Source organism: Phoca vitulina, unplaced genomic scaffold (genome assembly GCF_004348235.1).
Source record: "Phoca vitulina isolate PV1807 unplaced genomic scaffold, GSC_HSeal_1.0 scaffold94, whole genome shotgun sequence".
NCBI classification, from domain to species: domain Eukaryota; kingdom Metazoa; phylum Chordata; class Mammalia; order Carnivora; family Phocidae; genus Phoca; species Phoca vitulina.
The window spans coordinates 2,491,256-2,562,096 of NW_022589797.1; the positions used below are offsets into that span (position 1 = coordinate 2,491,256).

The 70,841-nt window shown below is 48.9% G+C and overlaps 2 protein-coding genes across 2 annotated transcripts; one reads left to right on the plus strand and one right to left on the minus strand.

Moving 5' to 3' along the window:
• The first annotated feature begins 13,792 nt into the window (after window positions 1-13,792).
• On the plus strand, window positions 13,793-15,816 carry ENHO (energy homeostasis associated). The gene is made up of 2 exons (XM_032396910.1): window positions 13,793-14,035; window positions 15,014-15,816. The coding sequence occupies exon 2, from the start codon at window positions 15,173-15,175 to the stop codon at window positions 15,401-15,403; it is 231 nt and encodes a 76-aa protein (XP_032252801.1). The 5' UTR covers window positions 13,793-14,035; window positions 15,014-15,172; the 3' UTR covers window positions 15,404-15,816.
• Window positions 15,817-15,895: 79 nt separating this feature from the next.
• On the minus strand, window positions 15,896-54,444 carry DNAI1 (dynein axonemal intermediate chain 1). Its single transcript, XM_032396808.1, has 20 exons — window positions 54,427-54,444; window positions 54,301-54,333; window positions 51,348-51,446; window positions 51,073-51,153; window positions 49,530-49,656; window positions 49,144-49,262; window positions 48,777-48,896; window positions 47,713-47,772; window positions 46,120-46,254; window positions 42,850-42,934; window positions 39,223-39,340; window positions 38,932-38,975; window positions 28,868-29,115; window positions 24,038-24,127; window positions 23,817-23,904; window positions 23,104-23,183; window positions 21,726-21,874; window positions 21,518-21,617; window positions 19,164-19,349; window positions 15,896-16,205 (listed from the first exon to the last, which is right to left on the minus strand). The coding sequence occupies exons 1-20, from the start codon at window positions 54,442-54,444 to the stop codon at window positions 16,107-16,109; spliced, it is 2,079 nt and encodes a 692-aa protein (XP_032252699.1). The 3' UTR covers window positions 15,896-16,106.
• Window positions 54,445-70,841: the final 16,397 nt, after the last annotated feature.

The window sequence follows — 70,841 nt, forward strand, 5'->3', positions numbered from 1 at the left end:
GGCAGAAGAATGGATACAGAATAATGGACATTAAGACACTGATTTAGTTGCTAAACTCTGAAGATAAAATAAGAATACTTCAGGAACCCAGGCAGAAAGAGCAAGTCATGTATGGGGACAAATTCAGGCTGATCTTAGATGTTCTCCAACATAACATTCTACAAACCAAAGTGACAAAGCAATATCTGTGAGGTTCTGAGGGTAAACAAGTATTACCCCAAAGCATAACCAACAAAGTGGTTGATCTCAGTCATGACTTTGGGGATAGAGAACCCATGAGCCCTTCTGAGAAAACAAACAAAAAAAAAACTACGCAGTGACAAAATCCAGTCAGCCAAGAGGTTAGTCAAAATAGGGAGCTGAAGAAGGGAGAGTTGTGGTAAAAGGACTGGTGGTGAACGGTAATTCCCTTTAGGTTAAGATTAAACTGGGAATTTTAGTTGTAGAACAGAATGTAAATATAAATCCTTATAAAGTTAGATAATTGGCAACATAATCTGGAGAGAAGGGGTGGGAGGGAGAGCAGAAGTACTACTCGCATTTTCCTTCATAGTTGCGAGCAACTAATGGCTTATAAAACTGACACATAATGATACAAATCCTACTCCAACCGCTTAATCAAAATTGTTTTTCTTAACTTGAGAGGGGTCTTTTAGGAATGAATATTTTTTGAGGTGAAGAAATATTTAGCTGCAGTTCAGCATTCTTTCATTTTCACTTGAGTTGCTTTCCCTCAATTAAATTCAAGTAAAAGTATGTTTTGTTAAAAAAAAAAAATAGCTTCTGTCGTATGTCCCATTCTTGTATGATTTTTCTACCTCTCTCTTTTACATACCTTTCTCTTCACTCTCTGCCCCCACCCCAACGCATTATCCTCCCAAATGTTAATACTGACCGTTTCTGGGTGGTGAGACTTTCAGTGATATGCTGCATTTTTCTTTGTATTTTTTTGTATGACTTAATAATTTTTAAATAACAAGCAGGTATCTTTTTCAGTCTATTTTTTAAAAAGATCATTTATTTTTAAGGTAAATCTATTTCTTTTGTTTTAAAGTAAATTTTTTTTTTTAAGATTTTATTTATTCATCTGAGACACAGAGATAGAGAGGGAGAGAGAGAGCATGAGCAGGGGGAGAGGCAGAGGGAGAGGGAGAAGCAGGCCTCCCACTGAGCCAGGAGCCCGATGTGGGACCCGCGATCCCAGGACCCTGGTATCATGACCTGAGCCGAAGGCAGATGCTTACCCATCTGAGCCACCCAGGCGCCCCACGGTAAATCTGTTTCTTTTGTTTTAAGGTAAATCACTTAACCTCTCTGAACTTCAGATTTCTCATCTTCAATCTGCGGACAGCAAGATTCCTATTAGAGGATGTTTTGGAGATTGTGAGATAATATGTGGTAGGCTTAATAATGGCCTCCAAATACATCCACATCCTAAGTCCCAGAGCCTGTGAGTGTGCTTATATGGCAAAGGGATTTTGCAGCTGTGATTAAGTTAAGGCTCTTGAGATGGGAAGATTATCCTGGATTACCAGGTGGTCCTGATGTAATAACAACCATAGAAAAGAGGCAGGAGTTAGAGTCAAAGATGAGGTGATCGGATGATGGAATGGGAAATTGGAAGATGGAGGAGGGGTCTACAAGCCAACAAATACAGGCAGCCACTAGAAGCTGAAAAGGCAATTAATTCTTATCTCAGAGCCTCCAGAAGGAACCGGCCCTGCCCACACCTTGACTTTAGCCCAGTGAGACTGATTTCAGACCTCTGACCCTCAGACTGTAAGAGAATAAATCTGTGTTGTTTGGTGCCACTAAATTTATGGGAATTGATTAAAATAGCAACAGGAAACTAATACACCTTCCTATGTGCTGTTCCCTTGGCTTCCCCATCCATCTCTTTCATCCCCCCAGCTCCCAATTGGTCAATATTCGATTCAAGTTTCCCTGACCTTGCCTACCTTCCACTGCTGCATCCCCCTCATAGCACTCCCCACTCTGGGTTACGGTTGCTCATGGGTAGGTCTCGCTCCCAGGCTGCACATAGGTGCCAACAGAGCAGGGCTCAGCGCTCTGTGCCTACCTAGCCGAGCAGAGGACCCAGCTGGTAACTATTAAGCTAACAGATAAATAAATGAGGGCTAGGTGAGTAGTTGGTACCATATAACTAACCACTACTCTATTCCTTTGGTGTTAGGATCTTTCCCTTCCCCATTACTACCTGACTCTCTCTCCCACCAGCCTGTCCTCCACATACACATACTCTTTCAATCTCTAGAAAACCGAGCTGTGTCTTTATCTCAGACTTCCTTCTTTAGTCCTTGGTTCAAAACACACACCTGTTGTGAGTCTGTCAGCAGGTTTACTTTCATGCTTGTGTGTGTGTGTGTGTGTACGCATGTATGTTATAGAGACCTGTGAACCTCTTTGTGTGTATTTCCTGGATATGTGGTATGTGTGTAGTGAGTATAAGACATGCGTAACTCTGTATGGATGTTTTCATGCGCATGCCTGTGGTCTGGGTAGGCTTGTTATTTCTGTATACATGTGTACATGTCAATACTTGTTTGTACGTATGTGTGCCTCTGCTTTGTGGGTGGTGTGTGTGTATTAGTGTGTCTGATTTCTGCCCCCAAGGGATTTGATGGCCAGAGGCAGGAGTTGGTGTGCAGGGATAACTTATTGAGATGTTAATGGAGTTTTGTTCCAGTACATTGTTCCCTTTCTGGTCTCAGGCAGAAGGCTGGGCCTTTTTTCTCCCTGTCTCTTGGGGTGAGCATTGCAGGTCCAAGGCTGAGTCAACTTCAGACTTCTTCCTGACTCTAGCCTTCTGGAAACTTAAGCTTCTTCAGGGGATTATGCTAAGGAGAGGGGGCAAAGTAATCCAGAGAGTACCCCCAAATGAAGAGGGGATCTCTTCATTTATTGCTTTCCCTCAATTAAATTTATGTGTTTGCGTGAGCAGGTGGGACACACAAACACTCCCTAACAGTGCCCTATGAGTGGGGGCAGGGTGAGCTTGGGAAGGCAGGACCCTGGATATTGAGCTCCCAAACTGGACATCTCAGCAGAGACCATGTGAATCACAACATAAAACACCCAGGCTCAGGTCCCTAGGACCCCTTTGCACAGTTGGGGGGGAAGGGTGAGGAGTTTCTCCCAAGATGACCTTACTACTAGCTCCAGAAGCAAAGACCTAGGAAAGGAGTTATATTTAGTTTGCTTTGTTTTACCATTGTAACCATTTCTAAGTGTATGGTTTTGTGGTATTAATTATGTATACATATTTTTAAAAGACCTATCCATTTACTTTAGAGAGAGAGCACGGGCATGCGAGCAGGGGTGGGGGGGAACAGAGGGAGAGGGAGAGAGAGAATCTTCAAGCAGACTCTCTGCTGAGCTCAGAGCCCAATGTGGGGCTCAACCCCAGGACCCCGCGATGATGACCTGAGCCGAAATCAGGAGTCAGACGCTCAACTGACTGAGCCACCCAGGTGCCCCTGAGGTATTAATTATCTTGTTATATATTGTTGTGTAACCATAGATTTCATTTTTTTTTTTTTTAAGATTTCATTTATTTGAGAGGAAGCCTCAGAGAGCATGTGGCAGAGGGAGAGGGGCAGAGGGAGAGGGAGAAGCAGGCTGCCTGCCGAGCAAGAAGCCTGATGTGGGGCTCAGTCCTGGGACCCTGGGATCATGACCTGAGCCAAAAGCAGATGCTTAACTGACTGAGCCACCCAGGAGACCCTAGATTTCATTTTTATAAATTAGAGAAACATTACCAATTTTACACACCTGAACACACCAACCTCTGGGCTCAGTGTCACAGGAAAAACACATACCAGTTGTGGGAGGGACTATGAAGAGGCAGAAGACACGCCTTACCCCTGGGGGGTGGGGAAGGGCAGGGGCAGGATGAGAGGGAAGGGCAGGAATGGTGAGGACCCTCCTACGGTCAGTAGTGGGCCAGGTGAGAGCTGCGGCTGCAGAGGACTGGGGGCTGAGGTTCGGGGGCTTCTACTGAGAGTCAGAGGGCCCTGGGAGCTGGGGAGACTTGGTCAGATTTGTGTTTGGGAAAGACCGCTCTGGGGCCATGTCTGGAGACGGTCTGGAGGCCGTGCAGAGGACAGCAAGGAGGGAAGAGAACGCAGAAGCGGCAGTAGCGGAGAGGTGCTTTGAATGAATGACGCAGAAGGCCTGAGAGTAGGTAAGAGAAGAACCAGGGCCAGGTCAGTGAGCACAGAGTCACCAAATCTTGATGAATGTGGGGTGAAGAGGGAAGGGAGAGGGAAGAGCCTTGCACGATGCTGTCGACTGGGAGACGGTAGCACTGTTTGTTGAACTAGTTAGCACAGAGGGAGGACAGGCTTTGGGGAAGTTGATAATAATCATGGCTCCCACACGCAAGCACTTGCCTGTGGTCACACAGCAAGTAAGGGGAACATGGGCTCAGATTAGACATGTCAAGTGTAAGGCACTAGTTGGGACTTCTTAGTAGAAGGCCTTAGGTCAGTAGTTAAGAGAACGTATTTGGGTCAGACAAACCTGGGCTCCTGTTGACCTTGGACAAGGTGGTTAATCTCTCTACAGCTCAGTTTCCTTAAGTGGAAAATGGGAAAGGCTTGTACCTCATAGGGTCGTTGTAAGGATTTAATGAGACGATGTATGTAAAGAAATTAGCACAGCGCCTGCCATGTTGTAAACACTTCATAAATCTTAGCTCTTAATAACAACAGCAGCAGCAACAACAAACACCGGTCTGGGACTTGGGGGTGAGGTCTGGGTTAGCATTAAGGCCTCGTCAGCATAGAATGGGCCCAGAAGCCCTAATGCAGAGGAGGACCTCACTTCAGGAGAGGAGAGGAGAGGAGAGGAGAGGAGAGGAGAGTGGGTGCAGAGAGCACAGCCCAACGGAGAGGAGGGGCCAGGGAGGTAAGGGAGACAGACAGAATGCTGGAGCTGAGGGCAATGCAGCAAATCAGGGTTTAAATCCAGACTCTATCACAGCTGCTCTGGGGCCTAAGGAAAACCTCTTGATGACCTTCAGTCCCAGTTCCTTCATCTGTTCCATGGGCCTGTCTTGCATGCAGGTGAGGGATATCTATGATAAATGTAAAGCTCTGACAGAGTCTAGGCGCTTGATTAACAGTAGTTGTTTTAGGGGCGCCTGGGTGGCTCAGTTGGTTAAGCGTCCGACTCTTGCTTTTGGGCTGTGAGATCCAGCGAGCTTCCTGTGGGCTCTGCGCCGGGCATGGAGCCTGCCTGAGATTCTCTCTCCCTCTCCCTCTGCCCGTCTCCTCCCCCCTCTCCCTCTCTAAAAAATAAACAAAGAAAACAATAGTTGTTTTAGGAGGAGGAATAAATGTTCCCAGAGAGGGTGGCTTCATGGAAGACAATGAAAGATGGAGTTTCAAAAAGGGATCAACAACCTCACTGCTGCCGAGAAGTCAACAAAGATAAGGACTACCAAATATTCATTGGATGTGACAAGGAGGTGAAAGTGACCTTGGTGAGCCAGCTCCAGGGATGATGAGAGCAGAAGGTGGGGGCAGCGGCTGAGGAGTGATGGGAGGTAGGGAAGTGGATCTGAGAAAGCAGGTGGCAGCTTGGCAGGGACGCTGAGGAGTGAGTGGGTGGATGGGTAAAGGTAGGAATAGGCATGGTTTCAAGATAAGGAAATCAGAGCAAAGTCATGGCAAGGCTGCCTATCCCAGAGTATGACTGCTTTATGCTCACCCTACCCCCACCCGCTGAGGACTGGCTCCAGCCTTGGGATCCTTTCCTCTTCACACAAGTCCTCTCTGTCTGGGCACAGAACACAGTGCAATCCCAGGGCCCTGGGTGTGTCCTGGGGCCCAACCTGGGTCACCCAATGCTGAGGTCAGTCACCTCCTATCTCTGCCCTACTTGCTAGTATGGCCTAGGAAAAGTTGAAGTGGTTCATACCTTCTGCCAGGTTTTAACTTCTGTCCCTGTCCCTGCCTGCCTGGATCTGCACAGCCCAAGGGAGATGGACAGTATTAATAAAAATAGCTATCAATTATATTCTTTTTTTAAAAAAGATTTTATTTATTTATTTGAGAGAGAGCATAAGCAGGGGGAGGGTCAGAGGGAGAGGGAGAAGCAGACGCCCCACTAAGTAGGGAGCCTGACACCACAGGGCTCCATCCCAGGACCCTGAGATCATGACCTAAGCCGAAGGCAGCTGCTTAACCGACTGAGCCACCCAGGCGCCCTAGCTATCAATTACATTCTTTCTTCAGGTTCTTTCCCACCAGTAGTTAAACATGCCCATGTAAGAAACACATAAGAAATTTCTAGGGGACATCTGGGTGGCTCAGTCAGTTAACCGGCTGCCTTTGGCTCAGGTCCTGATCCCAGGGTCCTGGGATCGGTCCTGCGTTAGGCTCCTTGCTCAGCGGGGAGCCTGCTTCTCCCTCTGCCTGCAGCTCCCCCTGCTTGAGCTCTCTCTCTCTGACAAATAAATAAATAAAATCTTTAAAAAAAAAAAAGAAATTTTTAGAAATTGAATATAAAGTTCCTCTGGTTCCACATCTTTCTGTATCTATTCTCCTTCCCCCCCAATTTTTAACAATAATCATCTTGAGTCATCTATATTGTATCAGCTTCTTACTCATCAAACCACTCCAGATCTGGTGGCTACCACATACCCCATCTCCATTTCCCATTGTCCATTGCCCACTGGAACAACTTCTTGCCAAGATAATCAACAACCTCCTTTCTTTTGAGTCCACTGGTTCCCTTTTCTATAACTACTAGACCTCTCTTTGACATTCTGGATTGCTGACCCCTCCCTCTTTCTTGAACCTCTGTCCCTTCTTGGCTTCTCTGAAACTATGTTCCTTCCTGGTTTTCCTTCTACCTCTGTGACAGCTACTTCCTTATTTATTTTGCAGATTTATCTTTTCTCCTGCATCCATTAATGTTAGTATGGTGGACTCCTTTATGTTTTGTTTGGATGGCCCTCCCTTCTGGTGGGAACTGCCTTTCACTCATATGGTTATCATGGGAGCCAGCATATTATGACCTCCCTGCCCTGCCATGGATCACTGGTACAGGGAATGGCATCTGACCAAAGCCAGGCTGATAAGAGCAAGTCCCTGGGGATTTTGAAGCTGAAACTGAAAGAGATGAGCCAACATCTTGCTGGGTATACCTGGATTTAAGCTGTAAAGCTGAGAATTGTCAGAAACTGGGTTTTTTATTGTATGGGCTAGAGAAGCATAGGAAGTTTGTCTGGAGAGACAAAAGGAGAGGAGACAGGGTGGGGACAACAAGCAGGGCTTCCCAATTTCTCGGACTCTCCCTGTGTACCACCATCCTGATTGCTAGGACCTCTCAGTTTCCTCATCATCAACATTGGAGAAGAGCCAAGAACTCAGCTTCTGCAATTCAGCACGATGCAGGATGATCTAGCTTCTAGCAGTTTGAGGTCAAGGCTGAAACACACTTCCTTATCCAAGCAAAATACTTACTCTGTTGGCCCCTAACTGCTTGCAGACCACCCATTTTGGATGTTCCTACCCTGTCAGGCAAATATGATGGTGCTTCTCATTGTAAAGTGAGTTGACTGGAATGCAAATGAGGGAAGGGCATCATTCCAGGGCAGGTTGAAGAAGAAAGGCTTCTAGCCCTGTCACTCCAGCCTAAGATTTCCCATGAAGCCAGAAGGCATAGTTAGAGGGATTGAAAGTGCCCCTTTTAGCATTATGAAAAACATAGTCCTAAAGAGAAATTGCTCCAAGAGCTTGCACAGCTCCTGCATTTTTGTGGCAAACCTGAGGATTCAGAGAGCATGGTTCTACAAATTTCTAGTATTGATTATGGTAGTAGAAATATGTTGTATTCATAGATGTCCTTCACCTTTTAAATAGTTTTCCTATATGGGAAAATTCACATTTTAAAATCCAGTCTCCTTAGTATAGTAGTCAGAACTAAAATTTGCAACATCCTATGCAGCTTGTTTATAGACATTGCTACTTGGCCCCATATGAGACTTTGATTTGGAAGTGAGCTATAATACGAGTGAGTAAATATCACTAAAGTTCAATATTTCTGGTTCTCCTTTCCTTCTGAGCACCAGGAGAGTTGCCCTTCTTCGTCTCTTGATGTTAGGTATGGCCATGAGATTTGTTTTAATCAATGCAATGTGAGCAGGAGCCAATGTACATTTTTCCTCACTCTCTTTACCACAGCAAACGCTGAAGGTTCCAATCAAGAAAGTGGCATAGGGATGCCTGGCTGGCTCAGTCTGTAGAGCATGCGACTCTTGATCTTGGGGTTGTAGGTTCAAGCCCCACACGTGGGTTGTAGAGATTAGTTTAAAAAATCCTTAAAAAAGAAAGAAAGAAAGAACAAAGAAAAAAAGGAGAAAGAAAGAAGGAAAGAAAGAAAGAAGAAAGAAAGAAAGAAAGAGAGAAAGAAAGAAAGAAGAGAAAGAAAGGCATCATCCGAAGATGGTGAAACCTCCATCATCACTGTGATCCTGAGTGATCACAGTGAGCAGACTCCTCCTCCCCACTTCACCCATGCCACAACTGTAGCATGAGCAAGAAATCCATCTTTGTAAGATCTGGGGGTTGTTTATAACCATTGTTACCTGCCTAATTCTGACTGATACAGGAAGGAAGCGGGTTGGACAAAAGACTTCAATTTCTGCTATTGCTGGTAGTATAAGTGTCCACTTTCGGGGAGTGGTAGTGGCAACAGTGGTGGTTTCCCAGTGGTTGCAATATTGAGTTCTTACCGCAGAAATGCTACAGAGCTTGTAGAGCTGGCAGTCAAATTAAACTCTTGGTACTTAGTATTTGGAGAGGCAATGGCTGTGGTGTCCTCATCAGGTTGTGTGGTATGGTTTGAGTGTTGTTTCTAGAAACTGAGCCTCAAATTCATTTCCCCAGTCCTCCTAACATTTCTGAGCTAAATAGTATCTTTTAACAAATCCCTTTTATGTTTTAATTATCCAGGGTGGATTCTATTATTTGTGAAAAAGAACTCTGATGAAATTACTATATTTAATAAATCTCATGTTCCATCAATTACTTGAGGCAAGTTATTTTATGAACTACAGTTGACCCTCAACACAGGTTTGAACTGCATGGGTCCACTTACATGCGGATTTTTTTTATAGTACTGTAAATGTATTTTTCTTACGATTTTCTTAGTAACATTTTATTTCTCTAGCTTTATTATAAGAATACATTATATAATACATATACAAAATATGTGTTAATCAGATGTTTGTTATCGGTAAGGCTTCTGGTCAACAGTAGACTATTAGTAGTTAAGTTCTGAAGGAGTCAAAAGTTATACATGGAGGGCACCTGGCTGGCTCAGTGGGGAATGCATGTGACTCTTGATCTCAGAGTCGTGAGTTCAAGCCCCACATTGGGTGTAGAGATTACTATAAAACACTAAACTTTAAAAAAGTTTTAAAAAAAGTTATACATGGATTTTTGACTGTGCAAGGGTTTGGTGCCCCTAACCCCTGCATTGTACAAGGCAGGGTCAACAGTACTAGAAGAAAAGAGGCTGGGCGCCTGGATGGCTCAGTTGGTTGGGTGACTGCCTTCAGCTCAGGTCATGATCCTAGAGTCCCGGGATCGAGTCCCACATCGGGCTCCCTGCTCGGCAGAGAGTCTGCTTCTCCCTCTGACCCTCTCTCCTCTCATGCTCTCTCTCTCTGTCTCTCTCTCATTCTCTCTCTCTCTCAAATAAATAAATAAAATCTTTTTAAAAAAAAGAGGCTAAAAAACTATTTTATGCAATTAATTGTAGGACTGTATTCTGATTTCAGAGTTGTTTATTTTTTTTTACAGATTTTATTTATTTATTTGACAGAGAAAGAGAGAGAGGGAGAGAGCACAAGCAGGAAGAGTGGCAGAGGGAGAGGGAGAAGCAGGCTTCCCAACGAGGAGGGAGCCCGAAGCAGGGCTCAATCCCAGGACCCTGGGATCATAACCTGAGCCGAAGGCAGACGCTTAACTGACTGAGCCACCCAGGCATCCCTAGAGTTGTTTAAACTAGGGGGGAAAAGTGCTTTAGGATGAATAATTTATTAGCAAAACGAATTCTCCCCCAGATGAAACTGACAGACAGCTGATTATGATTTTAAAAGAATTGTATGATCTGGGAGGAAAATAAAACCACACCCCATCTCATACATGCAGAGATCTGTGATTGCTCAATCCCAGGATAATCCCTAAAACACCACCAGAAAGTGTAGTGCTAATCAGTACAGTGCCCCACAGAGAAATCCTCCACAATGATGCTCTCAGAACACTGGATAAGGGATCACATCCTTGTGGGCAAAACCTGGGGCAGGCAGATTAGCTGACTGAGAAACTCTGTAGCCAAAGATGTGAGTCAACAAACAGATGCCATGAGATTTCCTAGTCCCACCATTTTCATTGTCATTCATGGCCAAAAAATATATGATGCTCTGGATTACTGACCATTCTACAGAGCCTTCTTTTTATTTTGTTCTTTATTTCTTCCATCGCTAGATATCAGGAGTTTTGGGGGTTATTTTTGGGCAGGGGGGTAGTGGTTTAAAGGTAGTTCAAAGGCAATTCAAACAAAGGTAATGAGATTATTAGAAGCCATATTCACACCTTATAGAAACCTAACTGGAGCACGAACGGACATTACTCAGAGAACTTATATGTGATGAACAGTGGTCCTATGATATAATCCCCAGAAGCAGGAGCTAGATGTGTCATTGAGCTGCCCTCCACTAGAGAGGAGGTGAATTTATTGGCATATGTATAGTGGAATGGTTGGAATATGTAGGTGAGGACATTTTTGGAATCATGTATATGTAGGAAAATAATGTGTGTGTGTTGGGCAAACAAAGGGTGGACTACAGCGAACACCTGCCATTCTGCGTTCTCTCTTCTCTTAGGACCCCCCTCCCCTGCCACAATGTTCATGGGGTTTTCATGTGAGCCATGTTAGGCAATTTGAGCTTCATCCATTCCTTGGCCACAGTTGATGGGGTCCAGAGTAAAGTATCTACCCAAGCTGAGCCAATCAGAGCACTTCCTGAGGAATTTGCAAACTGCAACCGAGAAAAAGAAGCCAGTGTCTTGTTGGATGCCTAGACAATAATATTTTTAAGCTTTGGGATTGTCTGAAGTGATGTTTTTCACCATGTGGACCAGAAAAACACTAGAAGCCAGTCTGGTGGTGGGGATGGTGGGGGCTGGGCAGGGCAGGGGAAGGAAATGAAGGAGCCTGGCAGAAAGTAACAGAGATGAGAGGTACAGAGAGATCCTAATGGCTTTTGTGTCTATTAGTTCCAGTTATTCCTGAAGCATCCCTGTTTTTAGGTTTCAGTATCTGATTATGTATTTTTGTTTTTGTTTTTTGAGAGAGGGAGGGGGTGGGAAGGGGCAGAGGGAGAGGGAGAGAGAGAATCCTAAGCAGGCTCCATACCTAGCGCAGAGCCTGACGTGGGGCTCCATGTGGGGCTCAATCTCACTACCCTAGATCATGACCTGAGACAAAATCAAGAGTCAGAAGCTCAACCGACTGAGCCACACAGGCAACCTGCTCATCCACTTTTCTGATTTGACTATTACTCATTTATTGATAACTCACAAAATGTTGTCTTCAGTCTGAACCTCAGGCGTACTTATCCAACTGTATATGGGACATCTCAACTTGAGTGTCCAATTGGTACCTCAAATCTACCATATCTAAAATGGAATTCATCATCCTCCACCTCCCCCACACACCACCCCAGGCCCCTGCTGAAACACCCCTTCTCTCCTGTTTTCTATCTCAGTAAAGGGAATCACAGTATCCCTAGTCACCAACCTGGAAGTTATCCCAGACTTTTCCCTCCCTCTTACTCCCCATATCCTGTAGGTCTATGTGTCTAAGTTCTGCCAATGGTAATTCCCAAATATCCTCAGTGCTCTCTTGTTCTCTCCAATCCTCTTCCCCTACATCATTTCAGTCCTTTGTCTCAATTGCCTTCAATCTCCCCTTCCACCTAGCAGCCCAAATCATCCCGCTAATTTCTGGATATGATCACATTTACTCCTCTGCTCAAAATTCTTCAGTGGCTCCCCACTGTTTCCAGGATAAAATCTGAACTCCTGCAGCTGGGTCACAAATTCACTCACATTACACTCAGATGTGCAACAATATAGGTCTCCTCTCTTTCCTAGAACTGATTTGATCTTGCTCACAATGCCCCCACCCTGCTGGGTAACAGGGGCAGGGGAACTAAAATTAATCCATTATGGTAAACTCAGTAGGGTCCAAAAATTTATTTTAGACAGTCTGTAAGTATGACTCAGTATTTCAAATTATCTTACCCTTCCCTTTCTTGTTTTCAAGATAGCATTTGGATTTATAGGGATCTCATGTGAATTTCATGGCATTGAGGGAAGGGGCCCCTTAGCCATATGGTCCTTGGGGTTGTGTCAGTTGGCATTTGCTGAGATGTGGTGGGTCGGGTATAAATGTATTGGTGAATTACAACCCTGAGAGGTACCTATTGCTACAACAACTTTACAGATGAGGAAGCTGAGGCTAAAAGAGGGTGAGTAACTTGCTCAAGATCACAAAGTTAGTTAAATGGCAGAACCAGGAATCAACACCCCCCTGATTCTGGAAGGTACTTGGATCTATGGCTAGAATTCCAGAGATAAAGTAATGCTGGATTTGGGAGCACTGAGAGTCTTCATGGTATAGCTTTAGGGATGTGAGCATCCATGGCGAATATGTAGAGTAGGAGGAGAAAAGGGTCCAGTTCAGAACACTTAGGAATCACTGACCTATGAGGTAGGGTAGGAAGGCCTACCTGACAGGCTTCTGCCCAAACTGATCTTCCTCTTAGGAGAGATTCTAGGATGGAGAGAGTCAGGAGCTTCTAGGATGGAGAGTCATGCCTGGTCCTGTTCCAGCCCTGGCTGACCGATCTCTCGGAATACCCCATTACTCTCTACCTTAGGCTCCCCCACAGCGCAGCAAAGCACGAACCCGCGACCAGTACTGGGTAGGAACTCAATAAATATGCCCAAAGAGCTTGTGTTGGCAGAGCTGCTCACACCTCCTGGGGCCAGGGAATGTAGAGCCACCTACAGACCCTCTAAAGTGGGGATGCAGAGTCCACCCCCAGCTGGGAGTGGTTGTGTAGAAGTCTAGGGGGCTTCCAAGATGAGGACGTTCAGTCTCCTCCCAGATATGGGGACCCAAGGCCTTCCTCCTTGGATGATGCGGGCAGAGGCAGATATGGATGGGCAGTCTCCTCACGTATGAGGGTACAGAGGCCTTTCTCAGATGTTGTGTGTGCAGCTCTTCCAGGTGTTGAAGGTGCAAGAAATCCCCGCGAGTAGGTGGGCCTCGTTCCCACCCGCTTCCTCCAGACGGATCAAGACCTAGTAGCCCCTTCAGTCTTTCTCTCGCCCCCGCCCCACGCCTGCACAAGGGGCGAGCCAGTCCCCACCCCAGCGCGCGACCAATCGTCCGGGAGCCTGGCGCAGCCAGCCAATTGAATGACGGCAGCGCCGCGGAGATGGCTCCACCCCCCACTGGCCACTGGCCGCCGGCCGCCGGCCTCCCAGGAAGCGAGGTTCTCCGCTGTTTTTGCTGCCTGCCGAGCCCAGCCGAGCCCAGCCGAGCCCAGCCGAACATAGCCGAACGTAGCCGAACGCAGCCGAGCCTACCCGAACCTCGTGCCCGGGCCGCCACCGCCGCCCGAACGCCGCCGAAAGAGCTAGCGAGCCGCCGCGGCCGCGGAGGAGGCACCGCCCCAGGGAGAGGAGGTGCCGGCTCGTCGCAGACCGCCCGCGGCAGAGGCCGACCCGGTCGCGCCGCGGCGGGAGCGGCCGGCGGAGGCTGCGCGGCCGAGGGGGAGGGCCGGGGGAGGGGACATCGCCCCTGCCCGCCTCTTCCCGCCCCCCCCTCCCCCCCGCCCCGCGCCCGCAGGCTCCAGAGACTCAGTCGGCACCCAGCATCGCGCTGCCCCGGACCCTCCCGCGGGCGCGCACCGGGCTCAACTCAGGTAAGGGGGGGTCCTCCCCCCATGGGTACGGGGACCGAGAACCAGAGACAGAGATAAAGAGACCCAGACCCACATGGAGACATAGAGGCGCAGCCGGGGAGAAAGAGACAGACACAAAGACAGAGACACACGCGACTCACAGAACTAGAGAGACAGACCCCCACGGAGAAGGGGAGAGAGACACGTCCACGGGGACAGAGTGACACACAGCAGGGAAGAAAAGAGACGGAGAGACACAAGAGACCCATATACACAGAGAAAAGAGATACACTCACTCAGAGATGGGGACACACGGAGAAAAATAAAAAGAGAGCCACACAGAAAGCTGCACAAACACAGAGGTGGGTATGCAGAGCGGAGGCACATCTAGGCAAGGGCACCGAAAGATTAGGAGCCAGACACACAGACACGCACAACTGACCTGGAGAGAGAGTCCCACAGAGAGGCACACCTAGGAGCACCGCCTTGGGCACACAGACCCACACACGCGTGCCAGGGCCTCCACAAAGTTCCCTGTGTCTGAGCTCGCACCCCTGGAGGCCTCCCGGGCTGGCTGGCTGGAGTCCCGAGTAGGGGGAGGCGCCCAGGCCACACCAGTGCTGGTTACAATCCCCGTCCTCTGAGGCCTTGGGCTTCCTTAGTCTCATCCACTCAACACAGTGCTTTTGAGAGCTGGAAGCTTGGTGGCGGGGCCAGGCCGTGCCCACTGGTTCTAAGGAGATTGAGATATAGGATGTCTACTCCAGCTTTCCCACTGTGGCCGCACCCGCATGCAGGTGCCCAGAGCCAGGCCTGAGGATGGGGGCCTTGGCTCTGTGGGGTATTTAGACCTGCTGGGACCCAGAGTCCTCTGCCAGGAAAGCCAGAGATGTGGGAAAGGACTCTGTTCTATACCCCTCTCCTCCTAGGCCTCACCCTACCCCTTCAACCTACCCCTTCCTCCTCACCACCCTCTCCTCTGCTCTCTACCTGCCACAGGCTCAGGACTGCAGGTGGACATCCACTGCCCAGGAATCATTGAGTGTGTGGACAGGACAGCCTCTTTGGAAGGCCAGCTATACGGGAGTTCCGCCTCGGCATGGGCCTTGCCACTGAGCCAGCCCCGTGGTCTGGGCTGGTCTGAGGGTGCTGCCTGTCATGGGGGCAGCCATCTCCCAGGGGGCCCTCATTGCCATCGTCTGCAACGGCCTTGTAGGCTTCTTGCTGCTGCTGCTCTGGGTCATTCTCTGCTGGGCCTGCCATTCCCGCTCTGCGGACATCGACTCTCTCTCGGAATCCAGTCCCAACTCCAGCCCTGGCCCCTGTCCTGAGAAGGCACCCCCGCCTCAGAAGCCCAGCCATGAAGGCAGCTACCTGCTGCAGCCCTGAAGGCCCCTCGCCTAGCCTGGAGTCTGGGGCCTAAGTCTGCCCCACCCAGAGCCTGGAATCAGGATCCCAGGGTCTAGCCAGCCTGGGGTCCAGAACCCAGAGTCCAGCCTGTCTGGAGCTGGACCTAGCAGCCCAGAGTCTAGCCGGTCTAGCCCCACGAGGCACTCTGGTGGCCCTTCGTACAGGCCTGGGGTGGGGGTTCATGAGTTGGTGCTAGGGCCAGGGCCATCTTGACTCTGCTCCATACTGAGGGCCAGGGACTGGGGCTACCTTTCCCTAGGCCAATTGCCTCCAGGCCCTTGAGGTTGGGGAAGCAAACTGGAATCCATGGCAATAACGGGAGGGCGTCCAGGCTGGGCCCCTCCTCGGGTCCTCCCACTGTTTGCTGGATAATAAATGGAACTATGGCTCTACCCTGAGATTTCCTCCTCTTCCTGAGGGCCCTGCAGTAGCAAAAATAAAGGTGTGGGGTGAGTTTCCAGACACCGGTTTATTTGTGCAAAGTAGGATGGGATAATGGTTGAGGGCCAAGTCCTGGGGTGAGGTGCTGGGACCAGGGCCGAAGTAGAGAGCTGATGGTAGATTCTGGGACCTGATCAGGGGTGGGGGTCACATACTGGGTACTAAGGCTGGGCTTGGGTACCAGGGTCAGGGGTTACAAGTACTGGGTTCAAAAAATGGGACAGGGACTGAGGCTAGGCCCTCAGGTCTTGGTTTTCACTTCCCTCACCAGGTTCAGCAGTTTATCCAATTTTGCGATCTCCACAGCTGGACCCTTCTGAACCTCCTGCCCCTTCTTTTCCTGGGGAGGGGAGAAGTACATGGGGGGGGGATGGTGAGGGATGGGCCACCTTTCTCTGGGTCCCAGTTCTGCCTCCTTTGCCCAGCCTGCCCCAGCTTTGTCCCGCCCCTCTCCCCGCCAGTTAGATTCTGGATCCCTGCCTCTCCTCACCCCCAGCTCAGGTTAGGAGACCCGGGCCCAGCTGGGGCCTCCGAGAAGCATTCGTTCTGGCTCTGAATCTCAGATCAGTAAATGGTCTTGATGCTGGGAGCAGCGGCAGAAGGTATCTCCCCGCGAACCCTCAGAGGAGCTAGCCTTTCAGGCTAGGAGAGCTGTAGCTCCGGGGAGAGGTAAGGCCTCTGACTGTCGGGACCACCCTTCCCACAGGAGGGGTCCTGGCTGAGTCCTAACAAGAAGCTAAGGGGTGTGTGTGTGCGGAGGGAGAGAGGTCCGGACAAAGCCACAGGTGGGAGACATTTGGGGCCAGGCCTGCTGTTTCAGACATACCCAGGGTGGAGGAGGGTGTCAAGAGACCCAGGAGGGCACATGAGGCACCCCGTGTGATTCCAGATGTCCTTAGCTGGGACTGGCCCTCAGAAGAGCAGATCCTAAATTTATGAGCCCTCACCCCAGCCTATAGGGCACTGTAATGCCCCGAGAAAACGAGAATTGGGACACTGGGGTATGTGTCACAGGCCCCGAGAGCTGCACAGCAGACCAGCCCCAGTCCCATCCTCCCTTCTGTCCAGGCAGCGGGGTATGGCCTAGGCTGGCAGCTGCCATTTCCTGCCTTTCCTCTGCTCCAGAGCCCCCACCCCCCCTGCCTGCCCTGCCCTCTCAGCCACCTGTGCCCACTGCTCGCTGGCACCCGCTCCAGCCTCGCCTGCTGAGGACCCAGCCTGGGTCTGGCCTGGGCTGTGAGGAGAGGAGAGAGTGCATGGCCAGCAGGCCCCTTCCTGGCCCCATCCTGGCTACTGACACCATGCAGAGCTCAGATTTCCTCCTGGGGTGACCACCGCACCTGCTCCCAAATCTGTCTCCCCCTCCCCTTGTGGCCCAGTGCCTTTGGCACTACCCAACTCACCTCTACACTCTCTAGGCAGAGGACAAAGATGTCTTTTCCTTTAACTACTCTCCCTTCCAAATCAAGTTAGTGTTCTCTTCTTGGCCTCACCCCATCCCCTGGGAGTTTGGGACCTGGCTTATAGTTCCAGCTTTGTCATTAACTCCCTATGTGACTTTGGGCAAGTCCCTTGCCTTTCTGGGCTCAGTTTCCCACCTATACTGTAGTGAGGGAAAGATAGCCTTTGACCTTTGACAAGCTGTGCTCTGACACCAGAGGAAGCTTCCCGGGTCAGGAAGTTGGGCCTCTGGCCAAACCCTCCTGGGAAGGACAGGGAGACTGCAGCCCAAAGAGGAGGGGCAGTAAGGATGCTCAGAGGACTTCCTTTTGAACAAATCACTTGGCTACTGATAGGATCAGATGACAATTTCACGGGAACCTCCAATCCACCAGAGCACTAGCCCCGAACTGTCACCCGCTCAGGTCCTCTGCTCCCCAGGTACCCATATCCTCAGGGCTTCAGAGATACAGGTCCCCAGATACGCAGAGCCCAGCTCTCTTAGCTAGGGCTGACCCTTGCTCTGAGAGGAGTTGGGACTGTGGGAGATCCTTGCCTCCCTGGGTCAGAGTGAGCAGGGCAGGCCCCCGCCCAGATCTACCACCCTCCAGGTGTGATGGCCGTACCCTTGCCCCTCCCACTGGGCTGTCCAGCTCTGCCAGCTCAAGCCTGGGTCTCTCTCCTCACTATATTAAGAGCAGATTTTATCTGTTCCACAAATTTTGCTGTCTCCTTCCCCCTCCTTGAGACCAACTTGCTGGGCTCAGCAAAGAGCTTCAGACCATGCCCGACCCCCTACCCCATCCTATCCCTTCCCACCCCACCCCACCCCACCACCCCCAGCCCACCACAGCCTCTAGGCCACAGCTGCAGGCGCTTAGCAGCCTTCTGAGTATTTATAGCCAAGTCCACCCCCTCCCCCAGCTGGCTACAATTACAGGCCCGGCCAAACTCCCAGCCCTTGTCTCCTGGTCATGGTGCGGAATAGACCAGGCAGGTACCAGAGGGATGTTACGTTGACCCCTGCTTTGGTAAGGGCGCAGGGGGGCAGTATCACTAGTTGAAAGAGACAGGGCCCTGCCCTTGCCTCAAACCGCAAATAAATGCCTCGTATTGCAACCGAGAGGTGTAGTCATCAGGGCAACTTGGCCCAGCCCTGGCTCAGCTCTGATCCTGGCCCAGAACCTGGCAGAAAGCAAATTCCATATCTTCACTTAGCACCCAAATGGGCAGGACTGGGCTCTGGATTCGAAGGCCTGGATGCTTAGGTCTGAACCAGGACTCTGAAATCTAGACTTTGAGGTGCTGGCTCTGGGCTCCATAGCCTGTTTTCAGGGCTTTGGGGCTCTGGGCAGGGCCTCCAGATCAGTACAAATCCCAGAAAGAAACCGGAGCTCACAAGGAGGGCTGCGTAGCTGCTGACCTAGTTAACCTCTTTTCCTTTTCACGTTCTTCCCTGTGTGGACCCCCAGCTCCCAGCTCAAGGACCACTGGAGCTGAGGCCAATGAAGCAGTGACTAAGCCCCAAGCCCCCTTCCTGGGTAATCTGGTCTACACTAAACAAGCCAATGATGTCTATGTGCTTCTCCAGGCTTTGGACCCATATAGTCGCCTACTTACCGATGTCTCCACCTGAAGTTTCACAGGTAACTTAGATTTAGCATGGCAGAACTGATCTAATTTTCTCTCCACAAACCTGCTTCTCCTGTGCTCCGTATTTGGGCAAATGACACCATCCTGACCCTGGGTTTCCCAAGCTAGAAAGCTGGGGGCCACCCCCTGGCTCCTCCCCCTGCTCTTAACCCCCCCCATCTTGGACTTGACTTCTTACAGCCGCCCAAACTACCCAAGCCTGTACCTTTGGCATCTTGCGCAAGTTGGGTGAGAGCTTGAGGCAAATGACGTGCCCACGGTCATCACCCACAATGATGATGGGGTGGATAGGATTGAACTGCACATGGGTGATCTTGTTCTTCTTTTTGGCCACCACGGGCTGGTTGCAGATGGCCTCATACTTGTTGATGGACAAGTCAAACACATGGGTCTGTGGAGAGGTGGGTGTCAGCACACTCAAGGATAATGGGGCCCCTGTCCCCCACCTCAGAAGAACCAGCACATGGGCTTTCTGGGGAAACACAACAGAAGCCTGGCTAGCTGGAGCTGGAGGCAGTGGGAGAGGGGATTTGTGTCTCTGATTATGTGTTTTCCGAATATAAAAAGTTTGGGAGAAAATTTAAGTCTATGCAGAATTAACAATAATAGCAACTACCATACACTTACTATGTACTAGCCTCTGGGCAAGCATGTTACATAGTTGTATCACCTAATAATCCTCACAGACACTCTATAAGGTAGGTTCTGTTATTAGCCCTATTTTATAAATGAGGCGATAGAGGCTCTTAAGGGTAACTTGCCAGTAAGTGGCAGAGCCAGGGTTTATACCAGTTAATATATGCAAGGTGCTCAGACAAATGTTTAATCTTATTTTTACCATTCCCTGAGTCCAAGCCATTAGTAACTCTTGCCTGGACAACTGTGGCAGTGTCCTGAGGGGTCTTTCCGCTTCCACTCTTGCCCTCTACCATCCATCCTCCAGGCAGCCACTAGACTTAGCTTTAAACTATCTAAAATCCTCCAGACGTTTCCCTTGGCAGTATTCATAAAATCCAGATTCCTTACTCCAGATTTCTGCACTCTCCACTCTCGCTTCCTGCACTCTCGCCTTTGTTTCCTAGACCCAGCCACACTTGCCTGCCTGTCCCTGAGACCCTTTCAAGCTTGTTCTCACCTCAGGGCATTTGCCCTAGCTCCTCCCTCTGTCTGCAGTGCCTCTCCCCGGCTTCACCAGGCTAGCTCTTGTCATTCAGCTCTCAGCCTGAATGTCACCTCTTGAAGAAGCTTTCCTGGACCACTCTAAGAGACCGCCCCGTCCTTTTCTTTTACATCACTCCTTTTCTCTCGCTTTTAAAAAATATAATAGCTTTATTGAGATATAATTCACATACAAAAACATTTACCCACTTAAAAGTATACAGTTCTTGGTTTTTGGTATATTCACAGTTATGCAACCATCACCACAACCAATTTTAGAACATTTTCATCACCCCAAAAGATCCCTTGTGCCATTAACAGTCACTTCCCATGTTCTCCCACACCCCCAGCCCTGAGCAACCACAAATCTACTCTCTGTCTCTCTAGTTTTGCCTAGTCTAGACATACATAAATGGAATCATACCGTGTGTGGTCTTTTGTGACCGACTTCTTACGCTAGCATGTTTTCAAGTTCATCCACGCTGTAGCATGTATCTGATACTTCATTCCTTGTTATTGCTGGATAATAATCCTTTTAGATATACCATATTTTGTTTATCCATTCATCAATTGATGGACATTTGGTTTGTTTCACTTTTTGGCTATTATGAATAATGCTATGAACACCGTGTGCACACATATTCCTCCGGTCATCTCTGCCTAGCACTTAACGCTAATTTTGTGGTTGCCTTGTGTCCCTTTACTTTCACGAGAATGTGAGCTCTATAACTTCAGGGACCTAAGTCGCCAGGCCCTGCCCTGGTGCTGGGCACCATAGTTGCCCTTAGTAAACATCTATTCGGCAAATAGGTGACTGATTGACTTTAGGGTGATGCCTTCAACTATATAGACTTTCCTTGAGTGGGTGCCTCTCAGGTTATATCAAAGGCCATAAGGAAAAATGGATTTGCATCCAAGAATTTCCTCAAAAAATGTTTGCTTCTGAGTTTTTACCAATTCTCAGTGTTGCACAGACCCCTCCCATCTTCCTTCCTCAGACTTCGCTTGTACATTCCCAGGGATGGAGACCTTGCTACCTTTTAGACATTATTTCAATCACAGATAAATTCTGGTTCAGAAGTTTTGCCTTACATCCAGCTTGCCTCTGCCGTCCTGTAGCTCGCTCCCCAGGGCCGTCAGAGAAGGTAACTGTTCCTCATGGCATCTTATCCCCCAGAGTGTTCTGTCCTTCAAGATGAACAGCCCCATTCTCTCCTCGAGGCCTCGTGGGATGAATGATTCCTCTTTTGACAGGGCCCTGGCTGGCCTACCCCTTGAGAATACAGAGTCCTTATGTCTCACTTTCCTCTACCTGATAAGGGCACTGCATGGGCTCTCTAGGGGGGAGACCCTAAGATACCTCATCCTATCTCTAGTAGAGGGTCCGAAGGGGGCACTCACCTTCCCATTGGTGGTGACTGCTGCAAACACAGTAGAAGAGTAAGGTGCCCAGGCCACATCGCCCACAGCTGAATTTAGATCATAGATGAACATCGGAGTCCTGCAGTGGTGGAGGGGTGGAGAGTTCACCACACAGAGGACTCGCGGTGCTAGAGTCCCACAGGCCCCCGCCCAGGGTGGGGTCTGAGGGAGGGCATGGCTCTCTCACTTGATGGTGTGGTCCCAGATCTTCACGGTCCAGTCAGAGCTGCAGGACATGAAGACCTTGGTGTGGTATGGGTTCCAGGACACAGCGTCCACTGCCATGTTGTGGGCATCATAGGTGTCGAGGAATTTGCTGGAGTAAGATTTAGAGCACTGGGGCGAGGGTGAGGGCAGTGAGAGGATCAGGGATTAGGAATGAGAGAGAAGTCAGCAGCCACCACTTCCCTGGAAGCCCTGGAGAGTCAGAACCTAAGACTCCTCTTCTGTCCCCACATCACTGTCACAGCTGAACTGGGGCCAAGCTGCTGGCTGCTCTTCTCTATGTCCTCAACATGACCAGAGAGAAAGGAGGGGCTTAACGGGCTCAGGAGTTTTCCTGGAGGGTGAGAGACAGTGCTGTAGTCTGCCCAAAGGATTCCAGGCCAAGCAGAGAAGGCCTTCTCTCCCTGAGTCAAGGCAGAGCAGATCTGGGGGCCCTGGGTGAGGTGTGCCCTAGCCTGTGTCCAGGCCAAAGCCTCTGGGCAGACAGACAGAGCCCTGGGTCCACTCATAGCCCACAGATAAAATCCTTGCAATAGTGATAAACATCCCGCCTTGCCCAGGTAAGAGTAGGTGCAGAGCCAGGAGCAAGTCCCAGTCTCATGATTTCCCATTGGGTTTCTTGCCCAGACCAGCATGCGCCTCTCTCTCCCTCCAAGAGACAGTGTGACTGACTAGTCTCCTCCCTCCTGCCTCTCCCATGCTTGCCATTCAGACGGGCATAGAGGGGGTTGGGGACCTCTTTTGCATTCAGACCAGCTCCTGCTGGGCCTCAGGGGCTCCTGGGAGGCTGTCTGTAATTAACATTCTGAGTCTTTGAGCCTAAGAAAAGCTTGCAGCAGAGCTATTTCTGGATGGATGGAGGTTCAGAAGGATGTTCACCTACTAACACTGAGACCTTACAGAAACTGGCCATGAAGTTCCATCCTACTGGCTGGAACACACCCAAGATTCAGAGATTAAATTTTCGTGTTACCCGGCCTTCAGAGCTCAGCTCAAGTTCCAGATCTCCTCCAGGAAGTCTTCTTGGAATGTTCCAACTCCCCCCAACCCCCACTCCCACTTCTACTTCTTCTACTCCTAGGAAGGGCGGGAGGGCCCAGAGGGAAAGATACCAGGCTGGGCTAAAGTCACCCTCTAGATTTTCATCCCCTTTTCTGCAGTCGTCCCCTCTTCCTGCCACCCAAGCAAGTCAAGACTACATTAACTTCTCCCAAGAAGCTTTCTAGAACTGACTAACCCTAAGGTCTGCCAGAATAGGGTCTGTTGAGAAGGATAAAGTCCCATGGTTCTCGGGTCTAAGCGGCCCCGTAAGAAGCTGGCACAGGGCGGCGCTGCCTCACCTTGTAGATCTTCCCCTCCTCTGTGCCCACTAGGAACATATAGTCAATCTCTTTGTGGAAGTCAAAGGCGGTGCCACAGCCTTGGGAGAAGAGGTAGAGCAGCTTTAGCCCGGTTCTGGGAGGGAGGCTCCCAGCACCTCCTCTACCCAGCAGGCCCCTGTGATAGCCTGAGCCCCGGCTTTCAGCTCTCGCAGGGGCTGGGGCCAGGCAGGCAAACAGAAACTGGCCGTCGGGCCTGCTGCCTGTCCCAGGCAGTTGGGACTCTGCTTACGGCCAGGGCTTCTGCAGACAGGAATGGGGCCTGGGTAAACAAGGCAGGGATTGATTTAAACAGGGTCAGGATCAGGGTAAACAGGGATAGGGTCTGCAAACAGGGACATGGTCTGTGCAAACAGGGATATACTCTGCATAAACAGGGTAGGAACTGAGTAAACAGGGATAGGATCTGGGTAAACAGGGGCCTGATCTGCATAAACAGGAACAAGGGTCTGCAAACAGGGATGGGATCTGCATAAACAGGGAGGGTCTGCAAACAGCCAAGCTCCGGGGCAGGGACAGCAGGGCCAAGCTTTCCCATTACCTCCTGTCCAGGCTTCTGTCCAGCGCAAGTGGAGGAGGGAGTGCTTGCTAAAAGGGGAGGGCCACCGTCTCTGACCCTCACGGGGCCTGAGTGAAGTGGTCAGGTCTGGATGTGAGTGGGCTGGGGTTCCTACCCACTGTGTGTAGCTGCAACCCATCGAGACCATCCGTGGTGTTGCCGTCCGCCTTCAGCTTGATGACATCTGTGTGAACCAGCTCGCTCTGCGGTCAGAAGGGGTGGGGGAGGGTACATGGGTGGGGCTGAATCAGCAGGGCTGAAGGCTGCCTTTGCCATTTAGCACCCTCCCCCACTCCCCAACTCCACCCTATATGACACTTTCTGGGAAACAGGCACCTTCAAGAGCGTCCAAGACACAATCCTGCCATCAGATGACACAGAGAAGAAGTTGAGGTTGTTGTCCATGTCATCCTTCTGCCACCTGACCTGAAACATCCCAACCTGTGAGCTTCGGGACACTACTAGGATGTTGAGTTAGGACTGGGAGCTGAGCAGGGCTCCCTCAAGAATCTGTGTGAGCTTCAGAAGCAAGTTCTGGGAGCCCATTTCCCAGAGTCCCACAGTTGGCCCTCCCTCTCTCCTTCCACCCATCTCTGTCTCTCTCATCCCTCTGTCCCTGACCATTCTGGAGTAACCGTGCCAACTCAGGGCACTGCCCTAATCCACTGGCTTGGCAGTGGAGGTGCCCAATTCCTCCCTGGGTTGGGTTCCAGGAGCCAGTTGTAGGGAGAAGGTGGCATCTCTGGGCTCATCCTCCTTATGTAGGCAGGCCTGGAAAGAACAGGGTCCGTCAACCAGTTTCCTCACTTGTAAAACGGGAACCATAACAGCATAGGTTTGCTGTAAGGGTTAAATGAGACCATGAACATGAGGCCCTGATGTGAGAACATTGCAACTATTAAAGGTTCAATAAATGTTAGCAAATATCCCCATTATGACCCTCATCCTAGGAACTGGGGTGCCACGGTTCTGCAGGGGGCTTTTTTCTGCTTGCTTGAGGGGGGGTGCCCTCTTCTTCCAGGTTGGCTTTTCTCTAGGCAGTCTCTCCTGTTTCCGCCTTCACTTCACCACTAGCTCCTGCTCTCAGGATCTTGCTCCCAAATCTCAGATTTGAGCTGCCTTCCTCCATCTTCAACTCAGGGTTAATAATCGTGCCCCACCCATCTTCTCAGGGCTGGAGGCAAACATATGGTAAAGTGTTTTGGAGACAGAGCTGTTGTCTTATGAAGATGACACGCTTGAGGCTCAAGTTTCTGTTGCCAGATGTGGAGGCCTGGCCAAGTCCTGTCCCAGAGAGCTGGGGTGGGGCTGGGTGCCCAGAGCTTTCCATCCTCCAGCTCCCTCCAGACCTCCCATGCTGGGACCCTGTCCCTCCCCCCTGTCACAAGTAGGGGCCCGGTGAGGGAGGACAGAACCCACTACGGCTGCCTGTGACCACAGCTGTCACCGTGGCTGTTGAGGGGGCTGGCTGGGGAGAGGGGATCGCCTGTCCCCAGCCAACCCCCAGGCCTGGCTGATCACAGCTACAGAAGGGCGGGCCCGTCCTGCCTGGGCCTGTCTAGGCAGCTGGCTCTTTTTTCACTGGGGGGCCTAGAACACCCCAGAGCCTCTGAGGTATAAGTCCAAGCTGGCCCTTACGCTGGGACCACTTCTCCTTCTGTGTAAAGATAGGCTCTTTAAAGGGGGGAGGGGACGGGGGGTGTCAAAGGCCAGGCTGTAAGAGGCGCTAGGGAGCTACAAAGGGAAGTGTTTAGTGAGCAGCCACCGGCAGGCATGGAAATTGTAGTTCACACCCCACTTAGCAGCCCGATGCCCGATGGGGGTTGCTGCATGTGTTTGCAAGTGAGCAGGTATGTGTGTGTGTGTACAAGTCACACACGTGCTCCTGGGGTGGAGGTGGGAGGGTAGGAATAAAGGGGGGTGAGCAGGTGGTAAGTGGGGTTCAGAGAATGAACGAATGTCCAGGAAGTAGGTGGTAAGGAGCAGATGGGGCCTGCTTAACTGATTCCTTCTGTTCTGCCTTATCTGATTAGGGCAGACCTGCCTGCCCCCAGTCTCTGCTCAGCTATCCTTCCCTGCTCCCTTCCCCAGTATAGCACAGAACACACACACACACACACACACACACACACACACACACACACACACAGAGTGTTGCTGGTTGAGGCTTCACGTTGGGGCTTGAACAGGGCTGGGCTACCCAGATGGGCTCCCTTGGGCAGTAGCCTGGGCCATGGGCTAGGAACCTAGTCCCCTTTGAGCAGACAGTTCTCTCCCTGGCTCCAAAACCTTCCATGGCTCCCTGCTGCCAACAGAACAAAGTTCTTCTGCCTCAGCCTGGCATTTGAGATCCTCTCTGGTCTCCTCCAAGACACAGTCCCTTTAAGAAGGACTTAGACTCTGATGTCACTGACATGCCATTTACCAGCATAGCTTTCCTCCAAGCTCCAGGCTTCCACAGCCCACTGCCTGTAGGATGCCTCCTCTGACTTCTTTTAATTGTAGGTGTTCCTCTGGCTTCTTGTATTAACTTCTGGCCAAACCTGCTCCTCCTCTGTCATTCCCACCTCCCTGGGTGCTCTCCTGAGCGGAGTCTCAGGGAGCAGCACCAATTCTTCTCCTTTCTCATATCCATCTCGTTTCCTTCTATTGATTTTACTGCCTCAAAGCACTCACCCTACCTTCTCATTTCTATCTCCACTGTCCCTGCTATAGCTCAGGCTTTGAAGTTTCTCACGCTGTGGTGAGAGGACATCTCCAAGACATCAACATGACTGTGTTACTTCTCTGCACCAAACTCCCTGATGGCTCGGCAGCCATTTTCAAACCATGCTGGAGGGAGCTCTTAGGAACCGTATGAAAGTACCTTCGAGGATGGAGGCGGAGGGGTGACAACAGGGGACCCTCAAGCAAGCAGGACCCTGACTCACCAAAGCAGCCCCATTCCCATCTCTGAGATACTGGGTTCCTGTACTAGCACTTCGTTTGAAACCACTGACTTCCGAAGCACAAGCTTCCTCCTTGCTGGAGAAGCACACTCACTCAGGGTGCTGGTGCTTCCCTGGGTCCTGCGCCACCCTCTCTGTCTCTCCCATTGCGCTCCAAATGTTGTTCCCCGGCGGCCACTCTACCTGACGCCCCTTTGTACCCTTTCTCATCTAACTAATACTTTCTTTCTTCTTTTTCAGCTAAAATCTAGACTTCATTTGATTTTCTTGGTTTCCTCCTAATATCCTTTTTTGTTATATTCTAGGATCTCATCTTACATTTAGTTGTTATTAATTAGTGCTTTCTCATCCCTTACAATTCAGCTCAGGTGTTGCTTCCTCTGGGAAGACCTGCCCCCCCCCCATCTTGGACAATCTCCATGTCCCCCCTCAGTGCCCCCAGGAGCCCTCTTTCGCAGGTAGCATTTGCCCTGTCCTGTGCAGCCCATGGCTGTGCTTATCTCCCCACTAGGAACCCCAGCGACCAAGCCCTTAAGCACCTTCAGCTCCCAGGGGAGCACACAGAGGAGTCACTGAATGGATAGATGAATGAGGAAAAGGCGAGGAAACTAGAGGCAAAGAGGGAAGTTAGGAAACCAGCAAGCGAGTGCCTGGCAGCCCCTCCCATGTCACAAGCCACGAGTTCAGCCAAGAACTCTCGAGTCTTCGGTTTTGCAAAGGCACTAGCCCTGTTTCCCCAACAGGATGGTGGGAGAGCAGAAGGCCATCCCTGTCCAGGTGGGTTCCAGTCTCTCCGGCGCCCACCCAATGAAAGCGATAGCTTGTCTTCTCCATGCCCCATTTCTTTTCCCAACCTGTTATTTGATTCTAAGAACACAGCAGAGTGGTAGCCGGATGGTTGGCCTTGGCTCCTTGTCCTCTCCTGGGCTTGAGGAGGGTGGTCAGGCCAATCAGAGATGCTCTGTGCGTGGCTCTGGGCTATCTGAGCTGGGAGAGCATGGGCAGGCCTGCTGCTGGTTTAGTCTGATCAAAGCAGGTCTTTTCTCCTCTCTTGGTTCTTTAAGGTCTCTGCAGACATCCTCTGCATGTCTCGAGACCTCTGTGTGCCTGGAGGCGATGATGGGAAGGTGGGATTTTCAGAGGAGAGGACTCCTGAGACTGTCTGTGAGCTTTGGTTCCTGCTTTGGTGGAGAGCAGGGGGGAAGATGTCTCATGGGAGGAGGTGCCTCTCTCTCTGTGCCCTGGCTCTGGGTAAAGGGTAAAGCAAAGAGGGCATCATGTCCCCTCTGCCTGGCCAGTCCCCCGCTCTGCTCAGGGAGCTGAGCTGTCTGAGAGCTGAGAGCCAGTGCCTAGGGCAGGTGTCCACATGACACAGGGAGCTCAGAGCCAGGAAGGCAGGGGTGCAGAGTCTGCCTGGAGACTCTATCAGGGCAGGGGCTGAGGAAGATGAGAAGACAGAGTCCCAGCACTGCCTGATGAGCTCAGAGACCGTGGGAAACTTAAGGCAGAAATCCCTCCTTAGATTTGCCCAGACCTGCCTGTGGGTAAGGGTTCACAGCCCCAGAAGGAGGGGGACTTTTGGAATACAGTAAGGGAAGGTCTACAAAGCCAGAGCTAAGAGACTTTCTGAAGATGAAACGTTGAAATCCACTCCCAGTGCAACCAGATGGGAGACATAGGGTGAAATCTAGCTCCAGTGTCGGGGTAATGGTCCCAGCCTATGCCTGTCTGGAGAAGAAGGATGCTAGAGAGGCCTCAGGGACAGACCTTACCTACCAGGCCTTACAGCCCCGCCCAGAGGGCAGACAGAGTGCAGCATCTACCCCTGTCTGGGAGTTGCCCCAAATCTAGCCCAGATGGCAGAGAGAGCCCTGGTGGGGAGTTGAGGAAGCCCATACGCAGGGAACTGGAGCCCTTGACAGACTCAGCAGAGGCTCGTCAGGCCTTCGAGTCTTCCAGCCATGGGCTACGAGTCCCTGACCGCTGCACCTAAGAGAGCCTTAGCAGAGAGGGGCCCTCCTGATAGCAGCTCTGCAGCCGCAGACCCCTCACCTCCCAACTACCACCTCCTGCCCCTCTCTGCCCCTTCGCACACCCAGCTCCTTGGCCTCTAAGCTGTCATCCCCATCCCCTTGCCTGTTGCCTGTCCTCCCTTCTCCCCAAGGTCCTTCCTCCAGGGGTTCAATCCCCGCTTCTCCCACCCTGGTTCGAGGCTGACCTGCCACACAGGGTCCGTGTGCTTGCCAGACTTGGCTGAGCTGCGGAAGGAAGGCTGGGAGTGGGGCTTCTTGAGGTTGTAAATGGCCACGTTACCGTCGTAGTGGCCCACCACCACCAGGTAGGGGTGGTCCGCGTGCATGTCGAGACACATGATGCCACTCTCGCTGCTGAAGATATACTCGGGGAAGCTGGGATTCTTCATGCTGTAGAGCAGCAACATGCCCCGGCTCTGCTTCATGAAGTCGTCTGTCACAGGGAAGATGCCAGGCTGTGGTGGGAGGGTTCAGCTGCACCCGTGCCCCTCCCCCACGGGGTGGACAAGACCGGCTGGCTGTGCTTGTCAGAGAGTGGGGGGTTCCTCTCCCGGCCTCATCTTCTCTGTCTCAGAAAGGGAATCATGAGACTTGGCTTCCCCCTTCTTAGGGTTTATGGGAGGAAAAGGTGACCAGGCTTATCTGAGGGACGGGCAGTCATTCTCTTTATTCTCCCTGGGGTACAGGAAAGAGGGATGCAGGCTCAAAGAGTTGCTAGGTGAAGAATGTGTGTGGGCTTGGGAAGAAGCAGTAACCTCAGAGAGGGCTCAGAGGCCCGGCCCAGGGGCAGGTTGTTGTCCTGGACGATGCCCATATTTTCCCCAGCCCAGCCCAGGACAGGAGTTCAGTTTGGACTAACATGGAATTCTCTATAGGAGTTCCAAACTAGCTGCCTCTTGGGCATCTTCCCATACCCTCTCGCCCCACAATCCCCAGCTGCAGCCTGTGTCCTAGCCAGGCACGCTCCCAGAATCGAGAAGTCCCAGGACAGCCAGCCAGGCTTCCACAGGCCACTGTGTCACCCTTCAGGCTCAAGCACAGCTTTTGGTGATCAACAGCAGACCACTCAGCAGAGGCCCTCCTCCCTGCCCACCCCATGTCAGGGGAGAGCCTCCCTCTCTCTTTCATCCTCTGCTCACATGGCTCCCATCCTGATAAGGTAGTCACTGAACAGAATCCAAGCCCTCAAGTCCAGCTCTCCTGCTACCATCAGTCCAGGACCCTTCCCAAGCTCAGAAGAGGAGGAAGTCTAGAGCAGACCCCATCTTGGGGACCCTCTGCTAAGGGAAACTTCTACATGAGATGATGGCTCTCCACCCCCCCCACCCCCCACCAGGGCTACCTCTTTTGCCCCTGGCAACCGCAAGCCTAGGCCCTCCAGACAAAGTGGCCAGTCCTGAGGTCTCGAGCCCATGGATGGGAAAAATAGGGAGGCCACCCCACCCGGACTAATTTTGCTGAGTCATTCTTTCTTTTCCTTTCCTTTCCTTTCCTTTCCTTTCCTTTCCTTTCTCCTTTCCTTTCTCCTTTCCTTTCTTCTCCTTTCCTTTCTCCTTTCCTTTCTCTTTTCCTTTCTCCTTTCCTTTCTCCTTTCCTTTCTCCTTTCCTTTCTCCTTTCCTTTCCCTTCCCTTCCTTTCCTTTCCTTTCCTTTTATTCTCTCTCTTTTTAAGATTTATTTACTTATTTTTAGAGAGAGAGAGAGAGAGAACATAAGTGGGAGGGGCAGAGGGAGAAGGAGAGAGAATCCCAAGCAGACTCCGTGCTCAGCCCGGAGCCCAGTGTGGGGCTTGATCTCATGACCCTAAGATCATGACCTGAGTGGAAACCAAGAGCTGGACGCTCAACCGACTGCAGCACCCAGGTGACCCTCTGTTTTATTTCTAATGCTGTCCCTTACTCAAGGGAGGAAGTGCCTGGGCTGGGTTCAGGGACAGTCTGGGTTGGGTTCCCTGGGCTCTGGGGATGAGCTTGGCTACAACGAGTTACTAAATATTCCCACCCCAGGCACTCTGCAAACACCACTCGGTGCTTACTGGGAGCCAGGACTAGGGAGCAGGGTGCAGCCAGGAGCCAGGCTGGCCTGAGGTGGGTAGAGCTGGAAACTAAGGCAAGCTGACATGCCCACCAGAGCAGTTCTCTGTGCGGGAGCCCACATTCCCTTGCTAATCCTTACCAGCTCTGGGATTCCTGTTGGGAACCCCTCCCCTCACCCCCATCCCTTGCAAAGGAGGCTTCATGTGCCAGGAGGGAGTTGCTCCTCCAGTGGAAGGTGCCAGGATCCAACTGGAGCCATGGGAACGTCACACCATGGTTGAGGAAGGAAAGTGTTTCTGCTCTGGAGAAAGCAAGCCTCTCACAAAGAGGAGGAGCTGGGGGCTTCCAGATCCCCCAGAGCCAGGTGGGTCACTCTATGCCTGACACTCCCTCAAAGCCAGTAGGAACTGGCCTTCAGATGGTGTGGGGAGCTGGCAGTCCCTCAGCCTGTAGGACTCCTCCTGGGTGGGCCCCAAGGGCTGACCCTGCAAGGGAGAAATTTGCAGCTGCTGAAGGAAGTTATCTGTCCCACCCAGATCATGCAGGGCTTGAACTGGGCAGCGTGAGACTCATTTGTAGCTCCTTTTGTTCATCCCACAAATCCTGAGCACCTGACTGGGCCTCCCCTTGGGCTGGACCCTGGCAGGGACAGAGACACTCCACTGCAGATGTGGGCTTGCCCTCAGCGGCGCCTCATGTGAGGAGAGAGGCAGACCCTGCAGCTGAATGAGGCCAACCCCTCAATGGGGAGTGAGTGGTAACCACCAGGACACAGGTGAACTCTTGATGCCCTTAATGTGCAGTCTGTCCCTGATGCTGGGCCAGACTGACAGAGGATGAATGGGTAGGCACACAGGTGAGTGGGCGAGCGAACAAGTGAAGGAAAGGGTGAGTAGGCGGTGACTGATGTTGGACTGAGGATTCAGAAGCTCTCCTTACTTCACCAAGGGGCCAAGGTGGGTATGACCCTCACACTTGGTCCTGATGTGGCATGGGACCTGGCCCCTCAAGGGACAGCAGTGACCACCCGCCCCTGCATGTGTACAGAGTCTTCATGACCAGTGAAACCAGAAAAGTGGGGTAAGAAACCCTAGTCTGGTTTAATAACTCTGTAGTGAGGACATCTCTGACCTGCTCACAGAACCCCTGAGACTAGAGGCTGGGCTTTGGCTCCCAATTTTTATACTGGGGTAAACTGAGGCCAGAAGGGAGAAATGGTGTGCCCGGCTGCATCAGACCCATCACATGGTGTTTGCCTCATGCAATATCTTGTTTATAGCTGAAGTTACCCTGCACTGATCTGGTCTTTATGTGGTGGAGAAAGGAAGGGGACACCAGACCTAAGGGGGTGGTGGTGACTGGCAATGCTGGTCCAGTCTCTCCAGAATCTGGACTAGAGAATGTATAAGGGACAGGGCAGTCACACAGGATAAGGGAAACTTCTGGCAGAGAGAAGCATGGATTTCAAGAGACGGGGACACAGAGAACCATCAATCACACTAAGACCTTAGATCCTGCCTGAGTTCCTAGGCCACATGCTCCTGACAATAAGCCTCCGCTTCTTAGCCTGCCCCTGGTGGTCTCTGTTACTTGCAACCAAATGAGCCCTTCTGACATAAAGATCACGATCTCTTCTTTCTTTTTTTGTAAAGTAAGCTCTACACCCAACATGGGGCTTGAACTCACAACCCTGAGATGAGGAGTCTTGTATCGTGTTCCACTGACTGAGCCAGTCAGGCGCCCCAAGATCACAGTTTCTTTTTTTTTTTTCTTTTTTTTTTTAAAGATTTTATTTATTTGACAGAGAGAGAGATTGTGAGAGCAGGAACACAAGCAGGGGGAGTGGGAAAGGGAGAAGCAGGCTTCCCGCTGAGAAGGGAGCCCGATGCGGGGCTCGATCCCAGGACCCGGGGATCATGACCTGAGCCGAAGGCAGACGCTTAACGACTGAGCCACCCAGGCGCCCCAAGATCACAGTTTCTAATCAAGACTAGACTGTGTGTTTCCTGAATTCCAATTCAAGGTTCTGTCTGCCAAGCCACAGTGGGAAAACACAGAAAACTCTCATTTAACTGGGGCTTCCTCTCCATTCCATCTTACTCTATGATGTTCTCATCCCTGACTCCAGTGGCCCCTGAGACCTCACTATTTCATTCTCTGAGTGTACCCAGTGTGACATCACAGCCCAAACCTCCAACATTAGCAGCATGAGATCATCATCGTGTTTTCCAGAAGTCCTAAAATGACATCACTACTGAGGCCACCAGGGATCCCCATGTGATATCTTCACTTAGGTAACCAGCAGTCCTAGTGATTTGTTTAGTGATCATTACCCAGTTCTCCAACGTTCCCGGTATGATATCACCAACCAGGTCACCAGCAACCTAGGACATCATTGCTCGGCTCTCCAACATTCTCAGTATGATGCCACCCACCAGGAGTCCCAGTACAAGATTGGCATCAAGGGGTCATCTTTAGTGCCTCAGTTCCCAGTGGAGACTAGAATCTCATCAGGCTCAAGGCTTACAGAGCCCTGGGCCCTGAGCCCTGGGATACTTTGTCCTGAACGCCACAAATTTCCTGGTTCCTCAAAGTAGGACTGGAGGGTCCGTCCAGTGACACAGATGGGAGCCCCCAACCCCACACTCCATTGTATGAAGAGGGAAAGACTCTGAAGTCTGGGGCCAGTGAGGAATTCCAGGGTCCTCCAGGCTACAGGATTTCAGTAAGTAAATATGGCTAGGTAGAAGGAGAGGAGGAATAAAGGAAGAGAAAGAGGAAGTGAAAGAGGGAAAGAGAGAAGAAAAGAGGGAGGGGAGGGAGGGAGAAACAGAGAGAGAGAGAGAAACCACCTGGTCTGAGACTCTGAGACAGAGGGAGAAGGTTCTGGCTTGGCCTTAGCTCCACTTTATGCTCTTGTCCTTCTCCAGGAAGCCTTCCAGATTATTCAGCCTCTCCTCTGTGTGTGGGCCCCCTCCACTCTTCTCTACCTATATGTCATTATTACAGGTGGTCATGAACAAGTCTTTTCCTCAGCCTGCCACAGAGGCTCCATCAAAGGATGGAGTGAGCATGGGTTAGCCCAGCAGGTTTACTCTCTCCGTTGGGAGGGTTGCCTCTTGCTACCCCTGCTCTGCTGGATAATCTCTAAAGCCTCCCTGACTCTGGCCTTCAATGATCCACAAGATTCTGGGAAGGAGAGTCAACCCCCTAATAGAACCTGTTCTGGCAGCTCTCAGAAAGCCATGGTCTCAGGGGCGGAGGGGCTCAATTCCACCATAGACCAAAGCTCTCCCTCCCTCAGCTCCCTGTGGTAGGGCCCTGGCAGAGTCGTGCCCAGTGAGGAGCATGGACGGATGTCTTCTTGAACTGGCAACCACTGGGTGGGAGGTGTTGCTCAGTCCCAGAGCTCTACCCCTGCCCGGCAAGTAATAACTCTAGATCACAGGGGGCCACTCTGGAGAGTTCTGGCTGTCAGGAGAAGCCCAGGCCCTTGCTCGGGATTCGGGGAAAGCAAGACAGACAGAAGGAATGTTGGGGTACCAGGCTAAAGCCAGGTAAGTGGTCAGAGGGAAATAGATGCCAAGCTGCAGGGACAGGTTACCGAGCCAGCCTCAGACAGCAGGCCTCCCCATCTCCTACTGTGGCTTCCCAATGAGTCCAGCCCATGGCTGACTCCAAGGCAGCAGCCGTTTAATGATTCCCTTATTGAGTCATGCAAGACTCATTTGGAGGGGAGCTGTGGTCAGCAGAGTAACACCCCCTGAGGCGTCCATGTCCTAATCCCTAGAACCATAACTATGTTACTTAGCAGGCAAAAGGGATTTTGCAGATGTAATTAAATTAAAGACCCTGAGATTATCCTGGATTATCTGAGTGGACTCAGTGTAATCACAGGGGTTCTTATAAGGGAAGGAGGGAGGTGAGAGTCAGAGAAGGAGGTTGAGGAGAGAAGCAGGTGTCAGAATAACATGATTGCTGGCTGGAAGGGGGCCACAAGCCATGGAATGTGGGCAGCTTCTAGAAGCTGGAAAAGGCAGGGACATGGATGTTCCCCTAGAGCCTCTAAAAGGAATGAAGCCCTGCTGACAACTGACTTTCCTCAGCAAAACCCATTTTAGACATCTGACCCCCAGAACTGGACAATAATAGATTGTTGTTGTTTTAAGCCATTATGTTTGTAGCAATTTGTTCCAGTAGCAATGGGAAACAAATGTAGTAGGCATTCTGGGAGGTTTGGCCCAAACTCTACTTTGAGGAATCAGAGGGAGAAGCCCCAGAGATGGTACTTTTTCCTGGGATGGTTTGGAAACAGTGTCTCTAGAAGTCAGGGGGATGGATGCAATGATCCCCAGCTCTTCTAATGACAATAATGAAACCCTCCCTCAGCTTCCCACACCCAGTCCTGCCACCTTGGACTCCAGCAACAGAAATGCCCTTTGGGTTAGGATTTTCACAGTCTCCAAAGGCAGGGGACTATCCCAGGGCTCACCAGGAAAGGGCATCAGTGCTAGAGGGTTCCAAACCTCCGGCCTGGCCCAGAGGCCGTGCTGCCAGGCTGGGTTCAGCCTCTCAGGCAGCTGGGCTGAGCACTTTCCTCCGATAAGAAGTCATATTTAAACAGTGTGGGAAATAAGAGCAAGGCCGTGGAGACAGAATACATCAAGCGGGACATTTAATTTGATTTAGGGAAAATGAGGCAAACATTTGAGAACCTAAATAACTAACCAGTAATTACACTAACAACGGGAATGCCCTTGCACTACAACCCGGCAAGCACAGTGGCCTTTACGGACTGTATTTACAAAGAGACCTGACAACATAATTAGTCCTGTAAATTTTACGCAGCCTGCAGCTGAGGAGTGATGGATTTTGTGTGTGGAGGATGAACGGGGAGAAATGAGGTGGATGAATTTCCATTTTCAGTAAATGAAATTAACACTGCTTAATTAGTGAAGCTGACAAATAAATGATCAGGAAAGATTTAAATCCCTACAAGTGTGTCTCTGGCCTCGGCAGGCTGAGAGAGGGGCCAGGATGTAATGGGACAGAGGGGGAAAGCGTTCCGTGCTGGGGCTCGGGGCCCGACTTTGGCCCCTCTGGAGGGCTGACCCCAGAGGGAGGCTGGGCTGAGGGACAGCGGGCTCCTCTGTCTTTCTTAGACGTGGCCCGCTGGGCGGCTTCCCCCTCATCTCCTGTGAGCCACTCAGGACCACACAGAGTGTCCAGGATCTCTTCCACCATCCCTGCCCAACAGACCACGAGGAGTTCCCATTTCCCTGCTATCAGCTGGCTAATGGGCTGGAAAGGACCCCTTCAGTGCAGCAGGCCGATATAATTGCATCCCCACTTTGTCCCATGGGCCACCCCTTCCTAAACTACTTTCCCTTGCCCGCCAGCGTTCCTCCATGTGCTTTCACCTGCTGACAGTGTCCTTCTCCACTCAGCTGAGACACGGAGCCTGGCCCTAGGGGGCACCCCAGTCTCTGCCTTATATGCAGCTTGACATGCCCACCACCTCCCCGCCAGCAGCCACACAGGGAAGGCAGGTGCAGATGCTACTGAGCTACGGCGGGCAGGTGCCTGGACTCCCTTTCCCCTACCCACTTGCTCCTGGCCTGGCCTGGCTCCAGCCTGCCTGCTCTGTGCCCAAATAGGAGACTGGCCCCAGTTCTTGGTAGGTACATGCCTACCCCTGCCAAAGTCCTTCTTAGTTGGGCTATAGAATAAATATCTGGGAATTCCAGGCAAAAGGAGGCCTGGGCTGAGCTCATCAGGGTCAAATCCAACAGCAAACCCCAATTCTTCCTCCAGTGTTTGTCTGCATGAGGCAAAGTCTGATGATAGGAGGCTGGCATCTGGGCGTTTCCAGAGACAGTGTAATGGATGCTGGTGAGCCGGCAGCTCCTCGCAGTGACCTCAACCAGTGACTAGCACGCCCTTGGCCTGCCTCAGCTTGGCCCTCTTCCTTCCAGGGGGGCATCTGGGCACCTGAGAGCACAGGACTCCCAGAGGTGACCTCAGAAGTGAATGCAGGAGCCCTTCTGAGTCCCAGCTCAGCCTGGCTCTGCTCAGGCCTCTGCAGAGTGCTGCCGAGCTATGCAAGGCGCTGGAGAAAGAAGCCCGTGTGCGAGCGGGTCAGTAACCCCTGGGCCAGTGGCAGCAACAGCAAGTAGCACCCTGCCGCTCCTGGGGCCTGCTCTCTAGAGTAGGCAGGGGCCTTGTCTCATTCTCCTCCGCCTCCCAGCCCCTCTTTCTGCTTAGGTCACCTGAGAGTTGTGCAGGAAAGCTAGGGGACAAAACGACAGACCAATCAGCAATGATTGTCCTTTATATGTGGGCGGTTCCTAGAGTTCACGGGGCCCATTTGCTTTTCTTTCAAGTGAGTTTAGCAACAGCCCTGGGACAGAGGTCTGGCAGGTGTCAGCCTCTTCAGGCCACCAACACGGAAACCAAGACTCAGAGCAGCTTCTGGCCCCAGGTCTCACCACCGGGCGGTACCCCTTCAGCCAGAAGTTCTACAACTGACTGGTGCTACCCAGGCGTGTGGATGTGGCCAGCAAGGGCCAAAGAGACCCTTCCTGGGTGCGTGCTTGCCTAAAGGAGGCTCCTGGGCCTGCCAGACTCGGAGTCATCTATTCCTGAGGCTGGCTTACTCTTCTCCACCGCTCCTGGCTAAAGCGGCCCCCGTGCACAGCCTCTGCATGAGCCCAACCGGCTGACCCTGCTTCTGGCCTGGGTGAAAGGAGGATGGGGCTAGAACTGAGGCAGTTTCTCCTCCTGCCTGCTAGGGAGCCTCCCTCACCCCCGCTTCAGTCCTGGGCAGAGAGCCTGAGCTGAGATCAGCCTCATAGGGGGTCCACACCCACTCCTGGGAGGGCCTGCCCAGCCCCCAGGCCCCGTTCCAGGCCCAGTAGCTGCAGCAGAGAGGGAGGAATGTCCTAGTTCCCTGCCAGAGGGGGAGGGAGCTTCCAGCTTGGCAGCAGCCCACCCTCAGGAGCGGGGACACAAAGCGGGCATTTAGGGCATCCTCAAAGGCAGACCACGAGACTGGGAGCAGCTCCAAGGTCTCCTCCCTGAGAGGAATAATAAATACCAACTCCTCCTTGCCCTCCCTCCCACTCCCCAACCCTGGTCAAAGAATGGGCTGGGTGCACCGGCGGTGTGAGGGGTAGAGACCAGGAGCTTGCATGTCTGCCAGCCAGCAGAAGCTTAGAGAATGGAAGGGTTTTTCTGTTCATAGATACTGATCCTCCCAGCCAGAGAACATGCTGTTAGCCTTGGGAGCTTCGGCTAACATGAAGTATGGGGCCCTCTCCCGTTAGGAAGGGGGAATGTCCAGCCTAGCGCGGAGGTAGGGGCTTCTTCAGGGAACGCGGAACATGAAGGGAAAGCAAACTACCACACAGTTACCACAGAGCTGCCTCCTGCCGCGGGGATAAGGACAGCATGGCAGGGGCAGGAACAGCCTGGACAATAGTGGTCTCCCGGGGCCCACGGGCCAAGTGATGAACATCAAGCACCTGTCCCCACCCCTGCCTGCTCTGGGGCCAGATCAGGAACGTTCCCTCTCTCAGCCTCACCTCCAATCTCTCCCCAGATCTGGTCCAGTCTACCTTCTCAAGCTTCCCAAACCCACTTCTCCATTCCCACGCCATAGTCGTGGTCCAGGTCCTGCCATCTCTTCCGGGGGAGCCTCACCAGTCTCCTAAGTGGTTTCCCAGCCCCCAGGCTCATGCCTGCAATTTCCCCCTGCTCTGGTTCTGTCCCTGCCCTTCTCAAATTCCTTCAGTGATGTCCGCTCAGGAGAATGTCATAAGACTGCCCTCAGGAGAATTTCCAAGCTTCTTGAAATGACTTACCAAGCCCTTTGGGGGCCAACCCTGGCTCTCTCAACAGCTTCTTTTCCTCCCATATCTCTTGTGCCTCCGGACCTTTGCATAGGCTGGTTCCTCTACCAGAAGTGCTCTCCCCTCTTTCTTCACCACAATAATACCTTCAAGGCTCACTTTGGCATAGTCCTTCACCCAGTGCTAACTGCTGGTATGATTGTCTGTCTTCCCCATTGGACTGTGAGCCCCTGAGGGCAGTGATTATATCTCAGTCATCTTACTTCTTTACTTCTTTCACACCTCGCAAAGAGCTTTGCACTGAATAGGTACTTAAATGTTTGCTGGTTGAGTGAGCAAATGAACAAATAGCCCGATTACTTACAGGAGCCATGTCCCACCGCAAACAGGTCATTGTACTTTGGATTCCTGCAAAAGAAATATGAACCCATTGGCCCAGGAAATGAACATGGCCTTCCCCTGAACACTGGTGCCTAACTAACTGCAGACATCTACTGTTGACTTTAGAGACCTGGGCTGATCCCACAATCCCATAAGAATCCCAGTCCCTTTTTTTCTATAATGCTTGGTGTCATCCTCAGGGTGGTTAAATGCGGTAGAAGCGCCGGGCTCAGGCGCTCAGGGGCTCTGGGGTTGCTGCAATGTCTACACTCACCAGCAGAGGGCGGTGACAGCCAGGCGCTTGGCTTTGTCGTTTTGGAACTTCCAGAGTGGCAGCAGCGTACCCTCCTGGTCTCGGTATTCGTCGGCGGCATCCTCGTAGTACTTAAAATCTTAAACACACCCGGGCTGAATCAGCCCCAGGACTGCCATTTTATGGCAAACCCAGGTCTGCCACTTTCTGTCTGTACCTCCTTGGCCAAAACAAACTCTGTGTTTCAAAGTGGGAACAGTAATAGTACCTATCTCAAAGGACTGTCATAAGGATTGTTAATATATGTAAAGTACTTAGAAAAATACTTGGCACGTAGTAAGCTCTCTATATGTGTTATTGTTACGGTCATCACTGTTATTGGGGGCAATTTACAATAAAGTAGCCATGTCCTCATAGGTAAAATCCCAGGTTTGTCCATCTTCATATCCGCCCCTAAGCCCCGCTGTGGTGAAGCTGCCTGGATCCCTGAAATGGGTTCTCTGAACTCAAGTTCATCTCCTGCCCTAAATCATCTCTGCCTCCCATTTCCTCTAACTTAGGTAGAAGCTCCATTTCTCTCGTCACTTGGCTAAACAAGAAACCTGGTAATCCTTGACTGATCTCTTTCCATCATCTCTCATATTTTCCTTCTGATGACTTTTTTTAATCCATTCACTTCTCTCCAAACCCATAGCCACTGCCCAGGCCCAAAGAGCCATCACCGGGATTATTACACCCTCCTCCTAATTGGTCTCCCCACCTCCAGTAATTCCTCCTCCAGTCCGTGCTCCACAGAGCTACCTGAGTGAGAACAGGTAAATCACCTCACCACACCACCTCCTCCACCACACTGAAAACCCCTCAGTGGCTCCCCTTGCACAGGCTTCCTGGTCAAACCAAGGCTCCAGGCCATGACCGCCATGTCATTTCCGGTCAGGTGTTCACGTAACCTCTATATCAAATAGTGTCTAGAATGTCCTGCTCTGCCATCTTCCTGGCAAACTCTCACTCACTGCAGATCCAGATTAAACTCCTCCTCCGTGAGGCCTTCATTTTCTTGTTGAGCAGAATTCATCTCTTCCTCCATTCCAGCCCTGCCTCTTCTCTACTAAAATGTCTGTCACGCTGTGTTGCTTCTATCCATCCTTTGCCCGTCTCCCCTACCAGACAGCTCCTGGGGAGCAGGCAGCATGTTACAATCATCTCTGGACTCGCAGTGCCTAGCATCATGCCAGCCACAGAGCACACACCCAATGACTGTTCAAAGAATGCAATGAAATAAATCACCAGCAGTGAAAAATTTCTCAATCTTTTTTTCCAACCAGGGGTGACCCTTTAGAAAATGAATCCTCTCATCCAACATGGTCAAGGACATGCCCAGGCACTGCCCCAGCCTTGAGGTTGTGGGACCACATTCAAACCTCAAAAATGTCTCAGAACAAAAAAAAACAAAAAACAAAATTAGAGTGATCAGAGGCATAAGCCTTGATCATATCAGAGATCCCTGAGCTTAGGCTATCTTTGAAAATACCTCATTTCAGAGAGAAGATTAATTGGTAACACTTCTCTGTTTTCACTTCTTCATGATTAGACTTTCCCAAAGGGAAAAGAGTATGCAATTAAAAAAAATCAAAGTTCAATGCATTTTTATGTGATTGTGTTCTTATAAATGAAAAAGGTTCACCAAGGCCAATTTCTCCATGGGTATTAATCGTGTTTGCAGCCCTTTGGTGGGCTGGTGGCAGAAGCTGGGTTTCAGGAAGCCAAGCTGTGTGAGTGACAAATTCATTCACAGCTGCTGTGTACTTTGACAGCTTTGAAAAGCACTCAAGGTCGTTTTCCAGCCTGAATGATAACAAGAGGGCTTGTTTAGACGGCTGGTCTTGGCAGCCCTGGTTTCTATGTCCCATGGGTGAGCAATGAGCATCAAGTCACCAAGAAGAGCCCTAGGCTGTCGGCAAAGGAGACCGGCCAGCAGGGAGGAGCTGCCAACTTTTGGGGAGGCAGCTGGTCCAAATAAATGCACAACCTCTTAGGGAAATACAAGCCACTTGGGAATGTGCTGTTCATGCCACAGGAAGGATTCTGTTTCCTTGGCTCTGTCAAAGACCCCAGAATTTCCCAGGCCCCCAGGATTTAAGCATCTCTGAATCAATCTCTTTCTTCACTTCATCACTAATTAATCACCAGCATAGACTTATTGAATGTCTCTTCCAGCTCAGTGGCTCTGTAGCCTTGTGCTGAAGTGCCTAGGCTATGGATCCAAGGGGCCTGTGTTCAAGTCCTGATGGCTCCACTCACTCCTCATACTAGCTGTGGTTTTGAACAAGTGGCAATAGCCCAAATTTCTCACCTATAAAAGGGAGAGAATAATGGTATTCACCTGGCAGTGTGGATGTCAGGATGATATAAAGTAATACATGTAAATTGCACAGCACAATGCCCAGTACATAGGTCATTCCCAGGGAATGCTCAGGCTGGTTTTTCTCTATTATAACTGCTTCCTTTTCTCCATCCCCTGGAAGAGGTGTGATGAGGCCCATTCTACCCCACACCTGAACCTCATCTTCGTCTCTGTCCCTGTATTCTGCCCAATCACATCCTTCTCCACTCATGCTCTCACTGGGCTGTGTTCTTTGCACTCTCTGCAGAAAAAGCTCAGATTCCCTGAGATATTCCAGGCCCTTCATCAGCTGGCTCCAACCACCTCTGTAGCCTGAACTCTCACTACTTTCCAACAGACCCCTGCTTGAGTCACTGAGCCTGCTGCCCTTTGTCCTCAGAGTCCATTCCAGTTTGTTTTCACCACCGAGTCACTGCTTATGCTGTCCCTTGCCCAGAACATCTGCCCTTCTGCTAATCTCCCACTCAAACTCTGCTTATCCCTTGGCACCTAGCTTAGCCCTCCCTGCTGTCTTCCTTGATTGCTGCCACTCATTCCTCATTTCCCTTCCTCCATTCTTGAGAATCCCCAGAGCAGTTTCAGTCTGCATTCTAGCATTTATATTGTCCCCAAGCTGGACACAGTAGAGACAAGAATTAGGAAGCTCAAGACCTAGATTTGGGTCCTCTCTGCCATTCACTAGCCAGGTAGCCTTGGACTTAGCTTCCTCTTGTGTAAAGTAGGGGTAATAGTCTCTGCTCTCTGCCTCCATGGGCTGTTGGGAAGATGACATTGGATCACTAATGTGCAGGTGTTTTTGCTGTACCATTGTCAGATCTCATCACTAGACCCATTTTTTCTTATTCCATTGTTTGTAGTGGACCTGTGTATGTCTTGTTTCCCTAGTAACATCCAGAAGAGGGAAGGATTAGTTTTTCTTCCCTTGCACCTATAAGACCTAGCATGGGACACTCAAATACTTGCCTTGTATGAGGAATTTTTTTAAAGATTTACTTATTTATTTTAGACAGAGACAGAGAGAGAGCACTTGCGAGCGGGGTGGGGGTGGCAGAGGGAGAGGGAGAAGGAGAGAAGCAGACTCCCCACTGAGCACAGAGTCCATAGGGCTTGATCCCAGGACCCTGAAATCATTACCCAGGCCGAAATCAAGAGTCGGACACTCAGCCAACTGAGCCACCCAGGTGCCCCATGAGGAATTTTTTAATACAGGCAATAATAGTAGTTACCAGCACTTCAAATCTTACCTTGAGCAACATCATCGTATGTGTTCTGGTTGACCATCCGCTCCACAATTTTAGCGGCCTGAGTCACTTTGGTGATGTCATCACTCTGTGGAGATACAGAGGCCATAGGTCCTCATAGCGAGCACCTGGAAAGGTTATGCCTCGAGCCACAGCCCAGATGTGCAATTGTCTCTCTGACACCACCCACCCCAGATAGCTCTGTAAAGAAATCTCTTCATGCCTCAAGGACCAGCTCATGTCACTACCCCCTTTTGGGAATGCCCAGATCATAAGTGGCATAAGGAGTCTGCACTGCCATCCTGGGCTCCTGGGCACAGCCTGCCTCATGATCTTTCATTCTGAACTTGTTCTGGAGAAGGCATATCTTGGAGTACAACACAGGACAATGAAGAGAGCCCAGGAAGGGTATTGGAGGGAAGAATAGAAAAGGAAAGGTAAGAGGCTTCTTTAGTGGAGACAGAGAGGTTTCACCATCTCAGGCAATGACAAAGACTCCCATTAAAGACCTCAGAGAGCTTCTGATCCAACTTATTTAGTCAAGAGTTGAGGAAGAGATAGAGACCCAGAGAAGGGGCAGCGATATGCTTGTACACAGAGAGTACAAGGCAGAAATGACTCCTAACCCAAGGCCTTGCCCACTGCAGGAAGGAACCAGCTGAATGGGTAACCCTCGAGGGGCTCAAGAGGGCCAGGCCCATGGCTCTTGAAAATGAGATTTCCCAGGAGTGTCAGCACCAGGAAGTGGTTAAGAGGATGACTTCTGGAGATATACAGACTTGCATTCCCTTCCCATTCCATGGATTAGGAGCCAGGTGGCAACTTTAGGTAAGTTACTTAACTTCTCTGAGTCTTAGAGTACAAATGATATAGCAGAGGTGGATGTCACCTGCATCATAGGGTCACTGTACTATACTAGCATCTGTACACGATCTTGGGTTCTCACAACAATTTTGCAAGGTAAGTATCATTAGGATGTCTTTACCAGTGAGGAAACAGATTAGAAAAACCCAGCTAATAAGTAGCAAAGAGAGGATGTAAACTCAACTCTGTGGACTCCAGGTCCCATACCCTCAGCCCCACACAGAAAGCCAGTCCCTCACTAGCCTGACCACACTTGCCTGGTCCTGGCAGACTCAGGGTTTTAGATGTGCCCTGAGGACAGAGTGTGGTGGACTGCTGTCTCCCTTGTTATAGATACTATGCTACTTGAGCAGACATAGCTCTTCATTAATTCTGACTAAACTTGTGGTTTCTGAGCCTTTTCTCCCATTCCTGTCCTAATCTTTCAGACCAGACAAGCTTACATTTGTTTCTGTACATTCATCCAAATCATTAATGAGACAGAAACCTGAGATCTATCATTGCAGACCTTCTTACAGGATATATCATGGAGTTATTCTGCTTTCTTCCCTCCTATGCGCTTGAGTTTTATATCAACCTCATCAGATGCAGGTCCCTGAAAAAAGGGTGTCACTCTGTTCATGCACTGGGCCTGAGCAAAGGGCCACTCTATTCTATAGACAGCCAGGCCCAGTACTTGGGATTCCCAGTTAAAACTCAATGCCCTTGGGCGCCTGGGTGGCTCAGATGGTTAAGCATCTGCCTTCGGTTCAGGTCATGACCCCAGGGTCCTGGGATCAAGTCCCGCATCGGGCTCCCTGCTAGGCGGGGAGCCTGCTTCTCCCTCTGCCTCTGCCTCTCTCTCTCTCTCTCTGACTCTCATGAATAAATAAATAAAACATTTAAAAAAACCCAAAAAACTCAATGCCCTTGTGTAGAGGTTGCACACTAAGGTATTCACTGGTGTTGGGGGACACCCCACAATGTCCTGCCACCACTGTAGCTTCTTGGTCCAGAGGGCTGGAATCTGTCTGCATCACAGCCTTGAATGTCAACCAAGTTGGAAGAATCCAGTGTAGTCCTCCTTCCCTGGGCACATTAGACACCAAGTCTGATAGACATATTAGACACCAAGGGTTTAGACCCAAGGACAGTTTTCAGTCTCAGCCACTGGGACATTTCTTCTGTTCTCTGGGTCTTGGCAACTGCAGTTAAGGTTTCTGCAATAATGGTCCTAGCACACAGCCTATAGCCAAACCTTTGAAGGATATTCAAGTGAAACTCGACTCAGGCCAATAGCCCCTCCAAAGCCACTAACTTCTGGGCAACAGTACAGGGGAAATCAAGGGTCTGGATAGGGCAATCCATGGGGCAGGGACTTCATCTTTCACCTCTGGGTTCCAGTACCCAGCATGATCATGATCACGAGTTCTTGGTCTGTAGTTGAATGAAACTGAATTGTGGAAGTTCATATTAAGCCAAAGCAGGGAACCCTCAAACCTCCCGTAAAATGTGACTTTTATCAGGGACATGGAATTGAGTGGAAGTGGGCATACCTCAGACAAAGCAAAGTTTCCTTTAACTGATCTGGCTTCTATAGCAGAAGCACTTCCCAGAGAGCAGTCTGGGAGCTCTCCAAGGTGCTGAACCCAGACCTCGGCTTCCTGTGGCCCTCGTCTTTCCCATTCCATTGCAGGTCAAACTCATCCTGATATCCATACTGCAACTCTGGCTCCTGACCCAGCTTTCTCTCTGTTGAAGGGACAAAAGTGGCCCTTCAGCATCTCCCTGTGGTGATCTTTCCTGTGGTGACCTATCACCATAACTTCCATGATGATCTCCAATCTATACTGGCTATACCCACAGTGAGCCCCCCAACCATGACCTCTATAATGACTCCTATATGGTTCTTCACAGTAAAAATCCAGCCCAGAATAACCACACCCATTGGCCTGGACTTGCTGGTGACTGATCAGCTCTGACTTGGCTTCTGGCCCATAAGACTCACCTAAAAAATTGAGCAGAAGTATACCCAAGGATTGAAGGTCAAAGAGCAAATCACTCTCCCAAACTCCAGGAGCCCTTGCTCAGAGGTGGTGCCTTATTCTCATATCCCAACCCATCCCGAGAAGAGTCCTGAGCTCTTTCAAGGTGTACATTGGACTTTCAATAACATTCATGTCTTCTGTTGCCCTTTAGCCCAAAAATCCTGAATCCTATATAAGACTGGGGAGAGGTATAGAATGCCAGAGGCAGCTGTAGCTCTTCTCACATCTTCCCACAAGGAAAGAACTATTCATACTTCAACATTGGCACCCCACCCCTTAAAGTCTGTGAAGTCCTTCCAGAAAGCCAGGCTTCTGTCTACCCAGAGACCAATATCCCACTCAGCCATTCTCTGTGACAGAGCCATGGAAACCTCCACCAAACCTGGGACTCCATAGATGTCATCTTCCTCATGGTCATCTTCCCCATTTTTTTAGCCACTGGCGTCTTTGCCTTCTCTTTCTCTTTGGTCTTTTCCTGCTTCTCAAGCTCCTCTACATAGGCATCGTAGATCTCCCACTAGGCAAGGGCAAGATGAAAAGGATCATCACAGGGCAAAATCTTCATCCAGTCACCTCCTATTCAGCTTTTAGAGCTTGAGGAATAGATTATGTCAACCCCTGCATATGCCTCTATGGCATCCTCTACTTGGCCCACTGTAATTATGTTTTAGATGTCTGTCTTCTCTGCTGTCAGCTCTAGGACAGGAATGAAGCTCTCAGGGCACCTCTGGGATGAGCTTTCCACCCCGCAGCTCAGAGGCTCAATTATCAGCTGGAGATCAGTATTGTTCCAACCTACAGACCCCGCTAGGCAAAACAAATGGGCAAATATTAGACTAGCTCATATTTTTCTTGGTGATTTATAAGACTCTGAACTAGGACATTTTAAAAATGTTTCCCCTATGGAGATGTGATAAACTTTACCAGTTCATGTCGGCTGTCTACAGCACTGACTACACCTTCTGAGACTAAAAAGATAAACAAAAGTAAGGGACGGGCGCCTGGGTGGCTCAGTCAGTTAAGTGTTTGACTCTTGGTTCAGGTCATGATCTCAGGGTCATAGGATTGAGCCCCGTGTTGGGTCTCACACTCAGTGCCGAGTATGCTTGAGATTCTTACCCCCTCCCCCTCTGCTTCTCCCTCTGCTCCTGCCCTCTGTCTCTGTCTCTCTCTCAAATAAATAAATAAATAAATAAATAAAAGCTTAAAAAAAAATGGTAAGGGAACCCCTGCTAACTGGATCTGACAGCAAGAGAAGCCCAAGGATAGTAGCAAAGGAAGCAGCAAGGATCTGGGACTGAAAAACCCCATATCACATTCTGTGCTCTGCAGAGTTGGGCAGTCACTGCCACCTGGAGGCCAGATAGACGCACCTTACATTAACGATTCACCCATGGGCCAGTACTCCATGCTACAATATAATTTAATGTTTGTTAATCTCATTCAGAGCCTTCCAACAACCCTGTGAGGCTGCTTGTTGTCCTCATTTGACTCAGAAAGAGAGACTGATGAATTAAGGGTGACGTGGTTTGCCCAGGATCTTATAGTATGAGCAGCAAAGTTGGGGCCTGAGCTCAGGTCTCCTGGCACCAAATCCTGCCCAAATCAGCATGGCTATCCAGTAGGATTTGAGGGGGAAGGAGGGTCTCAGGAACAATGAAGGCTGCTGGAAGGGCAGGTTAGAGTGCTAACACTTCAGAGTCAGCCTTGGGGTGCCATGGGCTGCAGAGAGTTAGAAACCATGCCTATTTCCCTCTTTGACAGCCTTGCACAGGGTGGGGGGGGGCATGTAGCTGATGCAGAGCTCAGTGGGTGGAGTCCCACTGTCTCATATTCCTAGTGTTCAGAGCCTGGACAAGGAGCAGGGAGATGGATGGATGAGGAGGGCAGACTGTCAGAGGAATCTTTGACAAGGATGCATGGGGTGGGTGGCTGGGGGTGTGGTGATGACTTTTAGACTGACCCAGTGTCTCACCTGATTGGCTGTGGCTGAAAAGTTTGTCCTGGGAGGAGGCTCCATCTGGCATTCTCGGTCCTAGAGAACAATGACGACAGGAAACCCACAGAAAGCCCTCAACTCCTTCTTACTTAACCCAACGGTATATCCATGGGTGAAACATTTCAGTTGGAGCAGAGGGAGGGATGGGACAAAGAACTGGGGAAGTAAAGAGGGGCTAAACAAAGGACCAATGACACAGTGGAAGCCTACATTTTCCTTCTAAGCCTCCTTCAGAAGAAGCCTAAGCTAGAAATCAGGGACAATGAAGCCTGATTGTGACAGTTTCAACCAAGAAAAACTCCACGTGGGGGATGGACAGGTCTCTGGCCAGCCTCCTGATGCAAGACACAGAGGTCAGCCCTTGGCAAACTACTGGGCTAATATCCCTCACCCTGAGAAGACTTCTCCCTAATACTGGGGCCTCTGGTTCCAGCAGAGGAATACACTCCCTCCTCATTGTGTATCACCCAGATTACTGGTACACAGGGGAGTACGAGGAGTACAGCATGATTAGGAGCTTCCAGAAACCCATCCTGTAGACCTCTGCCCTCCATTCACAGGTTGATTTCTGTAAAACACTGTCTTACATACATGAGTCTCTCCCCTGAAATCCTGAGAGGTTCCTTCAGCCTGGTACTCGGGGTCTTCCATACTTATGAGCCAGGGAACTTTTCCAGCCTTTTCCAGCTAGTCTATCACAGAGACCATCAACTTCAGTCAAACTGGCTTAGTCCTGCCTCCCTGGCACATTCTGGCCTCCCCTCTCTCCCCCAGATCTTGACCTCTTCTCCAAGGCCCATATACGTTTCTGTCTCAGTGAAGGGCTCCAGACTCCTTGTCACCCACTCTGAACTCCTACCAGGAGGGCTTGCAAGGACCCGAACACATGTTCCCAGCTCTCCTTGGAGAGATTAACTGTGGCATGTTCCTGTCATCCTTCTAGGCTAAGGGCCACTGGGGCTGGGATCAGGCCTGCTCCTTTCCTGCCATGCACAGTGCAGAGCTGGGAGGTAAAGGGGCTGGGGTGGGGGCTGCTCTACCCGGAGAGGGTTGTTTAAGGTCTGTGAGGCCCTCTCACTGAAGTTGAACTGGTTGGTGAGCTTTCGCTCCTTGGGCTGCTTATGAGTCATCAATTCTTCTTCAGTCACTTTTGCAGCTGCCTAGAAAAAAAGACCCACAGGACCAGGGCTCAGCTGTGGGAAGAAGGTGGTGGGGAACCAGGGGGTGGGGAGAACTCATGTCCTAGGAGAGGATGGAAGTGGGAGAGGGTGATGATGCCAGAGGCATTGGTACCTGCAGCCTCTAACTTCTCACCTTCAGCTCCACCCCCCAGAACAAGTGACCCCTGAAGCTTCCATGCACAGCCAGAGCTGGAAGGGGAGGGATGGGAGCAGTACTATACTGTACCTCAGCTACAGGCATATCTGTTTGACTCCCAGCTTCAGTTTCAGCTTCTGCTTCCTTAGGCTCTTCTTCTTCAAGGATTTCGGTTTCTGAAATCACCACCTTGGTGGACTCCTGAGAACCTTGGTAAGATATTGCAGATGAACCTGAAGCCCAGGCCTACACCCCCACCCCTGGCAGGGCAAGGCTTTCTTGGTTTCTGCCTTTGAGACCTCAGCTACCCCAGGGTTCTCAGGGCTTAACTCCCAGACCTAACCAGGGCAGCCAGCTGTGGGATTTTATGTAAGTAGAAGCTCTGCAAAGTTATGGCTTAGTATCTGCTTCCTAGGGTGACCACAGAAAGGGCACTGGGCTCTGGGCTGCAGCTTCGGGTTGGCCCCGAGGCCTACCTGCTGCTAACTCATCACGGTAGTGCTGCCGCCGTCCTTCATCCGAGTCTTTGGGGACCAGGTTCCCAACCTGGCTGAAGTGAACTGCCAGTTGGTTCACAATGCCAATAAGCTTATATGTGCCTTCCTAAGAGGAGAAGGGACTGAATCAGACCAGCGGTCCCAAAAAAGCTGGAGTGAGAATGTAGTCTGCCTTCATTCTCTAAGGCTTAACATGGTCCATCTGTTAACGAGATATATAGATATATCTTCAGTTAACCTGAAGTTTTCATTACATTCCAGCTTAAGAAGAGGAGGCAAATGAAATAAAGTTTTGTTTTTAAGTTCTCATCAAAGACATATTTTTAAATACCTTTTCTTTTCAACTTTGAACAGCTCTGGATTTGTCTATCACTGGCTCTCACATCCATGCCAAGGGATCCCGGTATACCTGACTCACCGCAGAGTTGAGACAGGTCACACATAGTCATCAGACACACCTGGCCTGACCTTCTCCAAACTGCATTTAGTGGATGCAAGGACTGGATAGATTTTCAAAGATACCAAATCCCCAATCCCCCTGTTCCATACAAGAGGCCACAGAAATCTAGAAAAGGTTTGAGTTTGGCACTTGTCCAGTTCATACAGCAAATGAGAAGCAGGGCTCAGCATTAAATCCAGGCAACCTTGTTCATTCCTTCTTCAACAAATAATTTTTAAGCAGACACAACACAACATGCCAAGTATTTTCTAGGTTCCAGGGATATAAAGCTTAGCAAAAGCAGATGTGATCCCTGTTTTCATAGGGCCTATTAGTCTGGTTCCCCTAGATAGCTTCCTTATTGACAAGCATCTTAGTTGTACCATTGACTTTGACACCAGGGTGTCCTTCCTTCTTTCAAAACATTTCTTCTCAACCCTTTTCAAGTCACATAGACAATTATTACATTTGTATGACACACAGGGGTAAATTCTAAAGAGGGGAAGCTCTAGAGAAGAAACCAGCCCATGGGCTCTGGCTGAACCAAACCCACCTAGCCCTGGAGGCCTGAAAGGATTACTATTTCTGCACATAGGTTGGGATGCTCTGCCTTAAAAAGTCACCACAGAGCCCTTCTCTTGGGAACTCCGATGGATGGGAGGTTAAAACAGCGTGGCAGCTAAGAGCAGGGTTTATGGCAGTGGGCAGAATGGATTCAAATCCTGGTTCTGTCCCCTATTTTCTGCATGACCTTGGGCTTAACCATTCTAAGCCTTGATTTTTTCATCTGTAAAATGGGGACAATACTACCTAATTTTCAGGATAGTTTTAAGCATTAAAAATAATGAAAATAATTTATTAACACAGTGTCTGACATGTAATAAGTACTCATTAAGACTGCAAGGGAGATTAGTAAAGAAATTTTTTAACTCTCCAGAAAATTCCATGTAAAATTTCAAGGTTCTAGCTGAAGACCAAAGTTTAAAGGTGATCTCTCTAATAGCAGAGAGGCTTCTGCAATGTAGCAAGTCACTGCCAAGCCAAGAGTACCTAGAGGCCCCTACCCCAGGGGTGATGACTTACTTTGAAGCTGTACCTGACGATGTTGTGGGGTGCATGTGGGTTGTTGGCTGTCAGAATGCGGGTGAACTCCTCCTTTAGCTCCTAAGGGAGAGAAATATCAAGAGGGTCATACATGGAGGGCCCCCACCCCTTCTGATACTTGGGAGGACCCCTAAGGGCATCAGCAGACATCTCACACCCAGGTTCCATGCAGGCTGCTAATCAGTCCAATGAAAGAACACATCTCTGAGGCTGGAGAAGGTGGAAGGGGCAAGGGCAGGATGCTGCTAACTCACCGCATCAGTCAACTCCAGCTGGTCAGGGGGTCTAACTGTGGCTTTGGACTGGGCCCATTCATCTGCTCCTTCTCCCACATCGGTCCCTGAATCTTCATCCTGGACAGAAACCTTGTGTGAGGATCAGCAAGCAGTGCTGCAGGAAGCCACTTCATTCACGAATCCTCCCAGAAGCCAAGCTCTGCCCCCAATACCGAGAATATAAAATGCACAATAGACCACTCACGGAGGAGTCCAAAGGAACTGCTCAGTCCAGAGTTCTCATTGCCTGGAAGATGTTGGCCACCTCAGCCCTTGGGCCAGGGGTTAGCTGGAACATTGTGGTGGGCCAGAGACCAGAACTCATCTCTCCTTACTCTCTCCCATACAGCCTAGAACCGAATGGTCAGGACCAGCTGCCAAAGGCAGGGCTTTATGCAAAATGAAAGGACATCTGGCTGCTCTTTAAGCTACTTCAACTCTGATTCATGTTTATCTTCTAATTTGCCACCTTATGGTTACTCTTACAACGATATTCTCAGTACTTAGTAACTTTTTTTTTTTTTAAAGATTTTATTTATTTATTTGAGAGAGAGAGAGAGAGCACATGAGAGGGGGGAGGGTCAGAGGGAGAAGCAGACTCCCCGCTGAGCAGGGAGCCCGATGCGGGACTCAATCCTGGGACTCCAGGATCATGACCTGAGCCGAAGGCAGTCGCTTAACCAACTGAGCCACCCAGGCGCCATCAGTACTTGGTAACTTTAAGCCTCACAGGCCATCAGATCCTTGCTGCAAAAAACCCCAAGAACTAGAAGTTTTTCCTTTCCCTAATAGACAGCTAAACACCTTGCCAAAGTGGCCCATGACATATTTAAAAAAATTCACCCTTGTTAGCAAAGATATGCAAACAAAAAAAAAAGAATGCAATTTTTCACTATAAAGCTTCTGAAAACTATGGGTCCCCTGGGTAGCTCAGTTTGTTGAGCGACCAAGTCTTGGTTTCAGCTCAGGTCATGATCTCAGGGTCATAAGATGGAGCCCCATGTCAGGCTCTGCACAGTGGGGAGTCTGCTTGAGATTCTCTTTCCCTCTGCCCCTCCCCCTGCTCGTGCTCACTCTCTCGCTTTCTTTCTCTTAAATAAATAAATAAATAAAATATTTAAAAAAAAAAACTGTTGAAAACTAAAACAATAACAAAAATCCAAAACAAAGAGACCCCTCAACCAAATGAAATTAATATCCAGTGTTGATGAGGTTATGGGAAAATTGATACCCATAAATTAGCACAATCTTTCTTTCTTTCTTTTTCTTTCTTTCTTTCTTTCTTTTCTCTTTTTTTTCCTTTTTCTTTTTCTTTTCCTTTTCCTTTTCTTTTTTCCTTTCCTTTCCCTTCCCTTCCTTCCTTTCTTCCTTGTGTCCATAAATAGTTTTATTGGGACACAACCACACTCATTCATTTATGTATTGTCTTTTGCTGCTTTTGCCCTACAAGCACAGTTGAGTAGTTATATGTGAGACCATACCGCCTGCACAGCCTAAGATATTTGCTATCTGGCACTTTATAGATAAAATTTGCCCACCCCTGACATACATGATTAGCAGTCGGGCTGCTGGTGTTCAGTAAAATTAGATCAGTTTTCTCATATTTATGTTAATAGTTTTTTCTTCTGCAGTGGCAGACTACAGTTTCTGTATGTTTTGCAGCAGAATTTTACAGTTAACCTCTCTTTGCTACTCTAAAAAATAGAAGATATTTTATTTATTCCTCAAAAACATAACTGTGGTTACCCTGTTGATGTGCAGAGCCAGTCTAACGATTTTGGTCATTTTTTTAAATTTCAAGTTTTTATTTAAATTCTAGTTAGTTAACATATATGGTAATATCGGTTTCAGGTGGGGAATTCAGTGACTCATCACTTCCATATAATACCCAGTGCTCATCACAACAAGTGCCCTCCTTAATACCCATCACCCATCTAGCCCATCCCACACCCACCTCCTTCCATCAACCCTCAGTTTTGTTCTCTATTGTTAAGATTCTCTTATGGTTTGCTTTCCTCTCTCTCTCTCTCTTTTTCCCCCTTCCCCTATGTTCATCTGTTTTGTTTCTTAAATTCCACATATGAGTGAAATCATATGGTACTTGTCTTTTTCTGACTGACTTATTTTGCTTAGCATAATGCCTTCTAGTTCTAGCCACATCATTGCAAATGGCAAGATTTCATTCTTTTCAATGGCTCAGTAATATTCCATTGTATGTATATATACCACATCTTCTTTATCCATTCATCAGTTGATGGACATTTGGGCTCTTTCCATAGTTTGGCTATTGTGGACATTGCTGCTATAAATATCGGGGTGCATGTGCCCCTTCGAATCAAGCACAACCTTTCTAAAGAGCAATTAGGAAATATTTCTCAAAAGCTTAAAAAGTATGTATACTCTTTGACTGAAGTTTCTATGTGTAGAACTTTATATTAAAGAAATAACCACAGCCACGGACATGCCCAGAGATTTAAATGCATGAATGTTTGCTGGAGAATTGATCATAATAGTGAAAAAGAGGAAACATCTAAATGTCCAATAATGGGGCATGGTTGAACAAATTATGGTATGGCCTTAAGGAACATATGGTAAAATATTATACAGTAATTTTAAATGATGCTATAAAAGTATGTTTATTGGCAATGGAAAGTACTCTAAATATATTATGTAAAAAGCAGATTATAAAATAACATACAGTTTGATTCCATTTAAAAATAAATACATGTAATTTTTATATATGCACAGAAATATCTGAGAGCATATAACATCACAAATTATCGAAGAGGTGTCCTGCAATGGTGGGTTTAAGGGTGATTTTAATGTTCTCTTTGCTCATTTGAATTTTCTAAACAACATAGAGCTAATCTTTTCAGTGGAAAACAATGCTGTTGGCTTCTTGCTGAGAGCCTACAGTGGGCTCAGCACTTACTCTCCTCCTGGTTCCTCTGCCCACGCTGAAGCTCTGAAAGAAAGAACAGAAACACGAGTTAAGTCAGAGGCAAATCTCCGTGGAGGTATCAGAAACAGCACCGCAGGGAGGCTTCTGCCCAGAGACCTTGAAGGCAGTGGACATCAAGCTTTCCCAAGTTTTTTTTTTTTTTTTTTAATAATTTTAAGGTTTTATTTATTTATTTGTCAGAGGGAGAGTGAGAGCACACAAGCAGGGGGAGCGGCAGATAGAGGGAGAAGCAGGCTTCCCGCCGAGCAGGGAGCCCGATGAGGGGCTCGATCCCAGAACCCCAGGTTCAGGACCTGAGCCGAAGGCAGATGCTTAACCGACTGAGCCATCAGGCGCCCCTCAACAAACATTTTTAAAAAGCATATTCTAGGGGTGCCTGTGTGGCTCATTCAGTTAAGCATCTGACTTTCAGTTTCAGCTCAGGTCATTATCTCAGAGTTGTGAGATCGAGCCCCGCTTTGGGCTCCACAGTGGGTGTGGAGCCTGCTTAAGATTCTCTCTCACTCTCTCTGCCCCTCCCCACCCCTCTCTCCCTCTCTTAAAAAACAAACAAACAAACAAAAAGCATATTCTAAGTGCTCAGCTTTGTACTATACATTAAGGGGATTTTTAAAGATTTATTTATTTATTTATTTATTTGACACAGAGAGAGACAGCTAGAGAGGGAACACAAGCAGGGGGAGCGGGAGAGGGAGAAGCAGGCTCCTGGCTGAGCAGGGAGCCCGATGCGGGGCTCGATCCCAGGACCCAGAGATCATGACCTGAGCCGAAGGCAGACGCTTAACGACTGAGCCACCCAGGCGCCCCCATTAAGGGGATTTTGAGGTCAGATTATATTCATAAACACTTGTTTGGGATGAATGTAAACTCTTTCTGGGCAGGTACTTTGTTTTATACACTGTTGTCTGAGAATATAGTAAGCATTCAAAACATTATTGAATAAATGAAGGAATGCCATCAAACCCATTAGTGATCATGATGCTGGGAAAAATGTTTTTCCTCGTTGGGCCTCAGTTTCCTTGTCAGATTGGATGTGATGACCTTCCAGTTCTAATATGCTAAAATCTTATGTTCCCAAGAGCAGCATGGTCTGTTCAGCTTGATAAACATTTGTTGAGCATCTATTTATTTGTCAGGGACACACCTAAGCAGTAGGACAAAAACAGAGAGAGATGAGGTCTCTGCTCCAGTTTGCTCAAGGTCCATGGAGGACAGACAAGTATAGGCAGTGCTCACTCCCTCCCTCCCTCCGTCCCTCACTCACTCACTCACTCCATATATGTTCCTTTGAAAGCCTGCTCTGTGCCCGCAGCAGAGATACGTGTGCCCAGGGTGCTGGAGGGGTGCACAGAGACACCCACCCAGCCCAAGAAAGGCTCCCAGAGGTGGCTATTTCCTAGCTGGGTATCAAAGAACAAGTATGGGTTGTCCAAGTGGAGAAAATTTTCAGAAGAAGAAAATGGCATGCACAAAGACAAGAGAAGAACAATGACAGAGCCAGTAAAATGTTCCACCAAGCAAACAAAAACCCTGCAGTGTATATACAGAACGATAGGTGTTTCAGATGATCAAGCCAAAGGGAGATCAGTGGAGACTAGAAAAGTGAAGGAAGGGCTCCTGTAAGAAGCAGGTCTCAAGTATTGAAGGAGGGGCCAGGGCAGTGTGGCGGCAGCACAGCCATGGACAGAGGCCTCTGCTCCCTGAGCTCACAGGCCACCTGTGTGGTCTTGGGGAAGTCTCTTGGGCCTTGGTTTCCCAAATACAAAGTGAGAGAGTTAAGCTAGATGGGCTCTTACAGCTCTTACATGATAGCCTATGGGAGAGGCTTTGATGGTGGAGGGGAGGAAAGGGATTCCAGGGAGAGGGAAGAGCATGTCTCAGCTTGGGCTGGGATTATTGCTGGTAGAGCAGGCAGCAGGATTCAGATTTCTGCCAGGTTGCCAGGGTTTCCAGCCATGGAACCCTTCTCTGAAGCTAAGCTGCATGAGCCAGAAAGCTGCTTTTTTTTTGATGCACCTCTGATCCCTAAGGTAACAAGATGGAAACGCACAACATCCAACAGCTTTCTGGCCCACAACAGAGCACTGGAGGGCCAATCCCAATCCAAACTGCCAGCCTTAAATAGAAAATGAGATCCAGTTACCACTGCCCCCCCGTAAATATGTCTGTAAAACATTTATCTGGCAATAAAAGAACTGACAAGGCAATTTGAGTGTAATTGTTTTTGGCAGTTGGAAATATTTCAATTAACACACTATAAAAGCCACACTATAATAAATGCAAAACAGGCCAATGAAATCAGCTGCAGCCCTGACTTCCCAACCATGGCAAAGGAGATTGAATGTCAGGCTGCCACTTTGGGCCCTTGGTCTTCCAAAAGGAGAAGCCTGAGACAGACAAGCCTGAATTCCTAGAAAGCTTTTGATGGTTCCTCCCAGAAGCCATCAAACCACAAAAGAACAAAGCCCAAACTCCCTCCCCTGGCCCTCAGAACTCTATCATCTGGCCCCACATCTCCATTCCAGCCTGTTCTCCAACCCTTCATGTGCTAGCACTTTGAGATGCAGCCCGGCAAGGCTACTCACATTTCCTGAGCATGGTCTGTGCTTTCTCACCTCTGCACCTTTGCTTTTTTTTTTTAATTATTTATTTTAAAGTAATCTCTACAACCCAACATGCAGCTCAAACTCATGACCCTGGGATCAAGAGCTGCATGCTCTCCTGACTAAGCCAGCTGGGCACACCTGCACCTTTGCTTTTTACAATTCCTCCTGCCAGAAACACCATCTTCCCCTTCTCCCTTGCTGCTCCCACTATCTCGGCCTAACAAAACACTACTCAACTAACCTCTGCTAGTCCTTTATCTAACCCTGCCATGTTATCACTTTTCTCCTACCTCTCTCTAGTCTTCCATTCCTCACTTTGAGCAAGGCTCTGCCCCACCTTCCATCACCACCACAAGTACGGGCTGATCTGAGATGAAGGATGAAATGTATCTTCAAATAGACACTCTGTTATCTCTGGGTTTCGGTCTGCAAAAGGGAATAGTATTATGAAAAGAAACATAATACTGCAGTACACATTGGAGGCAGCTTGGAGATTCTAGCAAAGGAGGTCCACCATTCTTACGCTATTGACCAAAGAAGATCCTCTACTTTTGGATAGGTGATTCTATTTGGCTAAGGGAGGAAGAAGAAACCCGCATGACAGTCAAATTAATCCTGATGATCAATGGGATAACAGATGTCCCAGTCTGAACTCCTCCATAGTAGAACATTTTCTGTTCTTGTTATTACAGATTTTACTGTGAGCATCCTGAGGGAAGGAACTGCTAAAAACTCAGCTCCCTAGTGGTTACTTCTCTTTTCTCTTTCAGGATGAGGGCTGGGCTCCCTTGCTCTCTCTCGAAACTTCTCCACCTTCATTTCCATGTCACCTCTCCAGTAGTTCCTTCTCATTATCCTTGACCAGGAATATATGCTTGAACCCCTTAGTCTTCTTTTTTTTTAAGGGCTTATTTATTTATTTTGAGAGAGAGAGAGAATGCATGAGCAGGGGGAGGGGTAGAGGGAGAGAGAGGGGGAGCATTTCAAGCAGATTCCCTGCTGAGCACAGAGCCCGACACGGGGCTCCATCTCACGACCCTGAGATCATGACCTGAGCCAAAACCAAGAGTCACATGCTCGGCTCAATTGACTGAGCCACCCAGCCACTTCCCCACCCCACCCCGCCTCCGCCGATCTAGTCTTCTTATTCTATACACTCCCCTTGGGTGTTCTAATCCCCACCCGTAGCTTCATCTTGTACCTCATGATGGAGTTCAAATCTATTTCTTTTTTTTTAATATTTTCATTTTTTATCTATTTATTTTTTTATAATCTCTATGCCCAATGTGGAGCTCGAACTCCAGACCTCAAGATTAAGAGTCGTATGCTCTACTGACTGAGCCAGCCTGGTGCCCCAAAGTTCAAATCTATTTCTGTAGCTTAGACTTCCTGGAACCCCATGTTTAAATTGGTAACAGAGTACTTAAACTCAATATATTTAAAAACCAACCTCAGTGTGTTCTTTTTCCACCCCAATCATTATATTCTTTTTCTACACCAAATTTCTATTTCTTCTAGTATTTCCTATCTCACTCAACTGCATCCCCATCCACTCAGTCACCCAGGTTGGAAAGTGAAACCATCAAAGATGCCTGCCCTTCCCTCCCTTCCATTAGCATCAAGTTTCAAAGCCTAACAATTCTATCTCCTTCATATCTTTCATAACTATCCTCTCCATTTACACCTCCCTTACTTTGGGCCTTACTATCTCTTGCCTAACTACATTTTATTTCCCTGACTCCAGTTTCTCTCCACTCTAATAATTATATCATTATCATCATTCTCAGCTATTGAGCATTTACTCTGGGCTAGTCATTTACTAAGCAATTTATATGCATTATCTCATTTAACCTTCAGAACTACCCTATCAGGTAAGAGCTATCATTATTCTATTTTACAGATGAGGACATTGAGGCTTAGAGAGATCAAGCAACTGACCCAAAGGTGACCAGGATTTGAACCCAAACTAATCACTGTAGGTGATCTTCCTGAAACACAAATCTGATCATATCACTCTCCTGATTTAAAGCCTCCAACGGTTCCTCATCGGCCATGAGATAAATCTCAACTCTCCAACACAGCATCCATATCATCCCCTACTCTATTCTTCCCACAGCTATGGGAGGGTGCTTTGAAAATGAAAATTCTGGTCGAGGTAACAGATGATTATTATTGCCACCTATTGGGCATTTACCTGAACTTAGATCTGTTTTGGTTCATGGCCCCCTGAAAAGTGTAAGCGACCCATTTGTCCGTCAGCATATTTTAGGGTAAGGAGACAAAAGGATTCTTAAACTGTTCCCTATCATGAAGATATAATATTTATTAAACAAGTACATGATCAGATATACTCAAGGAACCCAAATGTGGGCTCTGAAGTCAACCATACCTTCATTTGGGTCCCCACTCTGCAACCTGCTAGTTCTATGACTCTAAGCAAGTTACTTGTATTCTCTGAGCCTCAGTATCCTTATCTTTAAACTGGACATAATGACACCCTCTCAATCATGGGATTGTTATGAGGATTAAATGAGTCAATGCACATAAAGTGCATAGTGTGGTGCTTAGCCAGAGTTCATGCTCAATTAACAATAGTTGGCAGCCTTTATTCCCATTTATAGACCCTGCTCTGCCCTCAGCCACACAGAGTCTGTGTGGCCCTTGCTTACTAGGAGGCCCCCACCCTAGGGACTAGAGCCTACAGCAGCTCACATTTCCTCCAAAGATTTCAATGCTGAAACATGTTTGTTCCTGGAAAGAGGGGCTCTTCGAAGCACGAAAACCCACAGATGCAGCATCCTCCTTCCTGGAGCCCAGGAGACTTCGTTTACCATTTCAGTTGTCTTCGTCCTTATTTTAAAACTCACTAACAGGTTTCCATTAAGCTAAACTGAAACTAAATACCTCACCAGCTTGCAGTTTCCATTTTTAAAAGGGTAAAAGCTCTTAGTCCCAAAGGAACAGTAATTCACCAAGAAATCTTTCTCTGGCTACACTGACTGCATTTCAAATCTCTGAGCCTAGTGCAGTGTCTAAAGTACACAGAAGGCACTAAATAAGTGTAGCTGAAAGAAATCTCAAAATTTTGAAACACTAGAGATGAAGGGTAGTAGACATTATCATACGCTATTGTGGGAGTGCCAACTAATGCAAACTTTTTATAGGGTTATTTGGCAATACCTCACAAAATTTAAAATGCAGATACCCCTCAACTCCACTTCCTTGACAGTATTCATACACATGCATAAGATGTACAAAATTGCTCACTGCAGCATTATTTGTAATGTTTTAAAGATGGAAAACACCTAGATACTCATTGGTAGGGGCCTAGTTAAATAAATTAAGGTATAGCCATTCAATAAGATACTATGCATATTTTTAAAAGAATGAGATAAACATTTATGTACTGTTATGGAAAGCTCTCCAAGGTACATTGTTAAATAAAAAAGCAAGCTACAGGAATAGATGACCCATCTGCTCACTTTAAGACTATGTATGTATGTGTATTTGCATATACATACAAAATTTCTAGAAGAATATATAGAATCTGTTGATGGCAGTTTGGTTTAGGGAATGTGACTGGGGAATTGTGGGGGAAGGGACCAATACTGTTCATCATATACTCATTCTCATGGTTTTAATATTTTTAATGTGAATGTGCATTACTTTTATAATTTAACATGCTAAGAATTTTTAAAATCAACAAAGCACAATTAAATAGGTTTTTCTTTCCTATTAATGTTAGTGTTAGTTAGCACAGTGTTCTGAGTGCAGAAAAAGGAGATATGAGACCAGGCTGGTGCCTACCTGGAAGCCCAGGAGGGCAGAAGCCAACTCTAGGGGACCCTTGCCAGATAAGGCTACAGCAGGCAAGGAGGTTAGAATTTAAAAGCTGAAGCTTTAGGGTAAGCCTTGGCTGGGTTCCTAACTTGGCCATAAACTATATGTGAGATCTTGAGCAAAGTATTTAGTCTCTAATCCTCATTTTCTCATCTACAAGGTAGAGAAAAATATTAGTGCCCTCCTCAAAGTTGCTCTGAGGATAAAATAAAACAATGCCTGAAGAGCACCTAATTCAGAGCCCAGCACTCAGTAAGCCAAGTAACGGTGGCAGTGTAGACTTCGTGGCTGTCATTCTTTCATTACTCTATCATGGTCTGCTATACATGGCGAGTCCCATTCTGAGGGCATTTATTGTACAATGGAAAAGTGTGTTGTCCAGGCCCCAAGAAGTCCTTATCAGAAAGGAGGCTATAAAACTAAGGGTGTTGTAGAGGGATGACAATAAAAACACCCTCTGTTTCTGTAACATCTTTCAGTTTACTAAACACTTTCGAGTACATCATTTCATTTGACCCTTCTACTAATCTTTTGTGGTTGGAATTTGAATTTTGTCCTTCCCCCCCCCCCGAATCTATTGAGATGTCATTATATGATATTTCTCCTTTGTTCTCTTAATGTGAAGAAATACTTTTATTTTTTAATGTTGAGCTAACTTTGCATTATTAGGATAAACCCCACTTGATCTATTACTCTTTTTATGCATTGCTGAAACAGATTTGCTAATATTTTTCACATTTATGTTCATAAGGGACATTGGCCTGTCATTTTCTTTGCTTGTAATAACTTTGATTTTGATATCAGAGTTATGCTGGCATCATCAAATGAGTTGGTATTTATTCCTGTCACTATTTTCTGTAAGACTTTGTGTAAGATTGGTGTTATTTATTCCTTTTTAAAAAAGATTTATTTATTTATTTTAGAGAGAGAGAGAGGGCATGGGGAGGGGTAGAGGGAGAAGGAGAGAATCTCAAGCAGACTCCCTACTGAGCACAGAACTGGCCGTGGGGCTCGATCTCATGACCCTGAGATCATGACCTGAGCCGAAATCAGGAGTTGGACACTTAACCAACTGAGCCATCCAGGCACCCCTGGTGTTATTTATTCCTTATGTATTTGATACAATTCATCAGTGAAACCAGTTGGGCCTGGAGTTTCTTTGTGGGAAGGTTTTAAGTTATGAACTCAATTTTTTAAAAATAGGTATGGAGTTTTCATATTTTCCATTTCTTCTTGTGTCAATTAAGGTAAACTGCATTTTTCAAGAAATTTGTCTATTCTGGGGCACCTGGGTGGCTCAGTCAGTTAAGCCTCGGACTCTTGATTTCAGATCAGGTCATGATCCCAGGGTCATGAGATCAAGCCCACGTCCAACTCCAAGCTCAGCAAGAGTCTGCTTGAGATTCTGTCTCTTTCCCTCTGCCCCTCCTCCTGCTCTCTCTCTCTAAAATAAATAAATCTTTAAAAAAAATTGTCCATTCCATCTAAATTGTTGAATTTATTGCCATAAAGTTGTGGTAATATTTCCTTATTATCCTTTCTAATGTCTGTAGGATCAGTAGTGATTTCTCATGTTCCATTCCTGATATTGCTGTTGTGACTTCTTTTTATCTTGAGCCCTGCGAGGTTTTGTCAATTTTATTAATCTTTTAAGAATGAATTCCTGGTGTTGTTAATTTTCTCTATTGTTTTTCTCATTGTTTCTATGAAACATTGATTTTAAATTTTTCCTTTTTTTCTAAAACAGGCATTTAAAGCTATGCATTTCCATTATGCACAACTTTAGCAGCACCTGAAAATTTGTGATGTTATATTTTCATTACTACTCAGTTAAAAATGTTTACTAATTTCCCTTGTGCTCTTTTTCTTTCTTTCTCTTTTATTGAAATATAGTTGACACACAATGTTACATTATTTCAGGTGTTCAACACAGTGATTTGACAAATTTATACATTATGCCAAGCTCACTACAAGTATAGCTACTATCTGCCCTTGCTCCTTTTGACTACCTTTATTTAGAAATGTGTTCCTTAATTTCTAAATATTTGGGGATTTTAAAGATACTGCTGTTTATTTTTAATTTAATTATGTTTTGTTCAAACTATTCCTAGTATGCTGAGACTCTTTCTCTCATGGATGGATGTTGAATTTGAATTGAATTAAAATCTGTAAGATTTTAATCTTTTGATATGTCTTGGGACGTACTTTATGTCCCAGCATATGGTCTATTTTTGTGAACATTCTGCAGTTCTTGGGTGTAGTGTTCTATAAATGTTAATTAGGTCAAGTTGGTTAACAAATCTTCTATATCTTTGAATTACTGAGAGACAAGTATTAAAATCAACTATCTTTGGGTATTTTTCTACTTCTCCCTTTAGCTCTGTCAGTTTTTGATTCATATATCATGAACTTCTATTAATAGGTGCATACATGTTTGTGATTTTATGTCTCCTCTTGAATTGACCCTTTATCATTATGAAATGTCCCTACTTTTCTTTGAGAATATTCCTTGTCTTGAAGCCTACTTAGTTCTGATAATACTATGGCCGCACAACATTCTTAGGCTTGCCATTCTCAGGGTATATTTTTTCTACTCTTTTATTTTCAACCTTTCTATGTCTTTATGTTTAAACTGTATCTCTTACAGGAAGCATTTAGTTGGGTCTTGCTTTTTTTCTCCCTAGCTTGAGAAACTCTACCTTTTAATTGAAAGCAATGGTATGGTTGTCTTCATTATATTGCTCTTTGTTCTCTATTTTTTTCCATCTGCTTTTAAAAAAATTTTTACTTAAATTCAATTTAGTTAACATATAGTGTTTTATTAGTTTAAGGGGTAGAATTTAGTGATTCATCAGTTGCATATAACACCCAGTGCTCATTACATCAAGTGCCCTCCTAATGCCCATCACCCAACTACCCCATCCCCCCACTCCCCTCCCCTCCAGCAATCCTCTGTTTGTTTCCTATAGTTAAAGAGTCTCATGATTTGACTCCCTCCATCCGCTCATTTTGTTCCTCTGTTCAACTTCTTCCTTCTTTTGTTAAATGAGTTTTTTTAGTATTTCATTTTATTATCTCTATTGCCTTTCTAGCTGTGCCTTTTTGTATTACTTTTTAGTGGTTACTCTAAGGTTTACAATATGCATCCTAAACTTATCATAGTCCACTGAGAATAAATAACATACCACTTCATATTTCACAATGTAATAACCTTATAACATCTTAATTCCATTTACCACCACCACCTCATCTTTTGCTCTATTGTTGTCATGTATTTTATTTCTATATACATTATAAGTCCCACCTTATAATGGTATTATTTTTGCTTTAAACAGTCATGTCTTTTAAGAAAATGAATAGAAGGGAAAAAAGATAGTTCTTTATCTTTAGCCACATATTTATCATTTCTGGTACTTTTTGGTCCTTCCCATAGATATGATAAGGGTAATCTGCATTCTAAGATGGCGGACCAAGCCAGCAAGGGAATCCCAGTCTCAGCCCCAGGGCCGTTCTGGGTTTTCCCTCCTGCCCCGCCTGCTGCGAGCGGAAGTACCACATATACAGAAGTAGAAGTGTATAAATTACCCACTTTGTTTGTGCTCAGGGCTTAGACCTTTGGAAATCACTCTCCTCTGAGCCCGCCAGCTTTAAATAAACCTCCTATCCTCCAAGATCTCCAAGTGCCACTTGGTTCTTCCATTGGGCGATCCAGTCCAGGTTCCGTAACATTTGGTTCCCTGACCGGGAATCCCAACCGTGCTGGGCCATTGTCGCCACCGGTTTGGGAGCAACGGCGGGGCGGTGACAGAACGAGGGATCGTAAGGGAGAAGGCGCGCCCTGCCTAATTTTCGGCAGTCTCCTGCCCCAGTCGCTTTGGACCGGCCCACTCCGCTGTTCCTGCCAGACTTGAGGAGACTTGGCAGGTGAGGACCTGGTCCCGATGTCGGATTATGGTAAGGCCTGGGGCCCTAGGACACAGACAGGCCCACCTGTCGGGGTGGAAGGGGAGCCTGATCACCTCCCAGAGACCTCTTAGAGGTCTCACAGGTAGGGATTCCCAGGGAGGGAATGTAATAACTTCTGGAGTGAATGTGTGAGTGAATGTGCAGTCCGACCTGGCTTGCTCAAGCGGACTGATTCTGTGACTCTATGGGTGGGCACCCTTAAGGTCCCCAGAAGCCTATGGAGTCTGAGTGGGCCCATCTGTGATTCCGTGGTGAACGGCATACAGTCTAGGGTGGCATCAGAATAGATTCCAATCGTAAGTCACAACGCTGAGACCACTATGGCTAAGCCTCACCTAAGCTCCTTCAGACAAGGCCAGATGGGCATCTGATTGGTCTCCTCACCACAGGAGGCACTCCAGCCCCCTTGTCTGTCTCTGCGTCACCTCACATGGGAACATCACCATGGGGTCAGGGCAGAGTAAACCTACGGTTCTAGAGACCATGATCAAAAATTTCAAGAAGGGATTTTTGGGAGACTAGAGTCAGGATAAACCCCAGCAAGTTGAGAACCCTATGTGAATTGGAATGGCTCACCTTTAATGCTGGGTGGCCTTCAGAAGGGACATTGGATGTCCCAACGATTTATTGAGTATGGCGAGTCGTAACAGGAGAACCAGGACACCCTGAGCAGTTTCCGTACATTGACTCCTGGCTAGGAATTGCCCAGATCCTTCCCCCATGGGTGCGATTTGCTTGCAATAGGCAGGGACAGGCCAGGGTCTTAATCGCTTCATCCAAGCAACCTAAAGAAGATCGGCAAAAGCCCCAGTCTCCACAAATTCTAGCTGGAGATCCCAAGGACGAACTGATCCTGCCCCCACCATACGTACCCCCAAAACCGTCTACACCTGGCCCTTCAGCTCCAGACACTCTGCCATCATCGGTCTCACTGGTGCCTCCAGGCCCAGAGGATCCACCGGTGCCCCCAGGCCCAAAGGATCCACTTTCTCCAGGACCAGCAACAAGGCTGCACCCCAGGCCGGGCACAAGTGTCCTCCAAATGCTGGTACCAGAGACACGGGAACCTGAGAGGTGGGATGAAGACAGGACTGTCCAACCTGGCCGTTCCATGACATATTATCAGCCCTTCTCCACCACCGACCTCCTCAATTGGAAACATAACAGCCCATCCTACTCTGAGAAACCACAGGCTATGGTAGACCTCATGGAATCCCTCTTCCAGACTCATCGGCCAACCTGGGAAGACTGCCAACAGTTACTCCGCACCCTGTTTAACACAGAGGAAAGGAGGAGAATAATGAAAGGTGCACAGCAGTACCTAGAAGAGCACGCACCAGCGGGAGTCATCGATCCTACTGCCTGGGCTAATACGGCTGCACCTGAAGAGTGCCCAGCATGGGACTTCACCACAACCGAGGGACAGGCCCACATCCACCAGTACCAGGAGGCCCTCCTCCGGGGAATCCGGGCAGGAGCTGAGAAACCCATAAACATGACTAAGGTATCCTTGGTCACTCAACAACCAGGGGAATCCCCCAGGGACTACTACAAAAGCCTATGTGAAGCCTACAGGATATACATTCCATTTGACCCCAAGGCACAGGAAAGCCAACAGATGGTAAACACCTCCTTCGTGGCTCAGGCTGCCCCAGACATCAGGAAAAAAACTTCAGAAACTAGAGGGTTTCGCCGGGATGAACATCACCCAGCTAATAGAGATTGTCAATAAGGTCTACGTGAACAGGGAGGTCGCAGCTGAATGGGAAGCTGACAAAAAGATAAAAAAGAAAGTCAGCCTCCTCGCTGCTGCCCTGAAAGAAAAGGAAGACACAAAGGCTGGGAGACCCCGACCACCAAAAGGGGGGAAACTCAGAGCCCCCTTGGCAAGGGATCAATGTGCCTACTGTAAGGAGAAAGGGCATTGGAAAAATGAATGTCCCAACCAGGGAAAGGCTCAGAAGCCCAGCCACTACAAGGAAGAACCCCGAGAGCAGGACCTCATAGGCCTTGCAGGAATAGACTCAGAGGGGGACAAGGCTCTTTCCTCCTTGGCCCCCATGAGCCCATGGTCAGAATGAAAGTAGGGGGCCAACCAGTGACTTTTATGGTTGATACTGGGGCTGAGCACTCTGTTGTCACCTCCCCAGTGGCCCCTTTCAGCAAAAGGACTGCAACCATCCTTGAGGCCACCGGGACACAGGCGATACAACAGCCCTTTTGCCAGGCTCACCAGTGTGAATCAGGAGCCACAAGGTCCGACATGAATTCCTTTATCTACCTGATTGCCCCATCCCCCTCCTGGGCTGAGACACACTCTCCAAGCTTGAGGCTCAGATAACCTTTGAGCCCACCGGACACACCAGCCTCCGATTAAACCCAAGGCAAGAGGAGATGGGGTCTCTGATAATAGCATCACCACACCAAGGAAAGAAGAATGAAGGCTATTCTGCGCCCAGACCCAACAGAACAGCCCGCCAGAGTTCAGGCTCGCCTTCCCTTCAGTATGGGCTGAAGACAACCCACCTGGACTAGCCTGGAATTGGGCCCCTATCATTGTTGAACTGATCCCAGAAGCCCAACCTCAGAGGCAAAGGCAATACCCCCTTCCACAAGAAGCTAAGATTGGCATCCAAGAACATCTGGCCAAACTCAAAGAAGCAGGTATTCTAGTCGAGTGCCAGTTGGCCTGGAATACCCCACTCCTGCCAGTCAAGAAGCCTGGAGGGGGCTACCAACCAGTTCAAGACCTGTGGGCCATCAAAAAGGTGACCATCTCTCTGCACCCAGTGGTCCCGAATCCATACACCCTCCTCAGCCAAATCCCAGGGTCAGCCAGATGGTTCGTTTGCCTAGATTTAAAAGATGCCTTCTTCTGCCTCAGCTTAACTCCCCAGAGCCAGCCCCTATTTGCCTTTGAATGGTCTGAACCTGATACAGGGCGCCAGATGCAACTGACTTGGACGCGCCTCCCTCAGGGGTTTAAAAACTCACAAACCCTCTTTGGGGAAGCGCTGGCCGCGCACCTTGCCAGCTTCCCAAGAGAGGCCACATGATGCACCCTCTTCCAGTATGTGGATGACCTCCTCCTTGCCAGTGACACACAAGAAGACTGCACAAAAGGCACAAAGGCCCTCCTACAGTTCCTGTCAGACTCGGGATACCAAGTCTCATAAAAAAAGGCACAAATCTGCCAACAACAGGTCTGATACCTCGGTTTCCTCCTCACCCAGGGAAAAAGAGAACTAGGGCCGGAAAGGAAAAAGGTCATCATCTCCTTGCCACAGCCCCAGATAAAAACGGGCCTACGAGAATTCCTGGGGGCTGCAGGATTCTGCCCCATCTCGATCCCTGCATTCTCAGCAATAGCGAGACCCCTCTATGATCTCTTAGGGGGACCAGATCGAGAACCCCCTGCCTGGGCTGAGGAAGCAGAAGCCACCTTCACAGAGATAAAAACTGCCCTGGAGCAGGCTCCAGCCCTGGGCCTACCAGATATAGAGAAACCCTTCAATCTCTTTGTAGATGAAAAAGAAAAGATAGTGCTCAGGGTACTCACCCAGACTGTTGGGCCCTGGCAACAGCCAGTTGCATATCTGTCAAAGAAGCTGGACTCTGTGGCAGCAGGATGGCCACCATGCTTCAGGGCGCTGGCAACCACAGTCCTACTTATCAAGGAGGCAGAAAAACTCACCCTGGGGCAAGAACTTGATGCCAAGGTCCCTCATGCAGTTGTGTCCCTCATGAACACACAGGGGCACCGCTTCCTTTCTAACTCTCGGCTAGCACAATACCAAGGGCTCCTCTGCGAAAACCCATGGATCACCCTCGAAACAGTAAGGACATTAAACCAGGCAACGTTTCTCCCCACGGAAGAGGGGGAACCAGACCATGACTGCTCCGAAGTAACTGATGAGGTCTATGCGAGCTGTCCAGATCTACAGGATCAAGCCATAAAGAATCCAGAGCTCACGCTGTTCAGCGATGGCAGCAGTTACCTATAAGAGGGTGCCCAGAAAGTGGGTTATGCAGTGACCAAAACCACTAAAGTCCTAGAGGCTAAGGCATTACCAGCTGGATGGTCAGCACAACGGTCTAAACTATATGGCTTAGTCTGAGACCTCACCCTCGGTGAAGGCAAGTGAGTCAACACCTACACTGACTCTCGGTACGCCTTTGCTACTGTACATATACATAGAGCCATCTACAAGGAAAGGGGCCTCCTTACCACTGCAGAGAAAGCTATCAAAAACAAGGAGGAGATACTAAAACTCCTCAAAGCCATCTGGCTTCCAAAGGAAGTAGCAATCCTGCACTGTAAGGGACACCAGAGAGGAGAAGATCCCATAGCGTGGGGAAAACATCTGGCAGATGAGGCAGCCAAGACTGCAGCCAGTGAGGACATGGACAGAGCCCCTTCCCTCACCATGGCCCTGACACCCCCGGAAGAAGTCCCTCCACCCAGTTACACTAAAAAGTCAGCTGCCAGCACTATGTCGAGCAACAAGTGAACAGTGCATAACGTGTGCTAAAAATAATGCTCGGTCGGCACCACGGCCCCCACCAGGTGTCCAGAGGATGGGAGCAACCCCCTTCGAAGATCTAGAGGTAGACTTCACAGATGTGCAGCCAAGCAGGGGGTTCAGATATCTCCTAGTAATAGTATGCACATACTCTGGGTGGGTCGAAGCCTTCCCAACCAGGACGGAGCGAAGCCAGGAAGTAGCTAAAGTCCTTCCCCGGTTCAGCCTGCCATTGACAATCCATAGTGACAATGGGCCTGCATTTGTAGCAGACATTGTACAAGTCTTGACCAAATCTCTCAACATCACCTGGAGACTCCACACCGCTTATCGGCCCCAAAGCTCAGGGAAAGTAGAGTGGATGAATCACACCCTCAAGGGAACCTTAACAAAGTTTTGTCAGGAAACTAATCTCCCATGGCCGGATCTGCTACCCCTAGCTCTCCTGCATGCTCACTGCACGCCTGGGACACTAGGTTTCTCCCCTTTCGAATTAGTATATGGTTGGCCTCCCCTGTGCTTGGGGAGCCTTCCAAAAAACTTGCATCAGGTTGGAGATAAAGGGATAAAGGAGCAGCTTCAGGCCTTGGGGGCCACCCTAAATAAATTACAAAAGTACACCACTGAGAGGGCCCCAATCTCCTTAGGGTCTCAGGTATACTCCTTCCAGACAGGGGACTCAGTTTGCGTCAAAGATTGAAAGAAAGACACCCTCAAACCGCAATGGACAGGGCCCCACACTGTTGTTCTAACCACCCCTACTGCCCTCAAGGTCTCAGGTGTCACCCCGTGGGTCCACGACTCAAGAGTGAAAAAAGCTCATCATTTGGACGAGGAGCCATGCCAGTGGAGAGTCCAGCCAGACCTCACAAACATGCTCTGGCTTCACCTTCGATGAGACCCCACTGACTGATGGACACCTGCTCACTGTGGTCCCTGGCTCTCATCAGCATGATTTCCCTCATCTTAGGAGTCGGACTCTACACTGTTGCCCCTCCTGACTGAAATTTCCCCCAGAGGCTTACTATTGCTCTTACTAATTGGGTGACCCTAGGGTGTATTACTGCACTTACTTGTCCACAGGTTTTATCTGCTGATGGGTTAGCCACGATGGCTCCCTCTAACTAAGGTCATAGATCCCACTTTTACTGGCCCTCTGCTGTCTACTCCGGAGCGCATGTCACCATGGTTTTCCTGGCCCCAGTCAGTCCCGGTCTTCTGCTGCCTGGTGTGCTGTTCCTCCGCACTGCCTCTAGCTTGCCCGGCCCGGCAAGGGGGGCAGACTCTCGGTTCGTATCACCGCTACTGGCAAATGGAATTCCCAGCTTATCCCCCTCAATCCCGCACCAGCGCCCCCACTGACTTCTTTCACCTGGGATGCACACACACCGAAGGTCGACCTCCACTTTGATGGATGCCAACTACTTGACACTTCCTGGGAACCTCATAGACGGTGTTCCTACCATGGACTCACTCAGGTTACCAGCAGGTAGATATCTACATCTGTGGGGGTCCTATGCCTCAAGAGCCAAACACCTGCCCTCAGTTCTGCTTGCAAGCCTGGGGATGTGAGTCC

Bases quoted from the DNA above. Each gene is read 5' to 3' on its own strand.
- DNAI1 (XM_032396808.1), bottom strand. The intron at 42,935-46,119 runs GTTTGGTGGAGG...GTATCTCCACAG, and splicing joins TGACATCTATGGAGTCCCAG to AGTGATGACATCACCAAAGT. The intron at 21,618-21,725 runs GTGAGAGAGCCA...CCACCACTGCAG, and splicing joins ATCTGGGACCACACCATCAA to GACTCCGATGTTCATCTATG.
- ENHO (XM_032396910.1), top strand. From the start codon at position 15,173: ATGGGGGCAGCCATCTCCCAGGGGGCCCTCATTGCCATCGTCTGCAAC.